This window comes from Hevea brasiliensis, chromosome 14 (genome assembly GCF_030052815.1).
Source record: "Hevea brasiliensis isolate MT/VB/25A 57/8 chromosome 14, ASM3005281v1, whole genome shotgun sequence".
Lineage (NCBI taxonomy): Eukaryota > Viridiplantae > Streptophyta > Magnoliopsida > Malpighiales > Euphorbiaceae > Hevea > Hevea brasiliensis.
In genome coordinates this window covers 11289623-11361711 of record NC_079506.1, presented here as the reverse complement: position 1 = coordinate 11361711, position 72089 = coordinate 11289623, and the positions used below count along the sequence as shown (strand labels likewise).

The window sequence follows — 72089 nt, the reverse complement described above, 5'->3', positions numbered from 1 at the left end:
TAACTAGCAAATTGCCGTGCTTTTACATATTGCTAATTATAATTTTAATATATAAAAATAAAATAATATTTTAAATTTATCGTTAATTGCACCATATTTTATTTTTTATTACTTTTTGTGTCGATTAAACTTTTTATCTCTTAAAATTTTTAATAAAAATTTCATAATAAAAATAATAAAAATATAGCAATATAATAAAAATATGGATTAAAAATATGAAATAATTTAAGATTGGTTAAATTTTATAATTATTTTTATCACTTTAAAGTATCAAAAATTTTTATATTATCTTAAAATAATAAGAAATATAATATATTCAAATATTATCTTTATTTAATAATATTAATATTATTTTAAAAGTAGTATTAATATCTGAAAATCATAAATATATGAATGAACTATATTAAAATTATATGAATGAACTATATAAATTATAAGCAAGTAAAATAAATATATGTTCATATATTATAACTTTCCTAATAATAATAATGGCTACTTATTATAGCATTAAAAGGGTAATTATTTAACAATTTATAACTTGCATAATCTAATCATAATATAAAGCAATTAAATAACAAATTGACAAAAAATAAAAAAATTTAATGTAACTAAATTAATTATATTTTATAAATAAATTACCATAATAATAATAATGACAACAACAACTAAATCAACAATAAATATATCAAAATAACTAAAAATCACATGTTAATAATATTCACTTAATATAAATTTTTATTTTCAATCATTTATTAATTGTACTATAAAAATATCAAGAAAATAATAAAAAATTGAATGTTAATAAAATTTATAGATTATAAATTAATCGCGATAATATATATATATATATATATATATATGATCTGATGATTACAACATTTTTAAGTGCACTTGCAGAATATCAAAATTTTATAATAAAATATAAATATATATAATTTCCTACAATAACGGTAATAATAAATGCAAAATATAAAATTTATCACCCTAATATAATTAACTAGCAAATTGCCGTCCTTTTACGCATTGCTGATTATAATTTTAATATATAAAAATAAAATAATATTTTAAATTTATTGTTAATTGCACTATATTTTATTTTGTATTACTTTTTATGTCAATTAGATTTTTTATCTTTTAAAATTTTTTAATAAAAATTTCATAATAAAAATAAAAAATGCAGTAATATAATAAAAATATTGATTAAAAATATAAAATAATTAAAAATTATTTAAATTATATGATTACTTTCATCACTTTAAAATATCAAAAAATGTTATATCCTTTTAAAATAATAAAAAAATATAATATATTTAAATATTATCTTTATCTAGTAATATTAATGTTATTCTAAAAATAATATTAATAATCTGAAAATCATAAAAATAATGCAAAAGGAAAAAAAATGAAAACAAAATTATATGTATGCACTGTATAAAATTATAAGTAAATAGAATAAATATATGTTCATATATTATTATAATTTACCTAACAATAGTGGTTACTTATTATATCATTTAAAGGGTAATCATTTAACAATTTATAACTTACATATACATAATTGTAGAACTAATAACATAATAAATAATAATAGTTTAAAGCACTTGAATAACTAATTGACAAAAAATAGAGAAAATTTAATGTAATTAAATTGATTATATCTTATAAATAAATTACCCCTTGGCATAATAATAATAATAATAATAATAATAATAATAATAATAATAAGTCAACAATAAATATATTTATCAAAATAACTAAAAATCATAAATTAATAATATTCACTTACATATAAAAATAAAATGTTATTTCATTTTTTCATAATTCATTATATATAGATACATATTTAAATTAATATATATAGCTGAAAGTATCTCTCCATTAAATGTATATTAAAATAAGATAAATAAAAATAAGATAGTTTTGAAGTAAATTAAAATTTATTTAATACATAAAAATGAAAGAGTACAAAATTTTTAAAATATTAGATGGCAATATCTTTTTTTAGAATGCTACATGAAAAATTTTTAAAAGAAATTAATTTATTTTATATATTTAGATATATAAATTAACGACCTTTCTGAACCGAAAGAAGTAATGTTATAAATAACTTGTATGTTAGATAGTATAAAAAGAAATAATTCCTATATTGTTAAACTATAAGAAAATGAAGGAATAGCAAGAGTGAAATATGTATAGAATTATATATATATATATATATATATATATATATATATTATTCTATTATGACACTTGGCACGTATATGTGTGAAATAAAATAATTATCTTATTATAAATTTTCGTAAAATAAATTACGAACATATGTGTTTATTAACAAATATATATGTCTATTAATAAAAAGATATGTCAATTCTATACAAACAGTCACAACTGTTTGTATAGATGTCTGTTAATAAACAGACATGTCTATTCTATATAAACAGTCACAATTCTTTGTATAGGTGTCTGTTAATAAACAGACATATCTTTTACACAAACAGTTGTATTTATTGGAGATAGATAGATGTGTCTATCTGGAAAAGGTGTCATAACTTTTCATTCTTTATAAATATGGATGAGTTTTTCAATCCAAATATATATACTACTTCTACTTCTTCTTCTTTTCTTATAATCTCTCTAAATTTGGTTCGTATAAAGAGTTCTTAAGGGAAATTTTCAGGAGTTACTGTCTGCAGATTTCAGATTTTGTTGTATCCTGGAGGTATATTGCCATAACCTTGCAGCAATTTAGTGGGAGCAATTAATACCTTAAAGATAGTGATTCATCACGCCTCAAAGCCTATTTTACACCCACTGCCTCAACAATTTTAAGGTATTAATCGCAATGGAGTGTAAAGCTGTTTCCATAATGAATCAAGAGTTCGTGAAACTTGATCGTTTTAAGGAACAAATTATGTTCACTAAAAAGGTGAAAATAGATTCGAAAAAGAAGATGAATTGCCATGCAGATGTCATATTCTCAACAACTCATCAGATAGGCTATAAGATTTGTTTACCTCTGTCAAGTCTCCAAAGGAAATCTGGATTTCATTAGAATTTGAATACAAAAATAAAAAAAAAAGGTATGGATAAATTTCTCATTATGAAATATTTTGAATTTTAAATACTTGATAATATGCCTGTTATGAATAAGTCCATGAGTTGCATATCTTTGTTTCAAAGTTTAAGGATTTGATAGTGGTAGTTCCTAAATCACTACAATTAAGAGGAATAATAGCACATCATATTTTTATTTTGAATGATTATAGAAAAAAATTACTTTATGCCACATACGACTTTTCTCTTAAACAGACAGGGTGAATGTGTTAAAGAAGGTAATAAGATTTATGTGCATAAGTCGAAAAACACTTTTATATGCATAAATCCTAATTCATATTGATTGTGTCTATCACTAACTAGATGGAGATATTGTTAAAAATATTAGTGATAATAAAATTTGTCTCATTTTGAAAGAGTTATGTCTGTTCATTAAAAGGTATCAAAATGAACTATTTATTATTGATAGTTATATCTATTTTAAAAGGTGTAAATGAACAAATATAATTATTATAAGAGATACAAAGTGAATGATTGTATCTGTTCTAAGAGGTATAAGTGAATGGTTGTATATGTTCTAAGAGGTATAAGTGAACAGATGTAATTTTTCTAAGAGATACAAAGTGAACGGTTGTATCTATTGTAAAAGGTGTAAGTGAACAAATATAATTGTTCTAAGAGATACAAAGTGAATGGTTGTATCTGTTCTAAGAGATATAAGTGAATGGTTATATCTATTCGAAGAGGTATAAGTGAACGGTTGTATATGTTCTAAGAGGCATAAGTGAACAGATGTAATTGTTCTAAGAGATACAAAGTGAACGGTTGTATCTGTTGTAAAAGGTATAAGTAAACAGATGTAATTATTCTAAGAGATACAAAGTGAACGATTGTATTTATTCTAAAAAGTGGAAGTGAACAGATGTAATTATTCTAATAGATACAAAATGAACTGTTGTAAATGTTTGAAGAGATGCAAATATTTTATAAATAGCAGTTTGGAATAAAAATTTATTAACTTTTCTTTTTTGTCTCTTCTCTTCATTTTTACTTACAATCAACATTATTATTCTTTAATTTATTCTTAGGAGAATTTTAAAATTGCTGTCTAGATTTATATTTTTGTTATTATCCTTGAGGGATCTGCCTAAAACTACCTAGCTGTAACATATTGAGGGTTTTACTCTTTGTCAATTTCATTATATTGAGGGAAACAAATACTCCATATGATATTTATTACAAATTGATTGGAAATTTTGGTAGAATAATTACTCAAATTGAGTGTGCTAGTGCTATTGATAGCTTAATGTAGGCTATGCATCGCACTACTCCTGATATTGTTTTTGCAATATATAAATGTTAAGACATACTAATAATCCTAGTGTGGAATATTGGAAAGAAATTTCAAGAGTTTTTGGATATTTAAAAAAGGAATTATAAACTATAGATTATTCTGCGATAAATTTCCAATTTTGTTAAAACCATATAAAGAGTTGTATCCATGCAAAGAGTTGTATCCCTTGGCCAAAAGATGTAACCAAATTAAAAGATGTTATTTTTCTTAATAGTTACATGCATGAAGAGATGAATTTATTGGCCAACAGGTTGGTACTTTATGAGTAGTAAAAATAAGAACCTTACAAGTCATTTGTAAGAAGTGACAAAAGGACAAATGAGTATGCATTTGTGTGTGTGTGCAAGTTTAGCTTGGTTCTTTATTTTTGAATGCTCTCATTTTAAACAAGTTATTGATGCATGCATTTTATATCATCATTTAGGTATAATTTTTGCACATAATTTACCCTTGTTCATAGCCATTATTATAGATATTAGTATATATTTAGTCAATTTTGCAATTTTCACTTTTCTTAGTTTAATTTTTGGAATTTATTTGTTTTGTAGGTTAAATTTGAAAAAATTTGATGTATTTTGATCAGAGTAGCCATTTGGAGGAGATTAAAGTCGAATTGCAAAAATTTTGAAGTTGAGTAAAAAAATGGCCGAGAGCGACACAACCTGCAGCACAACCGAATTAGCTTATGTCGCAGGTTGTGTCGATCGTCAGATATTCACGCCGAGAGCGACACAACCCGCAACACAACCCACGACACAACTGACTCGGCTTATGTCATTTTTACTGGAAATAATTGACGTGGCATTTCCGTTACTCCAGCTTTTTACCTCACTTTCTCTGGAACCTTCCCCCTTTTACCCATTCTAGGCGCACTTTAGCCTATATAAAGCCTCATTTTATCATTTTCTTTCATAGAGAGCAAGGGAGGCATTTTTAGAAGGATAGAAAGAGGGGAAGAGAGGAGCACGCTCGCATTTTTCCAGAACTGCAGAACTCGTTTCAGACTTTTCTCGCAGAGATTCTCACGCATATTTCTGGGTTTTTCTACCCCTTAGCTTACATTTCCATTATTTCTTCATTTATACATTTGGGTTTGTCTTTAAACAATGATTTGTGAGTAGTTGATTGAGATTCTAGAGATGGGTTTGTAAATATTGATTTGTATTGTGGTTTTGAACTGATTTAGCCATTTAAATGGGATTTGTTATATTTTGATTTATTGCTTGTGAGCTTGTTGCCTTGCTTGATGAATGGGCCCTCATTAAGTTAAGCTTTAATCCTTAATAGATGGACTGAAAAGTGAATATTAGGGATAGATAATCTTGCAATAAACTTTATTTTCTTGGTGTTAGAGATAAGCTAAGAGGATTAAGGGGAACTTTCCATAAATCAATTAGATCTTTAAATGGGTTTTTGTTAGGTTTGAAATACCGTGAAAACAGGGTTTGATTTAATGAAAACCAACTTTGAAATGCTTGAAAAAGGTTTCAAAAATTTAAGAATTGATTTCCCTCAAAATTGCAATTCTCATGTGTTTGGCTAAATTAAGGATAAACCACATGCAAATAATACTGAAAATCCAATCTCTAGAATCAATTTAATTTTCATTGAATTTAGATTTAAATCCTCCAAATCTCATAAATAGCAATTTCAATTTAAATCCAATTTAAATTTAAATCCAATTTAAATCCAATCTCTAGAATCACTTTATTTTTTTTTTATTGAATTTAGATTTAATTCCTCTCAAATTTCATAAATAGAAATTTCAAATTAATTTTTGGTAATCTAGTTTAATTAATTTTAGTTAATTGTTTGATTTAGTTTTAATTCCTCAAATACCAATTTTAATTCTAAATTTCATTTTACATCTTTAAATTTTATCACTCTAATTAGCTTATACTTTTATTTCCAATTTAAGCACAATTCCCTGTGGGATCGATATCATTTTTTAAAACTATACTACTGTGACCCGTGCACTTGCGGACACACCGTATCAAGTTTTTGGCGCCGTTGCCGGGGAATTGTTTGTTTTAAGTTGGATTTTAATTGTTTTAAGCTAATTAGAATTTTTATTTTCTTTATTTTCACTATTGTTCCTTGTGTTTTTTTTTTTTTCAGGTACTTTTCTTGTTTATGAGACGATCGAAAAGCACAAGTGACACCGAATTGTTGTTCAATCCTGAAATTGAAAAATTCTGTCGAGCCAACAAAAAGGAATTCAAGAGAAGAAAAGAAGCAGCAAGAGGAGACAATTGAAAATATGGAGAATCAAAATAGAGCTATTGGTGGAAACAATGGAGGAAATGAGCAAAACGGTCAAAATGCTGTTGTTAATCAAAATGATCCTCAAAGAAGATCCATGTTAGACTATGCTTTTCCTAGATGTACTGATGTGAGAGATAACAGACCTATCATTGGAGCTAATCAATTTGAGTTAAAGACTGGTCTCATTCAAATGGTTCAGAATTCACAATTTGGAGGTAGCCCACTTGAAAATCCTCATTCTCATTTGAAGAAATTTTTGATGATATGTGGCACACAAAGGCAGCCTGGAGTTTCTGATGAAGTGATTCAGCTCACATTATTTCCATTTTCTCTTCGGGATTCAGCATTGGAGTGGTATGACTCACTTCCACAAGCTATTATAGCTACTTGGGAGCAGCTATCTCAAGCTTTTCTATCTCAATTTTTCCCACCTGGGAAGACCACTCATTTGAGAAATTTGATAGTAGCTTTTAAGCCAAGGGATGATGAAACTTTGTATGAATCTTGGATGAGATTTAAGGAGCTTGAAAGGCAATGTCCTCATCATGAAATACCTAAATGGATGATTGTTCAGAATTTCTACACCAGAGTTACTCCAGCCATAAGAAACACAATTGATTCACAAGGTGAGGAGATTTCATGAGAATGACAAGTGAAGAATGCTATGATCTATTAGAGAAGATTGCTCATAATACCCATTTATGGGGAAATCCTAGAGCACTTGAGCCAAAGAAAGCTGGGATTTATGAACTTGACTCAGTTAGCTACATGAATGCAAGATTTGATCGATTGACTCAATTTTCTTAGTGATTTTTGCACAAAGGCAACAACCTCAACTCCTACAACTATGCAACAAGTTGCCTTCACAGATGGAACCCAAAGTTGTGGAGTTGATTACTCTTCTTATGGTGATGATTATTTGCAAGAACAAGCTGCTTATGCAGGAGGTTATCAACAGAAACCTATGGGAAATGCTTATTCTAATGTGAACAACTCAACATGGAGACCACAAGCAACTTTTGCTCAACAAGGCCAAAGCTCAAATTATCCTCATAACCAGCAGTATGTGCAGCAGAATAGACCTCAATTTCAGCCTCAATTTCAGCCCACAAGGCAACCACAACTAGGATATCAAGCAAGAGCACAACAATCCCTTCCACCTCATGAACCGAAGCCAACCTTGGAAAGCATGATGGAGAAATTTTTTGCTGAACAAAACAAGATGAATAGCAAATTAGAGGAAGAAATGCAACACATGAGACAAACCATGGATCAATTACAAGTCCACAACCGCATGTTGGAGACTCAATTGGCGCAACAAGCAAGCTCATCAGGAAGCAAAACCTATGGGAAACTACCTAGCCAACCACAAAACCCTCATGAACAATGTAAGGTTGTGACCTTGAGAAGTGGTAAGAAAGTTGGTCAAGAGAGTGAAAACAAGAGAGAAGAAAAAGAGAGCACAAAAGAAGAAAATTCAGTTGAGAGCGAGAAAAATGAAAAAGAAGAAGAAAGCAAAAGTGAGCAAGATGAGGGAGAGAAACCATATATCCCACCTGAACCTTACAAGCCCACCCTTCCCTACCCTCAAAGATTCATCAAGCATAAGCTAGACAAACAATTTGGCAAGTTCCTTGAAGTGCTAAAGAAATTGTATATCAATGTGCCATTCACTGAGGCACTATCCCAAATGCCGAGTTATGCCAAATTTTTGAAGGAGATTCTTTCCAACAAGAGAAGGCTAGAAGATTATGACACCATCAACTTGGGAGAGCAATGCAGTGCTATAATTCAGAAGAAGTTACCTCCCAAACTCAAAGATCCGGGTGTGTTTTCCATTCCTTGTCATATTGGTGATAATTGTGTGGCAAATGCCTTATGTGACCTTGGAGCTAGTGTCAGCCTAATGCCACTTTCAATATACGAGAAGTTGAATATGGGAGAGTTGAAGCCCACAAACATATATCTTTCATTGGCTGACCGTTCAATTAAGTATCCGGAAGGCATTCTTGAAAATGTGCCTATCAAGGTTGGGAAATTCTACATTCCGGTGGACTTTGTCATTTTAGATATGGAAGAAGACACAAAAGTTCCTATCTTATTGGGAAGACCCTTTTTGGCAACAGCTGGTGCATTAATTGATGTGAAGGGTGAGCAATTGACACTTAGAGTGGGAGATGATCAAATGATATTCAACATCAATCCAGCCATGAAAAGGAAACATGAAGAAGTTGAGTCTTGTTTGCGGGTAGACATTATTGATGAGATTGTTCAAGAGCATTTCAGAAAAAGCTATCCACAAGACCCACTTGAAAATTGCTTAGTCCATGGTGGGAGCATTGATGATGATAATCACAACATAGCTGCTTTTGCACAACACTTGGAGAGCTCTCCACCACATCCTGAAGCCACAATTTTTCAACTTGAAGGAGTGCAAACTTTGGAGATCAAACCACCATCATTAAAGGTAGAGGATGCCCCAAAGGTAGATCTTAAACCTCTTCCTTCCAACCTCAGATATGCTTTTCTTGGACCGAATGAAACATATCCTGTTATAATTAATGCATGTTTGACTGATATTGAGATTGACAAATTGTTAAGAGTTTTGAGGAAATATAGGAGAGTTTTGGGTTATGCAATTGATGATATAAAAGGAATTAGTCCAACAGTTTGTATGCATAGGATTTTCCTTGAGCCAAATAGTAAACCTTCCATTGAACATCAAAGAAGATTGAATCCTACAATGAAGGATGTTGTGAAAAAGGAAATCCTAAAATTACTAGTCTTGGAATTATTTACCCTATTTCGATAAAGGAGTGGGTTAGTCCTGTGCATGTTGTACCGAAAAAGGTGGGGTGACAGTTGTTAAAAATGAGAATAATGAATTGATACCCACTAGAATCAAGTACAGTTGGAGAATGTGCATAGACTATAGGAAGTTGAACAATGCCACAAGAAAAGACCATTTTCCCCTTCCTTTTATGGATCAAATATTAGAGAGATTAGCCAAGCATTCATTCTTTTGTTACTTAGATGGATATTCTGGTTTCTTTCAAATTCCAATACATCCTGATGACCAAGAAAAAACTACCTTTACCTGTCCCTATGGCACCTTTGCCTATCGAAGGATGCCATTCGGATTGTGTAATGCGCCTGGCACATTTCAAAGGTGCATGATGGCCATTTTTTCTGATTTTATTGAAGAAATTATGGAGGTCTTCATGGATGACTTTTCAGTATATGGCACTAATTTTGATTCATGCTTGACTAATTTGTCTAAAATCTTGCAGAGGTGTGCTGATAATGATCTGGTGTTGAATTGGGAGAAATGCCACTTTATGGTCCAAGAGGGGATCGTTCTAGGGCATTTGATCTCAAATAGGGGAATTGAAGTGGATAGAGCCAAAATAGAAATTATTGAAAAAATGCCCCCTCCAACCACTGTCAAAGGAGTGCGGAGTTTTCTTGGACATGCCGGGTTTTACCGGCGATTTATTCAGGATTTTTCTAAACTTGCTAAACCCTTAACAAATCTTTTGAATCATGATGTTAAATTTGATTTTAATCAAGATTGTATGGTTGCTTTTTGCAGGTTAAAGACGGCATTAACAACAGCTCCTATCATGCAACCCCCGGATTGGACTTTGCCATTCGAAATCATGTGTGATGCAAGCGAGTTTGCTGTTGGAGCTGTCCTTGGCCAGCGGAAAGATAGGAAACCTTATGCCAATTACTATGCAAGCCGAACCCTTGATGAAGCTCAAGTTAATTATGCCACAACTGAAAAGGAGTTCCTTGCGGTAGTATTTGCACTCAATAAATTTCGTTCTTATTTGGTCAACTCAAAGGTAATTGTTTTCACTGATCATGCAGCAATAAAGTATCTAATGAGCAAGAAAGAAGCTAAATCTAGGTTGATTAGATGGATTTTATTACTTCAAGAATTTGATTTGGAAATAAGAGATAAAAAGGGTGTTGAGAATGTGGTGGCTGATCACCTTTCTAGGATGAAAACTGAAAATAAAGATGATGAAATTGTGCCAATTGATGAGTTTTTCATGAATGAGCAGTTGTATGTGTTGAATTCTGCACTTCCATGGTTTGCTGATATTGTGAATTTCTTGTCTTGTGATGTCTTGCCACCTGATTTATCTTGGCAGCAAAAGAAAAGATTCTTGCATGATGTTAAATTTTATTCTTGGGAAGAACCTCTTTTGTTTAGAAGATGTAATGATGGAATAATTAGGAGATGTATACCAGAGGAAGAAATACATGATGTTATTTACCATTGTCATTCCTCTGAATATGGTGGTCATTTTAGTGTCTCAAAAACTGTTGAAAAGGTCTTGACATCAGGTTTCTATTGGCCTAAAATGTTTAAACATGTGAGAGACTTTGTAAGCAAGTGTGATAGGTGCCAAAGGGTAGGCAACATTTTCAAGAGAGATGAGATGCCCCAACAGTCCATATTAGAAGTTGAATTATTTGATGTGTGGGGAATTGATTTCATGGGGCCATTTCCATCTTCTTATGGGAATAAATATATCTTGGTAGGGGTAGACTATGTATCTAAATGGGTAGAAGCTATTGCTACACCTACCAATGATGCAAAAGTTGTGGTGAAATTTCTGAAAAAATTTGTTTTGACCAGGTTTGGTGCCCCACGTGCCATAATCAGTGATGGTGGTAGCCATTTTTGTAATCACCAATTTGAAAAATTGATGAAAAAGTATGGGGTAAAGCATAGGATTGCCACACCATATCACCCTCAAACAAATGGCCAAGTAGAAATCACAAATAGAGAAATCAAGCAAATCTTGGAGAAAATCACAATAAGTCCGTAACAGATTGGTCCCTTAAATTAGATGACACTCTTTGGGCATATAGAACAGCATTTAAAACCCCCATAGGAACTACACCTTATAGGTTAGTTTTTGGGAAATCATGCCATTTGCCCGTAGAGTTAGAACACAAAGCTTATTGGGCCATTAGAGCAATCAATTTTGATTTACAAGCTGCTGGACATAAAAGACTTTTGCAACTTGATGAATTAGAAGAATTGAGACTTGATGCTTATGAAAATGCTAGGATCTATAAAGAAAGAACTAAAAAATGGCATGATAAGCATATCAAGAAAAAGGACTTTAAAGAAGGAGATTGGGTTCTCTTATTCAATTCAAGGTTAAAATTTTTTCCAGGAAAATTAAAATCAAGGTGGTCAGGTCCATTCAAAATTGTAAAGTTTTACCTCATGGTGCTGTGGAAATTTTTGGTGAAAAATCTGGTAATTTCAAGGTAAATGGACAAAGATTGAGGCACTATTCAGTTGGTGAGCCAATTGAGAAGATAGCAACTTGCTATCTCTCTCATTCTCCATAAAATTTTGAGTGAGTATGGTCAAGCTAAAGACCTAAACTTAGCATTTTTTGTGCATAACTCCCAATTTTTCATTGATTCTTTATTTCTTTCATATATTTGTTTTAAGTTTTTCTATACTCCTTATTCAGAGTTTGACATTGTTCTAATTTCCTTGTGCAGATGGGATACAATGCATTGCAAGCAAATGAGCAATAAAAATTTTATTTTTAGCTTTAAATTTTTAGCTTTAAATTTTAGTTTTAAATTTGTTCACTTATAATTTTCATCTTTCTTTTATTCTCCATTTACATTTCATGTCTTTAATTTCGTTGCTTCCTTAATTAGTATTTTGAACTTGTTTAGTTAATATTTTGCTTGTGTTGTTTTTATTTTACTTGAACCATTTACTTATTCAGTTTTTTTTAGTTTCTCATCAAATACATTTTTCTTTTATCTTTAGTACATTGCTCACTTGCTTTGATTTACTACTTTCGAATTTACACTTGATGGCTATATTTTTGAGCTTAACCTCTTTATTCCAACTTTTTGAGTTTAATTGATTTAATGGATTCCATTGCACTGTTTCTTTTGCAATGAGTGCAGCAGCTGTCCAAAATTTTACCTAATTAAATTGGCTGCACTTCAATGAGGTAACAATTCTCATCTCAGCTTGTGTCACTTTCAACACAAGTTGTGCTATCGCTTATGCAACAGGGTAATAATTCTTTATCCACATATGAGCACAGCCAAATTATCCCATGCACTCTCTTAACATTGAGGACAATGTTCATTCTGAGTATGGGGGAGAGGGTAAATTTTTTGCAAAAATTACTTTTTCCTTTTTCATTTGCATATAGTGACATACTCATTCATTACTTCATACTTGTACATATTCACCTATATACACTGCATATAGCTCCATACACTTAGTTATACATACTTAGTTGCATATAGATTCACTATACATTTATACACTCATGCATTTCATTCATTCACTTAAAATTTTTGAATTTTTTAAACCAGTCTTTGAAATCCATAAGCCACTTATTCAAGCAGTCCAACTTGCCTTTAGATGGTTAGTGGAATGAAAGTTCCAGCTGGGTACAAAGTCTTAAGCATTATTCTTTCTCTTACTTAATAGCTGAAAATTAATACATTCATCTAGGTATGCAGATTCTGATTAGTTATTTTGAGTTTTGAGTGTCTGAATAAGCCTTTAAGAAAGAAAATGGTAATTGTCGTCTCACCATTCCTAGAACAAGCATCTTAGATCTTTCAAAGCGAAATTTTTAACTTGCATTTGATAAGAAGATGATTTAGGCATTCCTTCATATTTTAAACCTCACATTTAGCCTTAACCTACCTTAATTTCATTTCAACCCTTGCAAACCCCCTTGAACCTTAATTTCCTAATTTCTTTGGAACCCAAATCATTTACCTAGCCATTAAACCTAAACACTACCACCTATTTATGAGAATAATATTTTAGCAATTAAGTGCATAAAAAAAATATATAAAAAAAAATAATAAAAAATAAATAAATAAAAATTAAAAAAAAAAATCTCGGAGGATTGAAACATCTTGAAAAGTGCTAGAGTAATTGTGAAAAGTTGAAAAGGTCACCAAAATATCCCAAAGGTAATTTTGGGTGTGACATGAAATAGGGACGCATAAAAAAAAAAAAAAAATATATATATATATATATATATATATATATATATATATATTATAAAAGTAGTCCCTTTATTGTGATAGCACTTGAGACTCATTGTGAATTTCTTTCCTCTTGATAAAAAAATTATTATAAAAAAAAAAAAATGGATGCACTTTGAGTTTCATGATTAATATTATTCTCATATTTTGTTTACCTTATTCCCTTTCTTTGTTAACCATAATTTTACCCTATTGGACCCCATTACAACCCTTAAAAAGACCTAATGATTCTTTGAAAAATGCTTGTTACATTAGTAGAGTTAGATCTTTTATGCTTGCATATGGGTTTGGCAATATAATCTTCCATACATTACTCACCATCTATTTGAGACACATTGGCTATCTATTTCATTTAGGTTTGTTTTGGCACAATTGACTCTTGTAGCTGGTTGGTATTTGTTGCTTGGGTTGATTGGTTAATTCTTAGCTATTCTGTAATTGTTGAGAGTGCTTGCTTCATTCTTTGTGCTTTTGCTGGTGGGAATTTGGAATGTTGGTGGCTAGAGGTAAGTTGGTGGTTTGGATTAGTGATTTTTGTGTTTTCAAAGACTGATTCTATTCCCTTCCAAATGAGTTTTAATGAAATTTTGCTTGAGGACAAGCAAGAGTTTGAGTATGGGGGAATTTGATGCATGCATTTTATATCATCATTTAGGTATAATTTTTGCACATAATTTACCCTTGTTCATAGCCATTATTATAGATATTAGTATATATTTAGTCAATTTTGCAATTTTCACTTTTCTTAGTTTAATTTTTGGAATTTATTTGTTTTGTAGGTTAAATTTGGAAAAATTTGATGTATTTTGATCAGAGTAGCCATTTGGAGGAGATTAAAGTCGAATTGCAAAAATTTTGAAGTTGAGTAAAAAAATGGCCGAGAGCGACACAACCTGCAGCACAACCGAATTAGCTTATGTCGCAGGTTGTGTCGATCGTCAGATATTCACGCCGAGAGCGACACAACCCGCAACACAACCCACGACACAACTGACTCGGCTTATGTCATTTTTACTGGAAATAATTGACGTGGCATTTCCGTTACTCCAGCTTTTTACCTCACTTTCTCTGGAACCTTCCCCCTTTTACCCATTCTAGGGCAGACCCTTAGCCTATATAAAGCCTCATTTTATCATTTTCTTTTCATAGAGAGCAAGGGAGGCATTTTTAGAAGGATAGAAAGAGGGGAAGAGAGGAGCACGTTCTGCATTTTTCCAGCAGCCTGCAGAACTCGTTTTCTGCACTTTTCTGCAGCAGATTCTGCTGCATATTTCTGGGTTTTTCTACCCCTTAGCTTACATTTCCATTATTTCTTCATTTATACATTTGGGTTTGTCTTTAAACAATGATTTGTGAGTAGTTGATTGAGATTCTAGAGATGGGTTTGTAAATATTGATTTGTATTGTGGTTTTGAACTGATTTAGCCATTTAAATGGGATTTGTTATATTTTGATTTATTGCTTGTGAGCTTGTTGCCTTGCTTGATGAATGGGCCCTCATTAAGTTAAGCTTTAATCCTTAATAGATGGACTGAAAAGTGAATATTAGGGATAGATAATCTTGCAATAAACTTTATTTTCTTGGTGTTAGAGATAAGCTAAGAGGATTAAGGGGAACTTTCCATAAATCAATTAGATCTTTAAATGGGTTTTTGTTAGGTTTGAAATACCGTGAAAACAGGGTTTGATTTAATGAAAACCAACTTTGAAATGCTTGAAAAAGGTTTCAAAAATTTAAGAATTGATTTCCCTCAAAATTGCAATTCTCATGTGTTTGGCTAAATTAAGGATAAACCACATGCAAACAATATTGAAAATCCAATCTCTAGAATCAATTTAATTTTCATTGAATTTAGATTTAAATCCTCCAAATCTCATAAATAGCAATTTCAATTTAAATCCAATTTAAATTTAAATCCAATTTAAATCCAATCTCTAGAATCACTTTATTTTTTTTTTATTGAATTTAGATTTAATTCCTCTCAAATTTCATAAATAGAAATTTCAAATTAATTTTTGGTAATCTAGTTTAATTAATTTTAGTTAATTGTTTGATTTAGTTTTAATTCCTCAAATACCTATTTTAATTCCAAATTTCATTTTACATCTTTAATTTTTGTCATTCTAATTAGCTTATACTTTTATTTCCAATTTAAGCACAATTCCCTGTGGGATCGATATCATTTTTTTAAAACTATACTACTGTGACCCGTGCACTTGCGGACACACCGTATCAGTTATGGAGTAATTTATTTATGCAAATAAGGTATATATCTAGACTGTGAATTATTTATGTAGTTCATGTTATAAACATATGATTATATGATTGATTAGTGAAACAAATATGGTGGAGATCCTAGGGTTATACAAATGCCAATTGGATAAGTAGTACTAAGGATAATAAGTCAACCTTTGGTTGGGTGTCCACTTTAAGTGGAGGTTCTGTTTCTTGGGCATGAAAGAAACAAACTTATATAACTCATTCTACGGTGGAATTTGAATTTATAACTTTGGCAAATATTGGTAAAGAAGCAGAATGGCTGAAAAACTTGTTACTAGATATTAAGTTGTGGCCACAACCCATGCCCTCTATTTCTTTATATTGTGATAGTCAAATCATGATGGCTAAAGCATATAGTAAAATATACAATTGAAAGTATATACATATAAGCTTAAGACATGAAAATATAAGACAATTAGTCTCTAATGGTGTTATTACTATGTTTATGTTAAATTCTATAAAAATCTAGCAAATCCTTTAATAAAAGGGCTCTCGAGAGTTATAATTATAAGTACATATACTGATTAGGATTTAGAATATTCCATTAAATTTACTACTGATGGGAACCCTACTTTATAGTATTATTACTAAATAAAGTTTAAAAAGTAATAACAAGTCATTAGTAAATGTGGTAATTAAAGTACTTAGTATACTAAGTTAATGGAATGAGGATGAGTATTTATACTCTTAATGAAGTTTAATATTATTACAAAAGAAACTTCTCCTATATGAACATAGGAAGTGGTGCCGCTTCAACAAAAAGTGAGAATAACTTTTGTAAATGTTCATAAAAACAGGGGGTAGCACAAGGCCATATTCGTGTTAAAAATTTTGGTGGACTTTTTAAGTCAAACTAATTGATTTTTGTGTGTAGTATTTCCGGTTCTATTTAATAGGAATCTAGGTTTAAGCCAAGGCCACCATGATTTCTTTAGAACTTTGAAATACTTACACTAAGGAAAAGTTTAAATCGAAAGATACTTTTTATTATGCATGAAACAATGGGATCTAACAATACAAGCTAAGTGGGGGTTGTTATAAATTGCTTGTATGTTAGATAGTATAGAGAGAAAGAATTCATATATTGTTAAAATATAAAAAAATGAAGGAATGACAAGAGTAAAATGTGTATAGAATTATATATATATAAATAAATATATATTATTCTATTATGGCACTTGGCATGTATATGTGTGAAATAAAATAATTATCTTATTGTAAATTTTCGTAAATAAATTATGAACAGATGTATTTATTAACAAGTAGATATGTCTATTAATAAACAGACATGTCAATTCTATACAAACAGTTACAACTGTTTGTATAGGTGTCTGTTAATAAATAGACATGTTTATTCTATATAAACAGTTACAACTGTTTGTATAGGTGTCTGTTAATAAATAGATATGTTTATTCCATACAAACAGTTATAACTATTTGTATAGGTGTCTGTTAATAAACAGACATATCTTTTACACAAACAGTTGTATTTATTGGAGATAGATAGATGTGTCTATCTGAAAAAGGTGCCATAACTTTTTATTCTTTACAAATATGGATGAGTTTTTCAATCCAAATATATGTACTACTTCTACTTCTTCTTTTCTTCTAATCTCTCTAAATTCGGTTCGTATAAAGAGTTCTTAAGGGAAATCTTTAGGAGTTGCTGTCTACAGATTTCAGACTTTGATGTATCCTGGAGGTGTATTGCCATAACCTTACAGCAATCTAGTGGAGACAATTAATATCTTAAAGATAGTGATTCATCACGCCTCAAAGCCTATTCTACACCCACTACCTCAACAAGTAACCAAAACGCGAAGAGAAAAAGGTGAAAGAGAGAAATGCTGATATGATCTGCATTTCAACTTTCATAATCTGCTGTTGGCTTAGGTTCCTTATTATGTTCTGCCTTTGGACTAGGATTGGAATATGGAGATTTGCTTGCTATCCTGCAAAATTAATGTTCACAAACCCATGCAGTTGCAAAGGCAAAATTAAGGAGAATTTAACTACTTAATTTCATGTAAATCCTCCTTCATGCCAAGGCTCCTTAATTTCTTTACTTCCTCAAAACAAAGAAATTAGCGCTATAATACCGTTGCTTACATTTGTAAAAATTAATTAACATATGCCTCTATATTTTTTAATATTTACATGTTTTCTCACATTTCAATTTCCTATAATTTTTTTGAAAAATTTTCTTTTAAGTTTTCTTTTTTAATTCTAAAAAAAAAACTTTCTACTTTTGTAAAAATTGAAGAACTAAGGATTTATGTTCATAAATTTGTGACAAATGGATTTATCCGTTACTAATTTGTGGAGGACAAATATTATCGTCAAAAACTTTGTGTGAAATAAGCATCATTCACAAATTTGTAACAGAAGATAACTATCAGTCACAAATTTGTGTGAAACAAATCAGTATGTCACAAATTTGTGATGGAAAATAAATTTCCTCACAAATTTTTATGGAAACATAATTTTATCATAAAGTTTGTGACGGAATACATTATTTCGTTACAAATTTGTGACGGCATAATATATTCCGTCACAAATTTTGTGATAGAATTTTCCGTCATAAAATTTGTGACGGATAAGTTAATCCGTCACAAAAGGTATGCTTAAAAATTAGAATTTTCTAACCAAACAATCGATCCTCTTTATTTTTTTCCTTCCCTTTTCTCCCCACTTCATTGCCTCTTTCCCCTTCGTCGGCGTTGTCCATCACCTCCACTAGCAGCAAAAGGTGGAGAAGCAAACACAACTCTCTTTTTAACTTTCTCCATGTACTTATTTTATTTATTTTCTTGTTAATTTAAATGAGTTTTTTAGGGTGATAGATGAAGAGTAGCTTATGTTTTAGAACAATAGCATATTGTAAAATGGTATTTAATTAAAAATGATTTAAGTTCTAAGTAAATTAAAAATATTGTTACTATTGATCTAACTTCTAATTAATTTTAACTTTGATTTTAGTTTCAATTTCAAATTTAATTTTTAATCTTGAAATCAATTTCAAATTTTAATTTTAACCTTTAATTTTTCAATTTTAATTTTAGCTTAGCTTTTTGATTGATTTTTCTTGGATAACTAAAGTGGTTCCACGGTGGTGGGTAAGAGGAAAAAGAAGATTCAAGAAGAACTTAGAATAGATGATGCTAAATTTGAATTTTTAATATTGGAGCCACTCTATGTCAATTGTCATGGTTAACCATTACATTTTCCATTCATCACGTTTTAAGCACCGCGAGGGGCATTGTGCCGCAGGCCAATTTGGATTAGGAGCTGAATCAAAATTTGATTGAAATTTATCAAAATTGAAATTAAATTGGATCGAAATCAATTAGTTCGGTTTTAGTCTAAATCAATTTAAAAAAAAAAAATTCAACCATTAAATTTAATTAAAATTAAAATTGAATTAAAATCAAAATCAGAGAAACCCCTAAAAATAAAATTTTGATTCTCTGAACTTTAAATAGAAACCACCAATTCAGACTGAAACCACGCTCGGCTCCTAGTTGTAGTCACCTAGGCCCCTTCTTTAGCACATTCCCCCTGCAAGCTCGCAGCCGAAGGCTGTTATTTTTAAGTCCAGCCCATGAATTCAGACGAATAGCCCCAAATCCAATCGCTTCTCTCTCCCTTCACTTGATGTTTGAATCACTAATTGCTCCATTGCCACCATTAGATGTTTCTTCATTTTTAGTTGCTAATTTTGCAACTCTATTTTTATTGTGCAGAAGCATACAAAAGCAGGAGACAGGAAATGTGATGATGATTCGACGATCAAGAGAACTACTAATCCCATGACTCTTATCAATCTAACGAAGAATCTCTCTCTCTCCAGGACTACAATCAAAAGAGTAATTATGTAAAGAAGCCAATAGAAAATTCAATTCGCGTTGTTCCCACACCATAGGCATTTTAGAGCTTTTTTAGTTATTTACAATGTTTATTCTACTGGAGGGGTTTTCCTCTAATGTGATGTTGTTGTTCCTCTTCCTTATTTTATCATTGTTTTAGCTTTCCATTATAAGCCTGTTATAATTATAAAGGCTATTTATTCTTCAGGTTAAGGAGTTGTAGTTTATTTGCAATGTGTATCTTAGTTGATTTGGAAGTGAAGTGGGGTTCAGTTTCAGTCAATCGTTAGATTTGGAAGCTAATGTTGTAATGTGGATGACAGAATAGATTGTATGTTCACATAACAACATATTATATTGTAATATTGTTCACATTACATATAACGAAGATACTATTTATCATTTCACCTGTTGTTTTTCCCCTGATTTGAGCTTAATTATTCTCCTGTATAGTCTTCCCTCTCTCAAATGACAATAGAGCGGCAGATGATAGAGCTGCAAAAGATTGCAGGTATTTGTAAGAGTAAAGCAATTAAGAATGCTAAAAAGTATCGGCAAACTAGAAATGAGTTATACCTGTTGTGAAAGTGAGTGGGGTTTGGTTAAGAGGAAGCAGGAAGAGATAGAGAGAGATTTAGATCGAGTGAAGAAGAAGAAGAAGCCTCCTCTTCCTTTTCTTCTTCCTCATTATTTATTCTTCTTCTCTTCAAGTTGTCTTCCAATATTTGAAGAAGTGATTGGTGATCCTCGTCATCCTGATGCTCTTCATTTCTGCTTCTCCTTTTATTTCTACTATATATAGAGTCTTCACCAGCTCCATATTTTATTAGGGTCATTTCTTTTATTTTATTTTAAATATTTGCCATTTCTTTTAGGTTTAAAAAAAAAATTCAAATTTTAAACTTCTTAATTTTAATATAATTAAAGAATTTAATTCAAATTTTGAGACAAAATATCATAAGATATATGTAGCCTTAATAAAATTATAATTCTGACACAAAAATACTTGCATATGCCTTCCACTAAGGAATATGATGAAGATTATTAATTAATTTTGATTTCACACATTACAGAGGAAATATATAGTGATGATCATTATATAATCATTTAAATATAAAATATATTAATTATTTAAATATAAAATTTAATAGAAGCACTATTTTTTTAATAAAATAAAATATTAAAAATTTAGTTATTTTAAATTGAAAATGAATAGACTAATTTATAAATTTTAGCACATTTTTTAAGGATTTTTTTTCTTCAATTAATATTAGCTTTCCTTCTTTCTCTTGTAAGTTCTATCCTTGCTTTGTCATATGTCTCCTCCACAATTTATTCATAGAATTCCTTTAGAACAAATCATGTGTAAGAAAAAGAATCGAATTAAATTTTCACATCATTATATAATTTAAACTATTTCACCTAGAACTAAATTGACTATTATTTCATAACTAAATATAAGTTAACCCCCTTTTTTTTACTTCGCCATGTGGGCCCGCAAGCCGATAGACAAGTGTCTATTCTGGGAAAAAAAAAACAAAATCTAACCAAGCTTGGAATGTTCGCAATTGTAACTTTGGTTTCAGCGCATGAAGGCTTCTACCATATTTTTAAATTAATCCTTGTGGGAGATTGTTAGGATTTTGTGCTTGACACCCTCAGAAACCCAATGTCCCTGAACATAATTTCCTAGGCTTCCACCTTAAATGCTGCTGTTCATTTAGAAATGAAAAGAAATAGATGTGTGGAAATAAAAAGGATCAACTATTTACAGTTTTACAAGTGATTGTTTCCTGCAATAACACACTAAAAAATCTTAGCTCAATATTAAATCATTACAGTTACCAAGTGTATTCACAACAAGAAATACCAGTGTATCTTCCCACATACCCAAAAGGTCACAACAAATGCTGACTAGGGATTGTAAATCAAGACCATACCAAAGCAAATTACCATTCTCAGCTGAGAAGAGCCACCAACTACCAGACATTCCATTTGTATGCAAGCATTTATGTCAAACATGCCACACTATAACATTATATTTGATCCAGGCGGAGCATAAGATTGATTCAGATCCTTTGTAGGGGCAATCTGAAGTAATCAAAACGTACCTACTTCATCAAAATTTCAATAGCAGCATCAATACAACTTCTACGACGGGAACCTTCACGCTGAACCAGTGCGCGAGGTCCACTCCAGACATATTTATGGTTGGCAGGGAAGAGAGTTCTGCACACATTTAGAAGCAAAGGATTTTCAGAATGGAACTTCTCAAACATTATAGCCTTCTGCTCTCCTTCTTGTGATTCCTGTAACCGTGTAAAATAATGGAGTCAGTGTACCAGATAAAAAACCTAACATCATAGAAATGTATTGTGAGCATTTTTTGCACGAGAAATAATGTTATGCCTGCTGTAAAATTGGGGGAAAAGAATATCAAATTATCAATTTTAAATATTTTTAATTTTATCAATTTTGCCCTTAACATTTAGGATTGATTTCAATTTTAGCAATCTTGTTAATAGGTCTCCAAAGGTGTGTGTACATCTTCCAATGTGGCATGGTGACATGGATGAATTAATATTATTTTATTGAGAAAATGTCTAATGACAAAAAATCCAGCCAGCCACCCACCCACATGCTAGGCTTCCTATGTCATCAATATGCTAAGCAAACTTGGTTTACAAGCCCACACATAAACATCACATTAAATTTGTTAAGGGAATTACCTTATTCTTATTTTGCTGAACTTTTTGAGTTTCTTCCTCATATTGTCCTATTGCATGTCCCTTCTCGATATGCATTTGGTCCACTGCACCTGCTAGTCCAGGCTGAGATTGTTGACTAGGCTTCTCTCCTGATCTATCAGCAAACTCTGATTGCTCTGACATTTCAACCTTCCCTTTCTTTTGAATCTCTATCTCATTCTTCTCCTCTTCCTCTTCATCATCGTCTTCCTCTGCCTCCTCATGCTTCTCCTTAACAGGGCTCTACAGATGCTCACTATCCCCTATTTTCACCCGTCCCTTTTCTTCCACCTCAGCATCTGCATCTGGATCTATTGATTCGCCCATATTTGATGATGAATCTTCATCTCCTGGACTTTCTATAAGTGAACATCCCTTCAAAAGTGTGTGTGTGTGTGTGTGAGAGAGAGAGAGAGAGAGAACAAACAAGTATTATTATTATTATTATTATTTTCACTTCACAACATGAAATTTTAATATTATTCTTTTTGTAACAAATAAGCAAAGAGAAGAATACTACAAAGGGAACCAAGGTGGTGCCAACCTTATTACGTTTGGAAAATTTATTTACAAGACAAAATCAAAGAAACCCATGACAGCTGCTTCTTGCTCAAAGGCAAAAATCCCAGAAACAGTTATTGGGATGAGACTTATCCTCTTCTTTCTCCACTAATGTGCTGATCTCACAAACCAATTCTATTATAGAAAAGGGGACTACAATCAATGAGATTGAACCTCAAAACTCAAGCACACTTTTTAAACATGTATGCACAATCTAGCCAGTCAATATTTACATTTCATAATTTAAAGGAAAATTCGATGCCATTAAGTGGGACCCTCCAGATAACCACCCAACTAATTGATTTGGCATGCATTTGTACAAATGCATATAGATTCCCTCATTTCCTGCTAATTCAATATTTCATATAAAACAGAAATTCTACTGCAGAATTTAGCACATTAGCAAATGGGCAATAATTGTCTTTCTGCTGAACCACAAGACAATAATTATCTTGGGGACAAATTAACAGAGGAATCAGTATGTAACCATTTATTACACTCAATCAACATATAAAAGTAAGTAATCATGCGCATACATATGCATGTTTATAATTTACATTAACTTTTTATGAGCAAAATTCCAGAGACATTGACTAAGATGATTAAACTAGCTGGTTTTCCACCATATTGCAATTTTGTTCTATAACTGCTAAGAACAAAAAGGGGTGCACACTAAGGTGCCATCTGTAACCACCAACACATATCGGTAAATTCAAGAAATATTGGGTATGTAACCAAGATCTTGTCAAATCGGATGTTGTTATAAGCCACATATTATCAAACCAACTTTGTAACGCCCACACCCTTGTATTAGCGTGAATAATAACACTTATAATACAATAAGCGTTGAAATTTGACGGAAAGACTAGAATACTCTAGTTAGTCTAAGAACCTATTTGACATTACTGTTGAAACTATTGTTGAGAAAATTATTTTTTTAAATATATTATTAGAAAGTGTTAAAAAATAATTAAAAATTAAATTTAATTAATTTTAGCTATAAAAATACTAAAATAACAAAACAGCTTTTTCTAAATTACTTTTCTCAATAATATTTAAAATTATATTTTTATTCAAATAAATAATTTCAGACTCTGAAATTCAATGCTAAACGAACGTTAAAAAAAGAGAAAGGCAATATAATGATAATGATAATAATGATAATAATAATAATAATAATAATGATAATGAGGGAGATCTTTAAATAAGAATTAATTAAAAATAATAATAATAAAAAATTAAGAAAGATCTAGACTCTTTTTAGGGAAAAAGAAGCTGCTGAAAAAAAAAAAAAAATCCTAAGACATCTTCACAATTCATCATGGATTCTTTATTTCCTCATCTGCCACTCTTCTTGGCCCTCACTCCAAACTTCAGCCCAGCAGCATCAACCCTCACCCCTCAGTTCCTTCCTCCATGGCATCGTCTCATCGCATCTTATCAACTGCTGCTCCACCTCAGGTCATCGTCGTGGCATCACATTGCATGAAGGAATCGAGTTGTGACTTTACTGACTTAACACAAGAGAGAGAGAGAGAGAGAGAGAGAGAGAGAGAGAGAGATGTGGAATCAATGATCGATAATAGGGAAAGAAGTGATCCTATTGTTCTCCAACCCAGTAGAGAAGCAAAGCAAGGCAACTGTGAATTAGTGGAGAAGGAAAATCAAATATTTGGGAACAGAACTTGAAGGTTCCAAATTCATAAAGCTTCAATGAAATTCAACATGTGGAGGCTGCCATTAAGGTCTGTTGAGCCTCTTATTTTCAGCACCATCACTAGATAGTCTATTTGTTGGAGATAAGCGAAGCACAGACACCAGCAGTAACCAGTTTATATTTCTTTCTTGTATTTTTCCCTTTTCATTTGTCGAAGCATTAGTTAAACTACATTAGGGTATTGATGCCCGAGTATAATAGCTCTGAATTAAATTAATAAGTCATTAGAATTGTTACTCATTCTTTCATGCTATTGAAATGTTAAAAAGATGACATGATTTGTGTCTAACTAATCAATCAATTAGTAGAGTATGAAATTTTAGTATGAGAAATTGGGGATTGATGATTTTTTTAAAAAAACAAAACTTGTTACTCTGCTGATAATGCAATATCTACCAATGACCTATATGTGAAGAGTTAGGCTAGGTGGAGGAGTTTATGCATTAAAAGAGATTTTGAGGTGGAACAAGATTTATTTTCTAAGCCTGTTTAATCTGCCGCTTCATAATAATAATAATAATAAAATGATTTAACAAGTACTTGCATTTGTTTATATATATATATATATATATATATATATATATATATATATTTTTTTTTTTTTTTTTTTTTTCCAATTGATTCAGCTTTGTATCTCCATAGGACCTTCAAGATTAAATACTTCAACAATTTAAATTTCATCTATTTGCTAAGCTCAACAAGGGGACTAGTGTCTTGTTTACGAGCTTAACTAAATTATGTTTGCTAAAACTAGGTAAATTTTGTGTATTTAAATATAACAATAATCTGAGCCTTATTTCTCCAAGGGTAGGTGAAATATAATTAAAATTTTATTCTTGAATATTGCTTTGTGATTTTATTTTTGGGCGGTATTTATGATATTCTAGTTAATTGAATGATACATAAAATTCTTGAAAGTGGAGTTATTATAGTTGGTGCATATGTAATCATTCTAGATTTGGAGTCAAATATCTATTTTGTTATTATTAAATCAACTTTGGTTGTGAGGTTGGAATTGAGGTTGATTAAATGACACACTACCATATTCATAATGTAGAAATTACGAAGTGGTAGGTCGAACCATATACTAATATTTTAGGCATTCTTTGTGATGCTAAAGGTGAAAATAAAATAAAATAAGTTAGAGAATGGATTTTACCTATCTATCTTTGTATTATTGTTATTATTATTATTATTATGTGTGTGAAACTTTGGATGGGCGCTTGTCTCAATTGAAAATTGTCTGTTGAAATTTGAGTTTGAATAAGGAAAATGTCCATTTTACATCAAGGAAGATGTTGCTGAATTTTTTGCAAGAATTGGAAATGGTTAAAATTTTTGCAGTAGAATTGATAATTAAAAAGTATAAAGTAGAAATGTCAATTATAAGTGATTTGAGAGCTATGTGGACCTGATCCTCCATTTTGTAATGGAGGTACGTAGGCAGCCTTTGGGTGTGAGCGATCCAAAGTAGGTTAATTTTAGTTTTCTTTATTTTCAAAGTTTTCTTTCTATTTCTTGAAGTTTTGGATCTGGAATAATATTTATGAATTTTTCTTGTTAGTTGTTTATGTATCTCAAGAGAGTTAAGATCTTACAATATAAATTAAATAGATTTTACTTGTTAGTTATATAACATGAAATGGTGGATTGGTTATGACAAACTTAATATCTACTTGATCAACGAAGTTTGAATATGGATACCATTCATTAGTAAAAAAATATAGACACACCTCTTGCTTCAACTCATGAGCATGTTTGTTATCAGCGCCTCCAATCTTACCGTTAGCAAGTCCAGCATTCTCCTCACGCTCTCTTCTATGGCGCTTTAGAACACATACGGCGCATAGGCAGTCAAGTTATGGCGCTTTCTGCAAATTAGAACTAGCTATGTCATTTAAAGCAAAGAAAGATTACGATACAACATTTTGTGCAATCTAAGACACTGTCTAACATGTGAGAACAAAGCAAAAGCAGGGTGCACTGATACATGGGCCACGTGGAGTCTGTTTGATGTTTACATTAGATTTTATCCAAGTTTATTAACACCAGTTAACAACTGGACTACACTGAATAAATTTCACAACTATAAGATTTAATCATCCAAAATATCTCACAGGACCAGCAGAAAATTGAGCATGAAAACAACAAAAGAAAGATGAAAAAATTGTCCTCTGCTACTTGTATGACCATTCATCATTTCCTGCTGGATTCATCTGCTGCCAATGTAGATTTACCAAATAACCTCAATGAGACGTCTAAAAGTTGGATACTCAGAATCCGGGAATTACCATTTAATTTCAAGAATTCCCAAAATATGTCTAGAACAGTGGAGGAAAATTTCATATACTTCGCATTAACAGAAAAACAATTAACCCGTACAGAGAGATACCCATCACGCCTTTTTGTCTTCTGTTTCGATTGACCGCTTTTACCATGTCCTTGACTTGATGCTCCAATGTCCTACTCCCCTTGAGGGCCTTCAGCACCTGGCACAATGAAAATGAATGATGCTTAGGCTACCATGGTAAAATGAAGCCAGACAGCCTTAAACCAGTGGAGCACAGCATTTACCAATAAACAACAAGAAGAAAAAAAACTTTCCTAAACTATCTAACATAGACAAACCATGAACATATGAATCAGCTGTTTCAGCTGTCCACACAAATCCCACTATGAACAAATTGCTGTACTTACCAATTGATAAAGGATCAGAATGAGTCATGGTTGACTTATGATGTTTTGGGATGAAAGAAGGGTTACTTTGTGGTAGCAATCATGAACTTTTCCTCTGATAGCATATATGATTTGGCACTAAAAAATATCTTATGGCAATGTTTCATCCGATTTGTTGCCATATATATTGCCCTGCCACATTAGTTATTTCTCGTCATAGTTTGGCCCCAACAACTCCTGCTTAAGACCCATGTAAGCAAGCTAATGATAATTTTGAAGGAAAACTAATGGAGGATATAATTATGTCACAAATTAAAATTTATATATTTTCATAAAAAAAAGTACTGATTTATTGCCTAAAGCACTGAAATTCATTTTTTTATAGCGTTATCAAGTCCTAAAATAATAGCTATTCCTCCATTATTGAAGCTATGATTTATAACAACAAAAAAAGACCTAGGATAAGTAAGACCTAGTATTTGTGTGGTGGCAATGTTTCCGCGTGCCAACCAATAAAAGGAAAGGCAAGTTTACCAAATGAGCATTAGCAGACAAATAAAAAAGATTTGATTGAGAAAGAACACTATCATAAAACGCATACCACTCGAACCTCTTGATTGTTCAGCGAATAAGCCAGCTGCAGCTCATGAGGTCCAATGCATAGTCACCTTTACTACCATACTTATAACAGTTTTCCCAAATGAATTGAACATCTTTATAGACATCTTCAATATATTTATCACCTTTTTCAAGATTTCTGCATATTGTTCCAAAGTCCGTTGGTGTATCAATTATGTCAAAATAATCCTTGTTTTAAATGATACCACAAAAAAATAAAAAAAAGCCAGTTGGACAATTAAAATTACCTAACAGGAATGCTACAGCTATCGAATTTTGTGCCTTAACAACTATAATAGATATAAGAATGAGTTTAATATGTTATTGACATTATAATTGCACAAACAGAAATAACATCTCTTGCTCAGGTTGTTAATGTGGAACTTAAGGTGAAAAGCGTATGATGTGAGAATCAACCAGGCTAATAGTCAATTAAATCATTAAACATTTAAACTTCTTATCAAGAAATTGCTAAAAATTATAACATCTAGTATTCTTCACCTCATGGACTGAATAGATATGCAAGTCTAGGAATAGGAATAAAAGGGCCTTCACTTGACACTGCATGGAAGATTGGAGAAGCTTTGCCCAATTTGCATTCCGACAATCAAATGAAATTTGCATTGTTAAACCAGAAGGCAGGAAAAATTGAAGAAATTGGGGCTGTTCACATGAAACCCAAAGAGCTGCTAGTCTTTTTTTATTTTTTATTTTTTACTCAACACGTTCAAAATGGCCTAATGAAGATTTCATGGTGTAGATAAGGTTCCAGTGACCTCTGTGACCACCTTCTCCTCTGCTGATGTTTTGTCGAGTTTGTGTATTAGCTGTAGACTTAGTTTCCCCAAAACTTTTGATTCTTCTTTCTTTCCAATTATTGGCTAATAATGGAGGCTTGGGAGAGTTTTATAGTGGCTAAATTATGGAAGGAAACTGCATGCAGGCACCATTGGCATCAAAAACGTCATGTTAAGAGATGGACAGTGCGACACTTTCTCTCCACTTCTTCAATTTTGGGTACTTGGGTGAAAGTGTACAGCAACTAACTTCTTCAAGGTGAGAACATTCTGTGGTGATAAAAAAAATGGCTTGAGAAAATGGAGTTTGGTTAAAAAATTGGCTGGATTGGGTTCGGCACCACTATTTTTGTCCCTCCCCCCCTCTTTCTCTAACCCGTGGATGCTCCCCCTGTTTCTCCCCCAATTCTCGACTTTTGTTTTCCTATTTTGCCCCTTTCTATTACAGCTAGAGGCTTGGAGAAATCTCTAGACTTCTTTCTTTCTTTTATTTTTTTTTAATTTTTCAAAAATTCAAAACTTAACAATTTATTAATTTATTTAATTTACTTTTTTTTTTTTTCAAATTCTGTTGTCACTAGAATTAGGGCGTTACTGTTCCTTATTAGTTCTCATTTCTTTCTCTTCTCACCTCCATGTAGCCTATTTAATAAAAATCATTTCAATTAAAAAAAAATTAATATAATTATGATTCTCCGATCGGTTTTGGACTAGTCGCTGAATTCTATGAATTTCGTTGTGCCATGTTAGGGATCTTGCCTAGATACAACAACAAAGCCTTTAGCCTTGCCTAGATACTTAACTATAAAATTGAATACTGCTGTGAATTGTATTATAGCTCCCATTTTAAATTTTCCGACTGCTATGGAAGTTAGCTGAATTCTGCTTAACGTTTGTTCATTTTTAGTTGCTAATTTTGCAACTCTATTTTATTCATTTTTCGTTGCTAATTTTGCAACTCTATTTTTATTGTGCAGAAGCATGCAAAAGCAGGAGATAGGAAATGTGCTGATGATTTGCGGATCAAGAAAACTACTAATCCCATGATTGTTATCAATCTAAAAAAGAATCTCTCTCCACGGTTACAATCCAATGAGTAATTCTGTAAAGAAGCCAATAGAAAATTCAATTCCTGTTGTTCCTACACCATAGGCATTTTAGAGCCTTTTTAGTTATATTCAATGTTTATTCTACTAGAGAGGTTTTCCTCTAATGAGATGTTGCTGTTCCTCTTCCTTATTTTATCATTTCTTTAGCTTTCCATTTTAAGCCTGTTATAACTGTTGATGTAATGAGATTTTTCCTAGATGCTTAAAAGCTATTTTGGTTTATGTTTATGTCCTCACAGCTGTGTATTTGGTACTGATGTAACAGCTCTTTTGGTCATGTATGGTTGGGCTTAATTTGCTGCCTAATTTGCTGAGAGTTGTTATTTAATTACTGCTGTAGTTGTTAGAGCAGTAGGTGGTGTGTATTGACTGATGTAACTCTCTTTTTGCATATATATAACCTGTAAAATAAACTTTCCATATGAGAGAAGTATTATCTTCAAAAAAACTGGTTCTTTGCAGTTTTTTATCTACTTACTCTACTCTGTTTTCACTTCCAGAATTGTAACAGTGGTATCAGAGCTCCTTATGATCTTAAGGGCATGAAACAAAGAGAGAAAACAAGTAAGAATTCCTTGCGCTAAAAAACCTTAAACACTAGAGCTGAGAGTGATGGCTTCAAGTGGATACTCTGCTCCTACTCCACCAGTATTTTTTGGAGAAGGCTATGCTATTTGGGCTGTCAAGATGAAGGCTTACCTTAAAGCCTTTGATTTGTGGGAAGCGACTGAAATAGGTAGGCAACCAGGACCTTTGAGGGAGGATCCTACTCTTGCACAAATAAAAGCTCATAGTGAGGAGTGTGCTAAGGGTTTTAAGGCATTGTCATGCATTCATGCTTCTGTTTCTGAGGTGATTTTCTCCAGAAATATGGCATGTGAGACAGCAAAGCAAGCTTGGGATTTACTTAAAGCTGAGTTTCAAGGAAGTGAGCAGACAAAGCAAATGTCAATTCTCAACTTGAGAAGGGAATTTGAGGTTCTCAAGATGAAAGAGTCTGAAAGTCTAAAAGATTATATTGATAAACTAATGAATGTTGTTAACAAGATCAGGCTTCTTGGTGAAGAGTTAACTGACAGGAGAATTGTGGAGAAAGTCTTGGTTAGTTTACCTGAAAGGTTTGAATCAAAGATCTCTTCTTTGGAGGACTCTAAAGACTTGAGGAGGATTACATTGGCTGAGCTAGTAAATGCATTGCAAGCTATTGAGCAGAGAAGAGCTATAAGACAAGAAGATGCTTCTGAGGAGGCATTTGTTGCAAAGCAAAAGGGAAGGTCAATAAAAGAAGGAAATGGAAATGGCAAAGAAAAGGACAGCAAAGGGAAGCAAACTGAAAGTGCAAAGGAGGGTGAAAAACAAGGGAAATACCCACCTTGTTCTACTTGCAACAAGACTAACCATCTTGAGAAAGATTGTTGGAAGAAGAAGGGAATCAAACCTGTCCAATGTCACTATTGCAAGAAGTATGGCCATATTGCTAAAGATTGCAGAATTAAGCAATATAAGGCTTAAAAACAACCAGCTCAACAAGCCAATTTCACTGGTGATCAGTCCAGGCAGCAAGATAATCACTTATTCATGGCTTCACAATCACTCAAACAAGCAGACAAACTCACCTGGATTATTAACAGTGGGTGTACAAGTCACATGGCAAAAGATAAAAGCTTGTTCGCTCATTTAGATAACTCTTTCAGAACTAAGGTGAAGCTTGGAAATGGTGAGTTGGTTCAAGCTGAGGGAAAAGGAATAGTTGTTGTGCAATCCAAGCAAGGTATTAAATGCATTCCTGATGTGCTTTACATCCCTTGCTTAGATCAAAACCTCTTAAGTGTTGCTCAAATGATTAAAAAGGGTTATTCCTTATATTTCAAAGATTTATGCTGTCATGTTTATGATGTTAATGGCTGTGAATTGGTCAAGGTGAACATGATTGATAATAGTTTTCCCTTGGTGTCTAATGGTGTATCTCAACATGTGAATAGTGCTAAAATTGATGATTATTGGTTGTGGCATAGAAGGTTTGGGCATTATAATCTGAATTCCTTAAGGTTTATCCAAAATCAAGACATGGTTAGGGATATGCCTGAAATCTCTATCCGTAATGAAGTATGTGATAGTTGTCAATTGGAAAATTGCATAAAAAATCCTTTCCAAGTAATCAGTCTAAAAGAGCTAGAAAGAAATTGGAGTTAATCTATATTGATGTCTGTGGTCCCATGAGCATTCCTTCCTTGAGCCAAAACAAATATTTCATTTTGTCTATTGATGATTTGACAAGGATGACTTGGGTGTATTTTTTAAGCAAAAAGAGTCAAGTGTTCAATGTTTTTAAAAAATTCAAAGCTTTTGTTGAGAAGCAAAGTGGATGTGTCATTAAAGCTTTGAGGTCTGACAACGGAAAAGAGTACACTTCGAGTGAATTTGATAAATTCTATGAGGAAGCAGGAATTGAGCATCAACTTTCAGTGCCTTACTCACCACAACAGAATGGAGTTTCTGAGAGGAAGAACAGAACTATTGTTGAAATGGCTAGATGCATGTTGAAGGAGAAGGGACTTCCTAAAGAGTTTTGGGCTGAAGCTGTGTATACAGCTGTGTATTTACTCAACAGGTTGCCCACTAGATCGGTTGAAGGTAAGACACCCATAGAAGCTTGGCTTAAGACTAAACCTTCTGCAAAACATTTGAGGGTTTTTGGTTCTATCTGTTACATGAATATTCCTGATGCCAAGAGAGTTAAATTGGATGATAAAGCAGAGTTGGGAATCTTCTTGGGTTATGCAGCAACATCCAAGGGATATAGAATTTATAATATAAAAATAAAGAAAGTTGTGATATGCAGAGATGTACAAATTGATGAAGAAGCTTCTTGGGATTGGGATAGACCAGAAGTTATATGGAGGCATCAAACTCACAACCAAAAGTCAATTTCAGATTCTAGTGATATTGAAGTTGATGATGATGAAGCTTCGAATGTTGCTTCTGATGAAGATGTTGATTGCAGCATTGATTCTCCTATGTTGAAGACTAAACCTCTCTCTAAAATTTATGAGAGATGCAATTTGGTAAAGGTTGAACTTGTGACCTTTCAAGAAGCAATTCAGTTGGAAGAATGGCAACAAGCCATGAAGGAGGAGATTGCTTCAATTGAAAAGAATGATACTTGGGAACTCACCACTAAGCCAAAAGGGAGAAATGCTATTAGAGTTAAATGGATTTATAGAACTAAAGTAAATCCAGATGGCTCAGTATACAAACACAAAGCAAGGCTTGTGGTAAAGGGACATGCTCAGTTACTTGGTGTAGATTATGGAGAAACTTTTGCACCTGTAGCTAGGCATGACACGATCAAATTGCTGCTGTCCCTTGCAGCTCAAAATGGGTGGTCAGTTTATCATCTAGATGTCAAATCTGCATTTTTGAATGGAGTTCTTACTGTGGAAATTTATGTTCAGCAACCAGAGGGATTTGAAGTTATTGGGAAAGAAGACATGGTTTATAGGCTCAAGAAAGCACTTTATGGACTCGAGCAAGCTCCAAGAACCTGGTATGCTAGAATTGACAGGAGGAGTGACAATGAGCCAACTTTGTATATAAAATCTGACAAGAATGGTGTTCAGCTAGTGGTCTCACTGTATGTAGATGATATGCTTGTGATTGGAAGTGAACACAAGTTTGTAACTGAATTCAAGAGGGATATGCAGCTGGAGTTTGAGATGTCAGATTTGGGAATCATGAAGTATTTCTTGGGTCTGGAAATCTATCAAGAGGATGCGAGAATTTTCATTAACTCAACTCAACTCAACTAAGCATTTATCCCAAAGATTTGGGGTCAGCTATATGGATTCGCTTTCTCAACTCTAAACGATTTTGGGTTAAATCCTCAGAAATGTGTAATGCTTCTCGATCATGTTGTACTACTTTCCTCTAAGTCAATTTAGGTCTACCCCTTTTTTTCTTTTTGTCCTCTAACCTAATGTGCTCTACTTGTCTAACTGGAGCCTCCGTATGTCTACGCTTCACATGAGAAGTTAAGCAAGGATGATGGGGTAGAAAAGGCAGATTCTTTAGTGTATAGAAGTCTTATTGGAAGTTTGCTATATTTGACAGCTTCTAGACCAGATGTAATGTACCCTGCTAGTTTACTATCTAGGTATATGCATTCACCAAGTCAAATTCACTTAGCTGCTGCTAAAAGAATATTGAGATACCTTAGAGGTTCTGCAAACTATGGTGTTTGGTATTTAAAGGGAAAGGAAGTTAAGCTTGAAGGTTTTGTGGACAGTGATTGGGCAAGCTGTTTGGATGATTTAAAAAGTACATCTTGTTTTGTATTTTATGTGGGATCAGGTCCTATATCATGGAATTCAAAGAAGCAAGATGTGGTGGCACAATCTACTACTGAAGTTGAGTATATATCAGCTGCTGCTGCTGCAAATCAATCCATTTGGTTTAGAAAATTGATGGTTGATTTGGGAGTTGAACAAGTTGATCCTACTGTCATTTGCTGTGATAGCAAATCTGCAATTGCTATAGCTAATAATCCTATTCAGCATGGGAGGACTAAACATATTAAAGTGAAGTATCACTTTCTGAGGGAAGCTGAGAAGAATGCTGAGATTAAGTTGCTTCATTGCAAGTCTGAAATGCAACTTGCTGATATTCTGACCAAAGCCCTTCCTAAAAGTAGATTTGAAGAGATAAGGAAAAAGCTTGGAGTATCCAGGAAAACTCTCAAGGAGGAGTGTTGATGTAATGAGATTTTTCCTAGATACTTAGAAGCTATTTTGGTTTATGTTTATGTCCTCACAACTGTGTATTTTGTACTGATATAACAGCTCTTTTGGTCATGTATGGTTGGGCTTGATTTGCTGCCTAATTTTCTGAGAGTTGTTATTTAATTACTGCTGTAGTTGTTAGAGCAGTAGGTGATGTGTATTAACTGATGTAACTCTCTTTTTGCATATATATAACCTGTAAAATGAACTCTCCATATGAGAGAAGTATTATCTTAAAAAAAAACTGGTTTTTTACAGTTTTTTATCTACTTACCCTGCTCTGTTTTCACTTCCAGAATTGTAACAATAACTATAAAGGCTATTTATTCTTCAGGTTAGAGAGTTGTAGTTTATTTGCAATGTTTATGTTAGTTGATTTGGAAGTGAAGAAGGTTCAGTTTCAGTCAATCATTGGATTTCGAAGTTAATGTAGTAATGTGGATGACAGAATAGATTATATGTTCACATAACAACATATTATATTGCAATATTGATTACATTACATATAACGAAAATAGTATTTATCATTTCACCTGTTTTTTCCCCCTGATTTGAGCTCAATTATTCTCCTGTATAGTCATCCCTCTCTTTCTAAAATATGGAGCGGCCCGTTGTTAAGAACCAAATAAGGAGATGATAGAGCTGCAAAAGATTGCAAGTATTTGTAATAAGAGTAAAGCAATTAAGAGTAACAGCAAACTAGAAATGAGTTATACCTGTAGTGAACGTGAGTAGGGTTTGGCTAAGAGGAAGCGGGAAGAGATAGAGAGATTTAGGTCGAGTGAAGAAGAAGAAGCCTCCTCTTCCTCTTCTTCTTCCTCATTATTTATTCTTCTTCTCTGCAAGTTGTTTTCCAATATTCCCCGTCATCCTGATGCCCTTGATTTCTGCTTCCCCTTTTATTTCTACTATATATAGGATGTACCCCACACTTCATAATATACTTCTCGTCATCGTCAGTGGTGAAGCAAAATGAGGCCTTAACGAAACACTCTTCATCAAAACGTGTCCTCAATCCATTGAATGAAAGCAACAAGTGTGATGAGTTCCAACACCACGGACCTTCATAATAACCATCAGAATTCATAAATAAGATGAATTTATTACGTCCCTGCCTATTTCCAGATTCATATATGAAATCCACTCTACATTCAATTCTTCCTGGGTAACAACAATTTTTTTTCGTGGAATAAAGAGCAACACAGAAAGAGAAGGCAATTAAGTGACGAAGGTCAAGTTTGAATGAAAGCAAGGACCCTTTATTTTTATATCTCATCCTTTCTGGCACTTCACGTCCTTCCATGTATAGTCTAACTTTCTGACCCAACAGATGCGCTTCAAAAACATCCTCCATTACTTTCTTATTCAAATTGACGCAATCACTAAAATTAAGAAATGCGCAATCTTCAAATTCACTTTTATATGCTTCTTCATTTTCATCTTCACTTTATCTGCTTCTTCATTTTCATCTTCATGTTCTAAGAAATGGAAAGAAATTGATGCAGATTCCAGAGAGGGGCAATCACTTGCAATTAAGTATTTTAAGCATGATGGAAGCTCTGGTAAACTTTTAAGACTCTCGCATCTGCTTAAAACAAGCTGTTTCAACTTCGAAAGTTGTTTGATGCTGTCTGGAAGACTTGCTAAATTTGAGCAGTAAGAGAGAAATAATTTTTCAAGACATTTCAACTCGCCTATGCTGCTTGGGATAGTCACGAGTCTTGAACATTGACCGAGATGAAGTCCTTCAAGACGTTTCAAATTGCCAATGCTGCTTGGAAGAGTCACGAGTTTATCACACCGATTCAAGGACAATTTGACAAGTTGAGACAGATGCTTGATTGATGAGGGCAGTCGTTCTATTCCAGTGTAAAACTTTATATTACGCGGAATCTCTGGACAATCTTTGACTTCATGGCGATACTTAGATCAAGTTCAGTAAGCTTGCTCGATTTTGAAGAGAGGGAATTTCAACCAAACTCGAACATCCTTTCAAATATAAAAACTCGAGATTTGGGGTAATACTCGACAAGTCCTAATCCGATCAAAGTTATAAGAGTAGTGAGGTCCATTAATTTCAAATTTCCAAGAGGTCAGAATTAAATAGAAAAATATCAATAAATTAGAAGATACAAATTAACTTCTATAAACTGTACCTTATCTCCTCCATTCCATAGTTGTATGAGTTTGCTATGACGCATATAAAGTTCCACTAGATTATTTGGCCAAAAGTTTAGTGGCAAAGATTCTAGAGTATAATAATCCCAGTGAAGATATCTCAGCATTTGTGGGCAAAATTCAAAGTTGTGAGGAAGGTGCACTTGGCTTGGACAAAATTCAATGATATTCCTCGGATCACGCGAGACTTTGACGAATCTAAGATTGCACATCTTCATAAAGGCCGTGGCACTTAGCTTCAAACTACAGCTCCAAGGCGTATAAAGCAATATGCCTTCGACATTTTCGGTTCCCTAATAAAATAACATCACAAAGGATTATTGATTAATACTTAATTCGTCACAAGAGCTACAATTCTTACAAAATTCAAAATATGATAATGAAAAAAGCTTCATTGATTAATTTAGTCCTTACCATTTCTGTTGTCAATACATGACTAATATCTTCATAATTCCACAACCTGCTACGTCCTCCAGGCTGTTTGCATTCCTTAATAACAATATCCTTGCCCATTTGCTCCAGCAAGTCGTGCATATGAATCTCATTGAGTGACGAAACAGTTATGAGAGATTTATTAATTAGGCGAGGTATTCCACTTTTTGGATAGAAACCAAATACTTCTAATGTTCTCTCAACCTCATCTTTATTTTGCCCTTTGAAGAAACATGCAACATTAAGAAATATTTTCTTTTCAATCTTTCCAAGCTCATCATTACTTGTTTTCAAAACATCTTGAATTTTCTCAAGAGATTCGCCTTTCAATTTTTTCAATTCCCTTTTCCATTCTTCTATCCCCATATTAAATAAATGAGATCCCAAAACTTTAAGAGCTAATGGATTGAATCCAGCATAGGTTGTTGCCTTCTCTGATAGCTCCATATATCCTTCCTTGGGAAGATTTTGCTTGAAGGCATGCAAGCTAAAGAGTTCCAAACCTTGAGAGTGAATTAAATTCTCAACCTCATATATGCCATCCTTTGAACAAACATATTCAAGTACTTGCCGATATCTACTAGTTACAATGATTCTACTTCCCTAACAATACAAATCACGCTCTCCTGCTAAATTTTTTAAATGGTTAAAATCATCTACATCATCAAAAAGAATGAATATTTTAATACTCTGGAGCCTTCTCCTAGTAAAAACATCCAAATCCGATGTGTCTCTATGTAAATTTTTGTCTCTTAATAATTGACAAATGATTTTGTCTCGTACTGATTTTGATGATTGCTTTGTCATTGTTTCCCTAACAATTTCCACAAAGCAATGACCATCAAATTTATCTTGTTTCAGCGAAATACTTCTTGTGCAATAGTTGTTTTACCAGTGCCTCCCATCCCCCAAATCCCCATAACTTGCTTATCATTTATCAACCATTCCACTTTTTCTACACGCGATTCAATTCCAATCAAGTTGCAATCATAAGAATCATCATTTTTAGGCATATAACTAAATTTCTCTAAAACATCATTGATGATTTCCTCAACTAATTTGGACTCATACCTAGTCACATATGTACAACAAACATTAGTAAGTAATGATAGACTCACACTTCTAAGTAAATAGTAATATATAATTAATATGTTTGATTTTAGGATAAGGTAACAAATATCAATATCCATATTAGTGTTGTCTTTATTTGTTGTCTATATTAAATACATGGATCCTACATATTTATGTTTTGGATACATAATGATTTGGATACATGGTGAATCGGATTTAGATAAAAATTTCCCATGGATCAGTGCTAAGTATTAAGATTAATGTACTCTATTAAGAGTTTCTATATTTTGATTCTCTTTCCTTAAATAGAAAAACTACAGTAAAGAGTAATTAACTTCATATTCTGTAAATCCCATCCTGATAAGTTGCTTACTTCCATCTAACGCGCTTCCAGTTGTCGGCCTTTTGTGGACTGTCTTTTTCTTCACGCACAGCAATATCAAATGTGTCACGACCAAAAATTCTGAACCGTGACCGGCGCATAATTTAAGTATTCTTAAATCATGCAAGCCTTATCAGAGTATCTTAAATGAATAAATTGTCACTTACTAATCCCAAAAATAGATAAAATCCAAATAGACAAAATGCTGAAAAACATCATAAATATCCCATAAGTAAACTGCGAAGTCTCTACAGATTTCAATAAAAACTTAAACTTTTCAATAAACTAAACTAATTATTAGCCCGAGAAAACATGAATTCGGGCATACCATGAGAACAAATCAAAGTTGTCCCTCTCCAGAAAATGGACTAAATATTTGGATCAGCTGCAGAATTCTACTGATCGGAAACAGATAACAAAGAGAGAAAACGTGGTTTGAGCTAGATGCTCAGTGAATGATAATTATAGCACACAACGGAATAGGAACACGCAGACGCTTGATTAATTTCACAATAAATTTTCTATTCAATAAAATCATGCTCATGCTGTCAAAATCATTAATAACTTTATAAAACATATATAAAAAAGAAATTCATTCAATAAAAATTTTATGGTACAGTGCACCAGGGTGATGATACCCCACATCACCAAATGCCAGATGGTAAGCGCGCTACCAGATATTAGATACCTTCCTCCTCCTTCACAGATATGAATGCATATGATACTAATGCAACCCATAAATTGCAATGATGCATGACTCGACAATGCAACCTAATACCGTGATAGTCCACACGGCGGGGCTAGATAACAGAAACAGATACTGGGCGCAGGTACCAATTCAAAATAGAAAATCAATTTGTACAAATCAATCAAAATCAATAAAAAATTTTAGATAGCAAATAATAACTGATAGTACAATTCCACTAGTGCATTTCAATAGTTTCAGAGAGTCAATAAAATCAAATCAATCTTAAATCAATTCAGTAACACATCGATAAATTTTATAGTCAAATATCAATCAATATAAATACATTAAAGGCCTGTTCCCGGAATTCTAATGGGTTTAATGCAGAGATAGTTGACAAAATCAATTATTTAATCAAAATCGAAATAAAATTCAATAATAAAATAAAACTCTAGAAAATCACATATAAAATAATTGTTAAAATATTGATTTAAAATTTCATTTAATAACAAACTTAATGTTAAGAAATTTTAAAAGGGACTAAAACGGTGCCATGTACTATAATTACCACTCACCTGGAACCTCCAAGATAATAGTTTTTTCAATGGAAGAGAGACGATTTCAATTGACTGATTGAATATTCAAATCTCCTACACACCCAAAATATAAGAAAGAAAAAAAAAAGAAAAAAAAAATTAAATAATAATAAAATTATATATATATATATATATATATATATATATATATATATATATATATATATATATATATATATATATAACAATCAATTATTGTTCAATAATAATTATGATCAATCTAATTCAATATCAATTATCAAAAAAATAAATTTATAGAGTAGTTGTAACAGATCAAGAAAAGAAAATAAAATTAGATTCACCCATTATTGAATAAGGAATGAGAATTTTTACCTTGAAAATATAATCGAAGGTGATGAATAGAGAAGTAAAAAATTTAGGGATTCTCTGCGCACATCAGTTTATAAATAGTAAATTTTTATATTTATATATATATATATATATATATATATATATATATATATATATATGTACATATATAATAATAATTTAAAAGATAATGAAAATACCTGTTGAGAGTATTTGATAGAAAAAGAAGGTGGCAAACAGGTTTTGAGAGCAAAGTTTAGCAAAAGAGATGATTAGGGTATATATATATTTCAAGAGTTCAATTAGGTATAGAATGGGATAAGAGTTATTATTGAACTGGGTTGTTCAGATTATAGATATATATTTAATTTTAGAAATAATATATATATATATATATATATATATATATATATATATATATATATATATATATATATATATATATAAAATAAGCAGACCATCCAATAAAATATATATATTTTTTATAAATATATTAAATTATTGTTAGCTAATTAAAATAAAATAATAATAAATAATAAATGTATATGGGTTTCCACATACTTCCCCCCTTAAAAAAAAATTCGGTCCCCGAATTTGAATAGACAAAATTCTAACCTGAAGAATCAAATAAGTGAGGATATTTGGCTCACATTTCATATTCTGCCTCCCATGTGGCCTCACTACTTGAGTGATTATGCCACAAAACTTTGATCAAAGCTACTTCCTTAGACCGGAGTTTCCTAATTTGTCGATCTAAAATCTTTACTGGTTGTTCCTCATATGACATATCATCCCTAAATTGCATGGTTTGAGGTTGTAAAACATGAGATGGATTCCTAAGCATAGAAATATAGAAAACTGGATGTACATGTGCAAAACCAGGTGGAAGGGCTAAATGGTAAATAACTGCTCCAATTCTCTCCAAAATTTCAAATGGACCAACAAAACGAGGGCTAAGCTTCCCTTTCTTCCCAAACCTCATGATTCCTTTCATAGGGGAAACTCTCAGAAATACATGATCACCAATCATAAATTCTACATCTTTACGCTTAGGGTCAGCATAACTTCTCTGTCGACTTTGAGCAGTCAAAAGTCGATCACGAATTAGTCGAACCTTCTCTGAAGTTAATTGTATCAACTCTGGTCTAGTAAGCCTTCTTTCTCCAACTTCATCCCAACAAACCGGTGACCTACACTTTCGACCATATAATGCCTCATATGGAGCCATCTCTATACTTGCCTGATAACTGTTATTGTAAGCAAACTCCACTAAAGGCAAATGATGATACCAACAGCCACCAAAATCCATAACGCATGCACGAAGCATGTCCTCTAATGTCTGTATGGTCCTTTCTGACTGTCCATCCGTCTGAGGGTGAAAAGCAGTACTAAAGTCTACTTGTGTTCCTAAAGCTTCTTAGAATTTCTTCCAAAATTGAGAAGTAAACTGAGTACCACGATCAGAGACAATGGAAACTGGAACTCCATGAAGACTAACAATCTTGTTTATATACAACTGTGCAAGTTTAGCAAAGTCATATGTAGTCTTCACAGGAAGGAAATGAGTGGATTTTGTCAATCTATCCACTATCATCCAGATTGCATTGTAACCACCTCGTGTACTAGGTAAACCCACAACAAAGTCCATGGCAATATGCTCCCACTTCCACTCGGGAATAGGCAATGGCTGAAGTAACCCAGATGGTTTCTGATGTTCTGCCTTAACCTGCTGACAAGTCAAACATTTAGCAAAAAAGTCTGCAACATCCCTCTTCATGCCACCCCACTAATAATGCTCCCTTAAATCACGGTACATCTTAGTTGAACCTGGGTGTACTGTGTAAGCAGAATGGTGTGCCTCCTCCATGATTTCTCTTCTCAACTCATCAACATTGGGGACACAAAGTCTAGTGCCATAACTAAGAACTCCATCATCATTTAACATTAACCCTTGAGCTTGGCCTTGATGAATACTATCTATAATCACACACAGCTGAGAATCCCTCTTCTGAGCAGCCTTAATTAGATCAATCAAGATAGGCCTAACTCGAAAATGTGCTAAGAATGATCCAGCTATGATTTCAAACTCTACTCCTTGATCTAGCAACTCATGTAATTCACCAATCAGAGGCCTCCTTGGTAGATATATGGGCTAAACTACTAGAAAACTTCCTGCTTAGAGCATCAGCCACCACATTAGCTTTTCTAGGGTGATACTGTATGGTGCAATGATAATCCTTCAGCAATTCTACCCATCTTTTTTTGCCTAAGATTAAGATCACGTTGGTCAAAAATGTATTTGAGACTTTTATGGTCAGTGAAGATTTCACAAGTCTCACCATACAGATAGCGCCTCCAGATTTTTAGAGCAAAAATTACTGCAGCCATTTCCAAATCATGAGTTGGATAATTCTGCTCATGCCTTTTCAACTGACGAGAAGCATATACAATAACCCGTCCATGCTGCATCAAAACACATCCTAAACCAATCCTAGAAGCATCACAATACACTACATAGCCCCCTGATTCAGACAGAAGGGCTAACACTGGTGCTGTAGTTAAACGAGTCTTAAGCTCTTGAAAACTTTTTTCACAAGCCTCAGACCACTGAAATTTCACATTCTTCTGTGTCAACTTAGTTAAAGGTGCTACAATACGAGAGAAGTCTTGAACAAACCATCTATAATAGCCTGCTAAACCCAAGAAACTATGAATCTCTGACACAGTTGTGGGTCTAGGCCAATGAAGCACTGCCTCAACTTTCTTCTTATTAACGCACACCCCATCCTTAGATACTGTATGGCCTAAGAAAGCCACACTATCTAACCAGAACTCACATTTTGAGAACTTGGCATATAGCTTGTGTTCCCGTAAGGTCTGAAGGACAATTCTCAAATGTTGCTCATGCTCCTCTTTACTCTTTGAGTACACTAGAATGTCATTGATGAACACTATAACAAATTGATCTAAGAAAGGCTTGAAAACTCTATTCATGAGATCTATAAAAGTGGCTGGAGCATTGGTAAGACCAAAAGACATTACAAGAAATTCATAGTGTCCATACCTAGTCCTAAAGGCCGTCTTGAGTATGTCTTCTTTCTTGACCCTCAATTGATGATACCTAGATCGAAGATCAATCTTGGAAAAATACTTTGCACCTTAAAGTTGGTCAAACAGGTCATCTACGCGTGGAATATGATACTTATTACGCACAATTACCTTATTCAATTGCCTATAATCAATGCACATTCTCAAAGACCCATCCTTTTTCCGTATAAATAACACAGGAGCACCGCATGGAGAAACACTAGGGCGAATAAACCCGTTATCTAGTAGGCCTTGTAGTTGCTCATTCAACTCCTTAAGTTCTGCGGGTGCCATACGATAAGATGGCATAGATATGGGCTCAGTTCCAGGAACTAAGTCTATACCAAACTCTACCTCTCGCTCCGGGGGTAAACCTGATAAATCTTCTGGAAACACATCAGGAAACTCCTTAACCAATGCAACATTCTCCAAACCTACACCTTCTACCTGAACATCTCTAACATAAGCTAGATACCCCTTACACCTCTTTCGCAATAACCGTCTAGCACTCACTACTGAGATAAAATTACTAGAGGCTATACTGCGATCTCCCTGAAATTGAAATTCTTCCTCCCCAGGAATTTTAAAGAGTACAACTTTATTATGACAATCCAATGAAACGTGATAAGTGGCTAATCAATCTATGCCTAAAATCACATGAAACTCAAATATATCTAAAGAAACAAGATCTGTAGCTAATTTCCTTTCTCCAATGTGAACTATACATCCCCTATACACCATATCAGTGTCTATTGCATTCCTCATAGGTGTTGATACAGATAAAGGATACTCTAACAAAGTAGGTGGTATACTAAATATCGTGGAAAAGTATGGAGAAACAAAGGAATGGTTGTGCCCCAGTCTTAGCCATAGGCGTCTATTCAGATGTCTGATTAATAGTTTGAGGTGGTACCTCCCTTGTTGGATTAAGGTTTGCACCATTAAGAACCTTGGCCCTAGCTCTCCTCTTACGTTTAACAGACTCAGGCACCTATTCATTTTAATAAACAAGTATTAAATCTGGAAATGTGAGCCCAATTAAGATAGGTGAAAAAGTACGAAGGACGCAGATATCTAAAGCAATGATAAACTGAAAAGACGTTAAGGATCCTATGCTCCGTTAGTTTACTAGACCTCAACCGAGCTCTGATACCAACTTTGTCACGACCCAAAATTCTGAACCGTGACCGGCGCATAATTTAAGTATTCTTAAATCATGCAAGCCTTATCAGAGTATCTTAAATGAATAAATTGTCACTTACTAATCCCGAAAATAGACAAAATCCAAATAGACAAAATACTGAATAAACATCATAAATATCCCATAAGTAAACTGCGGAGTCTCTACAGATTTCAATAAAAACTTAAACTTTTCAATAAACTAAACTAATTATTAGCCCGAGAAAATATGAATTCGGGCATACCATGAGAACAAATCAAAGTTGTCACTCTCCAGAAAATGGACTGAATATTTGGATCAGCTGCAGAATTCTACTGATCTGAAACAGATAACAGACAGAGAAAACGTGGTTTGAGCTAGATGCTTAGTGAATGATAATTATAGCACACAACGGAATAGGAACAGGCAGACGCTTGATTAATTTCACAATAAATTTTCTATTCAATAAAATCATGCTCATGCTGTCAAAATCATTAATAACTTTATAAAACATATATAAAAAAGAAATTCATTCAATAAAAATTTTATGGTACAGTGCACCAGGGTGATGATACCCCACATCACCAAATGCCAGATGGTAAGCGCGCTACCAGATATTAGATACCTTCCTCCTCCTTCACAGATATGAATGCATATGATACTAATGCAACCCATAAACTGCAATGATGCATGACTCAACAATGCAACCTAATACCGTGATAGTCCACACGGCGAGGCTAGATAATAGAAACAGATACTGGGCGCAGGTACCAATTCAAAATAGAAAATCAATTTGTACAAATCAATCAAAATCAATAAAAAATTTCAGATAGCAAATAATAACTGATAGTACAATTCCAATAGTTTCAGAGAGTCAATAAAATCAAATTAATCTCAAATCAATTCAGTAACACATCGATAAATTTTATAGTTAAATATCAATCAATATAAATATATTAAAGGCCTGTTCCCGGAATTCTAATGAGTCTAATGCAGAGATAGTTGACAAAATCAATTATTTAATCAAAATCGAAATAAAATTCAATAATAAAATAAAACTCTAGAAAATCACATATAAAATAATTGTTAAAATATTGATTTAAAATTTCATTTAATAACAAAGTTAATGCTAAGAAATTTTAAAAGGGACGAAAACGGTGCCATGTACTATAATTACCACTTACCTGGAACCTCCAAGATAATAGTTATTTCAATGGAAGAGAGACAATTTCAATTGACTGATTGAATATTCAAATCTCCTACACACCCAAAATATAAGAAAGAAAAAAAAGAGAAAAAAAATATTAAATAATAATAAAATATATATATATATATATATATATATATATATATATATATATAACAATCAATTATTGTTCAATAATAATTATGATCAATCCAATTCAATATCAATTATCAAAAAAATAAATTTATAGAGTAGTTGTAACAGATCAAGAAAAGAAAATAAAATTAGATTCACCCATTATTGAATAAGGAATGAGAATTTTTACCTTGAAAATAGAATTGAAGGTGATGAATAGAGAAGTAAAAAATTTAGGGATTCTCTGCGCACATTAGATTATAAATAGTAAGTTTATATATATATATATATATATATATATATATATATATATATATATGTACATATATAATAATAATTTAAAAGATAATGAAAATACCTGTTGAGAGTATTTGATAGAAAAAGGAGGTGGCAAACAGGTTTTGAGAGCAAAGTTTAGCAGAAGAGATGATTAGGGTATATATATATTTCAAGAGTTCTATTAGGTGTAGAATGGGATAAGAGTTATTATTGAACTGGGTTGTTCAGATTATAGATATATATTTAATTTCAGAAATAATATATATATATATATATATATATATATAAGCAAACCACCCAATAATATATATATATTTTTTATAAATATATTAAATTATTGTTAGCTAATTAAAATAAAATAATAATAAATAATAAATGTATATGGGTTTCCACAAAATGCCTCCCTAAAACTCGCTGTCAATTTTTGAACTTCTGTCGAATCTACCTTGTAAAAAACTGGTAGAACTATTTGTCCTGATTCTTCCTTGCATTTAAGTATCTCAACAAGCTCATCCAAACACAATGGAGAATTAGCATAATTTTCAGACAAAATGACTATTGAGACGCTTGATTCTCGGATTATTTTCAAGAGCTCTGGTGAGATCTCTTCTCCTTTATGAAGCCCTTCATCCGTAAAGGTCTTAATTTGTTTGTCCTTCAAGGATTTAGAGAGATGGGAGATAATACCATAACGCGTATTGTCGCCTCTAAAACTAATAAAAACATCCCATTTCTTGCACTGATTGGGAGGAGTGGAAGAAGTAGAAGCCATGATCACTGATAAAAGAAGGATCTTGTGCAACTGAGTTTGAAGAAGGTAGAGAAAGCAAAATACTAGAGATGAATAGTTGGGTAAACTAAATTGTCTGATACAAGAAATTTATGAACAAATGAAGAAGTAAAGGAAGAACCAAAAAAGAAAGAAGATGATGATGACCAGAAACACCATAATATTTTTCTAGGAAGCAACATATTACCATTGGACGAAAGGAACGACTAGCATTTAGTCAACAAAGTATGTGATAATTATGTAGAATCATTTAGTCAACACCTAATTCGCCTTCCAGGAAGGATCGTGTGGGCATATAACTCTATTTAGTCAACACGAAGTAGCAATTCATTGGGATTCAATTCGATGAGCTTAGAAAATTCCGTAAAATTATATACTAACCCCCATATTGTGGGCTTCGTGTAGGTACATTCAATTCACAGAAATTCAACGGTTGCCCAGGTCTGTGAATTTCTGGCCAGACAGATAGGCTACCGAAAAAGTATCAGAATTGGATCGAGATTTTGGCTACCCCACCGTTGTCAGACATCCCGAGCGCGTTCTTGAGATCGAAATCGGCATAGGTAAACCTGAACCTTACTTTTTCTTAATTTTCTAGTGCTTGAATGGGATTAAAAATCTATAAAATATTCGTAGTAGCTCAGAAAATTATGATTCTTTTTGCATTAGCTTAGTAATATTGCTAAGGACCGCGGAGCAAAGTTTTAGAATTTTTAGAGCTTATTTGGGTAGTTTTTGCAAAAAGAGTCAATTATAAGGGTTAAACTGTAATTTTATATATTGTGATTGATGACTGTTTGGATGGGCCCAGGAGAGGCTGTGTGATGTGATTGAGTTGTGGGTGTATGGTTTGTGGATATAGAAGCCCTTTTGCAGATTGGGTAGATCCTAGGTATAAGGGAGACTCTGCCGGATTGTCGGCACGACTTATGATATATTTGGTCTTTTCTTAGCTTGTATTGAGTCAAATATACTAAATAATTGTAATAAAAATTGTCAGGTGAGCCGGGACAGCCTTCCTCCTCCTCACCACCACAAAGAATCATGTTAAGTCTGTGAGTAAAATATTAATTTTAATTGTAATTTTGATATTATTATATGTTTAAGCATGCCCATGCATTACTTATAAATATGTATCTATGTAGTTAAATACTAGGCACGTTTTATGTTGCATTCATAATTGTTAAAGTGCCATGGATGTTGTTGTGATAATTTGAAGCAGTGTGCGTGAGTTGGCATGCGTGTGGTGTGGTGTTGGCTATGGACAGGACGGGTAGACACTGCTTGAGATCTTCGCTGGGACCCGGTTCTTCAGGGTAGACACGGCTTGAGTTCTTCGCTGGGACCTCGATTTGGTTTATTAAGCGAAAGTCCGGCTTGAGTTCTTCGTTGGCACAGGTTGGATTAAGAGGGCTGTATAGGGGATCAGCTCCCATATATATATTGTTTAACATTATCGGGTGTGTGAGTACTCCAAATTGCCTTTTTGATGTGATTTGTATGAAAATTATGACGATGTTGCATTTCACTTCACATGGTGCATTAGCTTTAGATAGCTATAGAGATTATGGTTAAAATTGATATTTTACTCTCTGAGTTGAACGCTCACTCCTGTTCATTATTTTTCCAGGTTACAGAAGGATATTTGTTGTGGTTAACCTGCTTTTCTTCTTCGCAGGTCGTTTATTAATATTTGTATAATTCTATTAACTCATAGAATTTCTGCATGTATTAGAAACATTTATTTGATTGGGGTTTGTAATATAATTACTATGTTGGACCTGTAAACTTATTATATGCATGTATGTTGGATTGGATGAGGGAGCTGAGCTCCCATTTATTTTTGTGACATTTGAGTATGTGGAGGGTGAGCTGAGCTCCCCAATTTATTATATATTGTGTTTACAGGTCGGATGAGTCAAAAACTCCCCGTTGAAAGGTCCATTTTATGGCCGGACTCTGTCTGGTTGAATTCTTGAAATAAGGCCCAAATGAGCCATAGAGTTGGGTTGATGAATAGTTAGGCTTACTACGGGCCTCAGGGGTTTTAGGCTGGCCCAGATCATAGTGCCGGTCCGACCCATAAGTTGGGTTGTAACAAATTTAATCTATATAAAAATAATAAAAATAAATATAAAATAATTGTTCTAAATTTTCCATCGAATGTGCAAGCTGACGCTGGTATTTTCCATCCCCAATTTTTTAAATTTATAATTAAAAAAAAAATAAATTTCCACTAGAAGCTGAGAACTCTCAACTTTTGAAAAATAAAAAGGTTAGCTTTAAATTGCTCTAAGCGTGTTTTTTAAATTTGCCAAAAAAAAAATATTAAAAATTTAAGATTTAAATCAATAATGAATTTATAAATTCTTATTAATAGGGGTAATATATAGACATAAAAAATACTCATTTTCACTTGTATATATATTCAATTAATAAATTTATTTTTCCTAAGAAAACTAATAAATTTATTTCAATTAATAGAATCATCCAAACTTTAATGGAATAAGAGAAAATTATTTAACAAAAGAAATTATGGGACACATCTTTAAATGTAGGGCAAATTAATATCTTTAAATATAGGATAATATTAAAATTTTATATAAAAATTATCTTTTAAAAGGAAAATTGAGAGCAGCGCCCCATTGCCCCCATACTAAATCTATTCTTATTTCAACTGAGATTTAATGGGTATATTATTAAATAAATATTAATTATATTTTATATAATTAACAATATATTAAAAATAATACTAATAATATATTGTTACAATCATGAATATATATATATACTCTAAAGTTGATTACCAACCATTTGTTCAAATCTCCTAGCACACTATTTTCGATTTTTATCATTTTTATTTTAAATTGGTTAATTAAATCGTTTGAAATATTATTAAATAAATATTAATTATAGCTTATATAATTAATAATATATTGTCACAATTATGTATATATAAATAATTAAAAAAATAAAATATAAACTAAAAATTAAAATGAAAAAAATACAGACGCATATCATCAAATTTCAAAATAATATGAAGTAAAATCACATGGAGCATCCCTCATGTAGGTATGAACTATTTTCTCAACAATTAATTAATATTTCATACTAGAAATTCATTACATATAAATATTTTCTTATTTATATAAAAATATTAATGATTATATTTACATTATCTTTTTAAACCATAGACATTTTAATTAATGAATTATATTAAAAAAAACTTTTAATATATCATAAAATATATAAATATAGCCTTACCATTATAAATGATATATAATTAATGCAAATTATAATTTATATATTTTGTGCATTTTTAATTATATCTTTCACCAATCAAATTAATATCTAATTTTTTTTTTCAAATCAATGACAAAATAACACTAAATATTGAACTTACCTAAATAAATCTTGAATTATATCGAAAATTGAAATATGAAATGGGCTCAAATTAATAATTTAAGGGTTTGAATTAGAATCAAACTGATTATAATTTATAGTGATGGGTTTTAATTTTTTTCTCTTATTATAAAATTGAAATTGATGGTTTGAATAGATAATTTTAATCTTATTGAAATCAAATTAAAAAAAAAAAATTTTATAAGGTGCAATGTCAATTAAAATATTTTCGAACTTGAAACTAAAATTAGAATCAAATCAAAATTAATTTTATTATCTTATTACATCTTGAATTGCCAATTTCAACTCAAAATCAATCTAATTTGAATAAGTAACTAGCCAAAATATACCCATAAAATATAATTTTTTTTTTAATTTTATTTCGTTATTTTTTAAAACTAATTATATTTCATTATTAAACATGTTGGAAAAAAGAAGGAAAAAAAAAACAACAAAGAGAATTTAATTTCCTAACAAGGTTAGCACAAAACTGGACGCACTCCCAAAATATTGGCGCTTTCTCACCCTTTTTGTCTTTAAACCCTACATCCAACGGTCACTATTTCCTCTTCTCAAACCAGGAACTCATCTGACCTGTCCGATCCTTCCATAATTAGACCCTTTTGTTTCCCTCTTCTCCTTCTCGACCTTACTTTCATTGCTTCTTCTTCTTTCCTTCTCTGGAAAACCGCTTTTCTTGTAACAGCCCGGCCCACTAGTGATATTGTCCGCTCTGGACCGAAGCCCTCACGGTTTTAAAACGCGTCAATAGGGGTTACGAACTGTCAACTTATGAACCCAGCATCTCTCCCGTGTTTTGTCGATGTGGGATTTGCCTAGGGTGTTACAATCCACCCCCCTTATGGGACTCAGCGTCCTCGCTGAGGTTTGCCCCACCATCGTTCAAGGTTGCACGCGGAGTGGCTCTGATACCACAAATGTAATGGCCCTACCACTAGTGATATTGTCCGCTCTAGGCTTAAGCCCTCACGGTTTTAAAACGCGTCAATAGGGGTTACGAACTATCAACTTATGAACCCAGCATCTCTCCCGTGTTTTGTCGATGTGGGATTTGCCTAGAGTGTTACAATCCACCCCCCTTATGGGACTCAGCGTCCTCGCTGAGGTTTGCCCCACCATCGTTCAAGGTTGCACGCGGAACGGCTCTGATACCACAAATGTAATAGCCCGGCCCACTAGTGATATTGTCCGCTCTGGACCTAGCCCATACTAGGCCTCACGGTTTTAAAACGCGTCACTATGAGTTACGAACTGTCAACTTATGAACCCAGCATCTCTCCCGTGTTTTGTCGATGTGGGATTTGCCTAGGGTGTTACAATCCACCCCCCTTATGGGACTCAGCGTCCTCGCTGAGGTTTGCCCCACCATCGTTCAAGGTTGCACTCGGAGCGGCTCTGATACCACAAATGTAATGGCCCGACCCACTAGTGATATTGTCCGCTCTGGGCCGAAGCCCTCACGGTTTTAAAACGCGTCACTAGGAGTTACGAACCACCAACTTATAAACCCAGCATCTCTCCCGTGTTTTGTCGATGTGGGATTTGCCTAGGGTGTTACATTTCTACTCTACTGAAAAGCAGTTTTCCGGACACATCAGGTCGGGTCTCTCGGTTTCGTATCGGCCTTGATCCCTCGCTTCTAGGTCCACTTCCGATTTCTCATTTTTCTTCATTTTTAGTCCTCTGTTGCTTCCTCTGTAGCGTATGCGTATCAAAGGAAATGAAAAGTTTTAATTTTTTTGCTCTCTATGAGTAGTTTGATTCGGTGACTTCTTTTTTAAAGTTCCATTTTGCAAATTGATATTCTATTTATGTGGACTTGAAGTCATGAAATTTCATTTTCTCGCGATTTCTCTCCAACCAAGCAGTTTTCCGTCCCCCCCCCCCCCCCCCCCTCTCTCTAAAAACAAAAAATCTTTGAAAGTTGTTTGTTTTCTGTAAGATATATATTGAATTTCCCACTTTTACTCAAAAATATCTCTTTTTTTTTTTAAAGTTGAGAATTTGCATTTGATTTTTCTCTCCAGGGATTTTTTTTTTTATAATTTATATACAAAATTCCATTTTCTGTTTGATTTTTATCTCAAAAGAAAAAAAAACTATCAAAAGATAATAATAAAATAGAATTTTATGCTTTCCATTAATTAAATAAATAATTAATTAATAATAAGAGAAATCTGAATCTTTTTTTTTCCCGTTCTGTGTAAGTTGCCAACGTGTGCCTGGTGGACACTGGATAGCGTGCAACCAGCGTTTTTGCTTTTGAAGATGAGATTTTTTTTTTTTAATTTTATTATTAAAAGGAAAACAATAAAATTTAATTTTTATAAGAATAAATATTTTGTTTTATCGACAGGGGTTGAATTAGGTTGGGTTGATATTGTTACTAAAATTATTATTAAAAAAATTATTTTTAAAATATATTAATTATAAAATATTAAAAAATAATTAAAAATTAAATTAAATTTATTTTAATTATAAAAATATAAAAATAATAAAATAAAATTTTTAAATTATTTTTTAATAATATTTTTATTCAAAAAAAATAATTTCACCCATCAAAATACAATGCTAAATCGTAAGACTTTTGGTATAAAAGTACTGGTGCTTTGACTTTGACTAACACTTTTGCTATTTATTTTGTCTCTCTGTTTGCAGGTGTTAACTCGAGCTTTTATCGATCGACGATTGCCGCTGGAACAGAACTTGAGAAACGTATCCTCTCTTATTGGGTTTCTTTTCCCCTTTACCCCTCCTCCTCTTATTCCCCCTCCTTCCCCACCCCCACCAAACCCACAACAACCTAACCCCCACCAAACCCACAACAACCTAACCCCCCCCCCCCCCCAACTTTTTAAATATAAAGCTATTATGGGTTATGTTTTTTAATTTCATTTGTGTTAACTTTTTTTTAACTGAAAATGGGAAAAAAAAATCTTGGTTGTTCATTTTATATTGAAGATGGGTAATAATTACCGTGGATGATCAAGATTTTGATTTTATGGAAAGTAAATTGTTTGGCTTGTTTGATTTATGCCCCTTTCGCCCCTTTCATTCCTTCCTCTTGCTGCTAAAATTGCGTATTGGCTTTGTCCTGTGGAAAAAAAAAAAAAGAAAAATTCTGTATTGACTGTTTAATGGTGTAGATATTGTTGGCAACTCCATGATTTGTTGGCTAATTGAATAAGTATTGTATTCTTAACTATATAATGCAGCTGAATCTGTTCCTACAGGATTGAAGTCGGAGTCCACTAGGAAATTGGCTGGGCGTGATGTGGTATGTCATATTAATCTATGTTGCTTTTGTTTTCTTCCTTGTGGATAATTGCTTGGAAAAATGGCGTTATGAAGGTGAAAAGGCTTGGTTTTAATTTATTGTGGATTCCTATCTTTCTTGTAGTTGTGCCAACTTTCACTTTGCGGTTTGGTGTATGGTATGCATTGGATTACTGAGAATTATAAAACACTAAAAGGTCAAGGAAATATGTTTTTGGTCATTATAACATAAGTTCAAGAATACGATCTATTTGTGTGAGTACCATGAGATCCATTCTTCTTGTTTAAAAGGATTGCTAGTGTTTTATTTAAATTTTTTGGATCTTAGATTTTTGTGGCTCTGTATGTGTATCTCTAGGCATCCACATTGCACAAATTTATTCTGTGCATGGTAGATGGTTATTTTAACAACAAACTTAATGCTTAGTAGAACAAGATTAGATGGTTATTTTAAGAACAAACTTACTTAATGCTTAGTAGAACAAGATTATCTTTTTATTATCTTATTTTCCTTTGTATGTCTTTGTTTTCAGGCTTCTGGAAAAGATGGATTACCATGTGGCTCAACATTATTCGGTTGCTTTTCACGGGATGCTACTTCTAATACCAAAGGTGAAGTAGATGGTAATTCTGGTATCAAAGGGGAGACTGACCAAGAGTCTGTTGGAGACCTTGGTATTTACAATCCACCAACCAGTAGTTACAATTATTACTACCCAGGTGGGATATTGAGACGGTTATATATTCTTCTTATATATAATCTTTTGGAGTTGTGATAAAGTCAATTAAATGGAATGCCATAATCTTAGTTAAAAGTACTCATATAATAGGTTTTCAGTAAAGTTGAGACTTGAGATGTCTGGTAATATACTCCTCAATGTATTGCATAGGATGATGTTAATCGGCCTTGTGATTAAGTACTCATATTTCTTAGTTGACTTCCATATAGTCAGAATCATTTTTTAGGCTAATGGTGCAATCATTTGAAAAATGAAAAGATAATACTTTAGCACGTCTTCAAGCATGATAATTTTGAAAATATTAAGTTACTTTACTTTGCTTAAATTAAAGATTTTTTTTTTCAGTTTGATTTGCAGCTCTGAAGTTTATAATTTGAGAATTAGATTAATTTATGGTATATTATTTCTTAAACTTACTCTTTGTTGCAGAGTATAATGGATCCTTCACACAATTGGATGATCATGGTTATTTTCAAGCAGATGGATCTCATATGGTATGTTCTTCTGACGTATACTTTCATTTCTATTTGCAAAAATTAGGCAAAACTATGTCTCGTTCTGCTTGGCTGATAAGGGTAGTTTTGTATAATTGTGTCTTGTTGATAATTGATACTAGTGTATCGGTTGATCACATCAGGGATGCAATCAGACAATGGATCACTAGTCTATCATTTACCTGGCTATAATCCATATGCTTCTGGGGCAGTGGTTGGGGTAGATGGGCAAAGTTTTGGTCAACAAGCATATTTTTCTTCACCTGGATACCTTCCACATCCTGTTTTCTATGGATCAGAAGCCATGCCTTGCTATTCATGGGATTCAGTATATTTTAGTGATGTCTCAAATGGCAATACTGGTTCTCAAAATGGAAAATATGGATCAGCTTCTACTTTTGCCAAGTCCAGTGGTTTTAACTCTATGAAGTCTAATGACAATACTGCTGGCAAATCCTCTAAGTCTACAAATACACAAGCAATCAGACCTTTAAACAAGGTATGAAATATTCTTACTTTTTATGTCTATATCTTTAAACTTTCCCAAAAAGAATTGATTTTGAAGTTTGTTGTGCTTGTTGGTCATCACTAGTCTTCAGTTTTGAGTGTTTTTGCTGATTTAACTTTTTTTGTTAGCGGTGTCTGCATTGGGTTCTGATTTCTCAGCAGGTCTCTCGAAAGGATACCATCCTGTAGGAAATTTGCCTCCTTTTTCTATCCAAAAACATGGTCCATTCCTGCATAATTGTCCTATGAACTATAGACAGAACGGAAGGATATGGAATGGAAATGATAGAAATAAATCTGGAGACAGATTCTATAAAAACAGTGATTTTGAAACCTCAAATGAACTAACTTCTGGTCCTAGGGGCTCTAACAAATTTCCTTCTCTGGAGACTGCTGTCAAGGAAGACTTGGGAATCACTGTACAAAGAGATCAGTATAACAAACCAGATTTTGAAACTAAGTACGCAGATGCTAAGTTCTATGTTATCAAATCTTACAATGAAGATGACATTCATAAGAGCATTAAATATGATGTATGGGCAAGCACTCCAAATGGCAATAAGAAGTTAGATGCAGCATTCTGTGAAGCAGAACAGAGATCTTGAAAATAATGGTAGGCGGCCTGTAACTTATAGCAGAGACACTCAAGAGGTATCTCCTTTGCTTTAGAACTCAATTGTCTTCTGATGTTTCTGTTGTGAAAGCCAGTCAGCTCTACATTTACATCTTCTAATTTGTTATATTATATTTTAAGAAATATGGCTAGAACTAAATACATATTGATTGTCGAAAATTGTGTTTACTTCATGGTAGTACTGCTTTACAATGAATATTTGTTATACCTGACCTTGTCATGTTGGGAATGGAGCAGAAATATTTTTAAGTACATGTTAACCTCAAAAAAAAAAAAAAAAAAAAAATCGTGGTTTTGAGAAAAGACCTGTTCTCTTACACAACAGCTTCTATTTGTGGAAGTCTTCTGCAATATGCTGTGCATATGGTTCCCCTGCATTAAAAACTCAACTTAGCAGAGTATGTTGCCATTTTTCTGTTATTTTCAGTGGTTGTACTATACAATTTAGGCTTGATTTTTCAATATATCTGGCAAAAGATGCTGCTAGAATAAAAACTTGTGCATGGTGGCCTCTGTTCTTGTTGAATATATTAAAGGTTGGATTGACACGATTTGTTATAATAATTTGCAGATTGGACTTTAGCAAGGTTTGGAAATGCTGAATATATTTAAGAGTTATTCAGCTAAGACCTCATTGTTAGATAACTTCAATTTCTATGAAAATCGAGAGAAATCTCTACACACTAAAAAGAACAATAAGCCTGCAACTTTGCGAATGGAGATACACGAAAATGGTGAGTTTCTGCAAGTTCACTCTCGAAAACTAGCCTTATAGTTTTGTCAACAATTCAGGTTTGACCATTGCATCTTCTGAGAAGATGCATTTATTCCCTAAAATTTGCTATTGTTAAAATCATGATCTTATTGTTATCAGTTTTGGACTAGTAGCTGAATTCTATGAATTTTGCTGTGCAATGTTAGGGATCTTGCCTAGATACAACAACAACTAAACCTTAAGTCTTGCCTAGATACTTTAACTAAAATTGAATGACTGCTGTGAATTGTATTAGTGCTCCATTTTAAATTTGCCGACTGCTATGGAAGTTAGCTGAATTCTGCTTAATGTTTGTTCATTTTTAGTTGCTAATTTTGCAACTCTATTTTTATCGTGCAGAAGCATATAAAAGCAGGAGATAGGAAATGTGATGATGATTTGACGATCAAGAAAACTACTAATCCCATGACTCTTATCAATCTAAAGAATAATCTCTCTCTCCACGGCTACAATCCAAAGAGTAACTATGTAAAGAAGCCAATAGAAAATTCAATTCCTGTTGTTCCTGTACCATAGGCATTTTAGAGGTTTTTTAGTTATTTACAATGTTTATTCTACTCTAATGTGATGTTGTTGTTCCTCGTCCTTATTTTATCATTTCTTTAGCTTTCCATTATGAGCCTGTTATAATTATAAAGGCTATTTGTTCTTCAGGTTAGAGAGTTGTAGTTATTTGCAATGTGTATCTTAGTTGATTTGGAAGTGAAGTGGGGTTCAGTTTCAGTCAATCGTTAGATTTGGAAGCTAATGTTGTAATGTGGATGACAGAATAGATTATATGTTCACATAACAACATATTATATTGTAATATTGTTCACATTACATATAACGAAGATACTATTTATCATTTCACCTGTTGTTTTTCCCCTGATTTGAGCTTAATTATTCTCCTCTATAGTCTTCCCTCTCTCAAATGACAATAGAGCGGCAGATGATAGAGCTGCAAAAGATTGCAGGTATTTGTAAGAGTAAAGCAATTAAGAATGCTAAAAAGTATCGGCAAACTAGAAATGAGTTATACCTGTTGTGAAAGTGAGTGGGGTTTGGTTAAGAGGAAGCAGGAAGAGATAGAGAGAGATTTCGATCGAGTGAAGAAGAAGAAGAAGCTTCCTCCTCATTATTTATTCTTCTTCTCTTCGATTTGTCATCTTGATGCTTTTCATTTCTGCTTTTCCTTTTATCTCTACTATATATAGGATGGACCCCACACTCCATAATTTCCTGCGGTTCCGCGAAACCGTCAGCGTTGAAGCAAAATGAGGCCTTAACGAAACACTCTTCATCAAAACGTGTCCTCAATCCATTGAATGAAAGCAACACGTGTGATAAGTCCGAATCATACGGACCTCCATAACCATTCCAATTCGCAACGTCCTTATAGCTAAATAAGTTGAACGCATTACGTTCCCGCCTATTTCCAGATTCACATATGAAATCCACTTCAAATCCAGGAAAATCGATTAAACCTCTGGGACGAAGAACAACGCAGAAAGAAAAGGCAATTACGTCACGAAGGTCAAGTTTGAAGGAAAGCGAGGATCCTTTATTCTTATACCTCATCCCTTCTGGCACTTCACCTCCTGCCATCAATAATGTAACTTTCTGACCCAACTTGTGCGCTTCAAAAACATCCTCCATTACTTTCTTATTCAATTTGACGCAATTACTAAAATCAAGAAATTTGCAATCTTCAGATTCACTTTTATGTGCTTCTTCATTTTCATGTTCACTTTTATCTGCTTCTTCATTTTCATCTTCATGTTCTAAGAAATTGAAAGAAATTGATGCAGATTCCAGAGAGTGGCAATCAATTGCTTTTAATAATTTTAAGCATGATGGAAGCCCTGGTAAACTTTTAAGTCTCCTGCAATCTTCTAAATTAAGCAGTTTCAACTTCGAAAGTTGTTTGATGCTTTCAGGAAGACTTGCTAAATTTGAGCAATCCGGGAGAAATAACTTTTCAAGACATTTCAACTCGCCTATGCTGCTTGGAATAGTCACGAGTCTTGAACATTCAGCTAGATGAAGTTCTTCAAGACGTTTCAAATTGCCAATGCTGCTTGGAAGACTCGCGAGTGCTGTACACTGATCCAAGGACAATATGACAAGTTGAGACAGATGCTTAATTGATGAGGGCAGTTGTTCTATTCCAGTTCTGTCTAATTTTAGAATCCTTATATTACACGGAATCTCTGGACAATCTTTGATTTCCTTGGATCCAGTTAAATAAAGTTCAGTAAGCTTGCTCAGATTTTGAAGAGAGGGAATTTCAACCAAACTCAAACATGTGTCCAAATATAAAAACTCGACATTTGGGGCAATACTAGACAAGTTCGGAATCCTTTCCAGGCGACAACAGAGGCTGAGGTCCATTAATTTCAAATTTTCAAGAGGCTGTAATTAAATAGAAAAATATCAATAAATTAGAAGATACAAATTAACTTTATAAAATATAGCTAAAATATATAAATTGTACCTTATCTCCTCCATTCCACAGTTGTATGAGATTGCTAGAAAGCATGCGAAGTTCTACAAGATTCTTTGGCCAAAAATTTAACGGCAAAGATTCCAGAGGATAATAATCCCAGTAAAGACATCTTAGCGCTTGTGCACAAAATTCAAAGTTCTTAGGAAGGAGCACTTTGTTCGACATTGCATATACTTCGATGAATCTAAGATTGCACATCTTCGCAAAGGCCGTGGCACTTAGCTTCAAAAGCTTCAAAATATCTCTCCCACCCGGACGAAACGATATGGCCTCAACATTTCCGGTTCCCTAGTAAAATAACAGCAAAAAGGATTATTGATTAATACTTAATTCGTCACGAGATCTACAATTCTTACAAAATTCAAATATGATAATGATAAAAGCTTCATTGATTAATTTGGTCCTTACCGTCTCTGTTGTCAATACATAACTAATATCTTCATAATTCCACAACCTGCTGCGTCCGCCAGGCTGTTTGCATTCCTCATTAACAATATCCTTGCCCATTTGCTCTAGCAAGTCATGCATACCTACCCTATTGTTTGAAATAGTTATCAGAGACTTCTCAATTAGACGAGGTATTCCACTTTCTGGATAGAAACCAAATGCTTTTAATTTTCTCTTGACATGATCTTTATTTTCACCTTTGAAGAAACATGCAGTGTCAAGAAATATTTCCTGTTCATTCTTTTCTAGCCCATCATAACTTCTTTTCAAAACATCTTCAATTTTTTTAAGAGATTTGCCTTTCAATTTTTCCAATTCGCTTTCCCATTCTTCTATCGTCCTACGAAATAAATGAGATCCCAAAACTTTAAGAGCTAGTGGATTGCCTCCAGCATAGATTGTCGCCTTCTTTGATAGCTCCTTATATTCTTCCTTGGGACGATTTTGCTCGAAGGCATGTAAGCTAAAGAGTTCCAGATCTTGAGAATCAATTAACTTCTCAACCTCATATATGCCTTCTTCTGATAAACCAAGTGAATCTCTACTAGTTATGATGATTCTACTTCCCTCACCATACAAATGACACTCTCCTGCTAAATCTTTTAAATGGTTTCGATCCTCTATATCATCAAAAACAATCAATACCTTCATACTCTTGAGCCTTTTGCAAACATGATCATTCAAATCATCTATATGTTTGTCCCTTAATAATTCACAAATTATTTTTTTTCGTGCTGATTTTGATGATTTCTTTATCATTGTTTCCCTGACATTTTCAACAAAGTAATGACCATTAAATTGATTTTTGTTTCGACGAAATACTTCTAGTGCAATAGTTGTTTTACCAACGCCTCCGATCCCCAAAATTCCTACAACTTGCTTATCTTTTAACAAGCATTCCACTTTTTCCACACGCGATTTAATTCCAATCAATTTGGTATCATAAGAATCATCACTTTTAGACATATCACTAAATTTTTTCAACACATCATTGACGATTTTCTCTACTAATTCGGCCTCATACCTAGTCACATATAAACAACAAACACTGATAAGTAAGATAGACTCACACTTGTAAGTAAATACTAATATATATATATATATATATATACACGCTAAGCCTTAAAATGACTTTACATGTGTGTGCTGCCTAGAAAAGGGCACATGAGGCACAACCTTTTTATTTTTGTTTTTATATTTTGTTATATCATAACTAGTTGTATCACATGAAAAATTAACTTTTTATCCAAAAATTTTAGAATTTCGACCATTAAAATACAAAAATATTAATAACTATTTAAAATTCATTTTCCTATTTTTTTTTAAAAAAATTTAAAATTTTTGAACTTCTACTGATCATAATATTTTTAAAAATTAACCATTTTTAAATTCATTTAAAATTATATTAATATATACATATTTATATCTAAATAATTATTCGCTAAAAAATTATTTATAAAATTTAAGTAACTATTTTTAAAGACATTTCTTATTATATTTAAAATTGAAAAAATTTAAAAATAATATTTAAAATATTGCTACGTTTAAAAATAAGAAAAACTAATATATTAATCAATTTATTTATACGTTAGCACTTGAAATAAAATTATAATTAATTAAAAATTGTATTATTAACATTTTATAATATGATTATAAAAATAAAAAATATAGAAAAATACACATTAAATTATTTTATTAAATATATATTATTGATATAATTTTTTTTTAAATAAGTCATTGTTTTTCTAAGTTAATAAAAATGAAATTAAAAACAATTTGTTCACTAAAAATTATTTATAAAATTCAGGCATTTATTTTAAAAATATTTTTTATTATATTTAAAATTTAAAAAATTTAATAATGGTGTTTTAAAAATTATCACCTGTCATCCAATTTTTCTTATTTTATTTATTATTTTACTTATATATGTCAGATAACTTAAAAATAACAAAAATTAATATATTAATCAATTTATTTACTTATTAACACTTGAGATAAAATTATAATTAATTAAAAATTTTATTATTAACATTTTATAATATAATTATGAAAATATAAAAAAATATATTAAATTATGTTATTAAATAAAAAAATAAACAATATGCTCAACATAAGGCAAAACGATTAGTATATAATTAATATGTTTTGATTTTAGAATAAGTTAACAAATATCGATTTTCATATTAGTGCTGCCTATATTCGAATTAGGTATTAAGATTAATGTAATCTATTAAAAGTTTCTATATTTTGATTCTCTTTCCTTAAAATGAAAAACTAAAAAAACTGCAGAAAGAGTAATTAACTTACTTGATATTACGCGAATCCCATCCCGATAAGTGGCTTACTTCCATCATAGCACGCTCAGCTTGTCGACCTTTTGTGGACCGCTTTTTCTCCATGCGTAGCAAAAGCAAATGCCTTCCCAAAATTCCCGTAAGCTTTTGAACGCGCAGTTGGATCTACCTTGTAAAAAACTGGTAGAACTATTTGTCCTGATTCTTCCTTGCATTTAAGTATTTCAACAAGCTCATCCAAACACCATGGAGAATCTGCATAATTTTCAGAAAAAATGACTATTGAGACGCTTGATTCTCGAATTATTTTCAAGAGCTCTGGTGATATCATTTCCCCTTTATGAAGCTCTTCGTCCGTAAAAGTCTTGATTTGTTTGTCCTTCAAGGCTTTAGAGAGATGGGAGAGAATACCATAACGCGTATCGTCGCCTCTAAAACTAATAAAAACATCCCATTTCTTCCACTGATTGGGAGGAGTGGAAGAAGTAGAAGCCATGATAAGTGATAAAAGAAGGATCTTGTGCAACCGAGTTTGAAGAAGGTAGAGAAAGCAAAATACTAGAGATGAATATTTGGGTAGACTAGTCTGATGCAAGAAATTTATGAACAAATGAAGAGCTTTTAGTCAACATCAGATTTGCCTACCAGGAAGGATCGTATAGCTCCATTTGGTCCACACAATTAAATGCAAAACAGTGGAGTGGGTCTAATAATTGATTGGGATTCAATTCTAAACTTGGCGTGTGGGATTGAAGCATTGCAGCTTTCACAAAAGCTTTTCCTTTACTTTCAGCTCTTCCACTGTGCTTCTTCCCACCAATGTGGAGTCTTCACCAACTTCACATTTTATTAAGCTCACTTCTTTTATTTTATTTTAAAAAATATAATTACGACCCTAGGACATGATTGAGAGTATTAATTTTGACTTGACACTTTATGAAATTTATAATTTTATAGTTTTAAAAATAAAAATTATTATTAAATTAATTATCACCTATCATAAAAAAAAATACTAGAAAATGTGCTAAATTTTTATTCATCTTTTATTAATAAAATTTTTACTTATAAAAAAAGAAAAATAAGGCATGTTTGGGTCAAAAAAAAAAGGTCGTAATTTGAAATTTAAAATTTCAGTTAAAAAGAAAATCTATTTTGACAAGGTTTATAGCAAAGTGAAGGTAAATTTATTAAGTAGTTAGAAATACCTTTTATTACTTAACTTCTATTTTTTTTATAAAAAATAATTTATATATAAAAAATATTTTTTATAAAAATTATTTCAAAAAAAAATTTCTGTGATAATATTTTATATTATTTAATTATAATATTAAGTTAATAATATATATTTATATTATATATATATAATATGTATTCCAGCTTTTTTCATCTTTGCTACGCGTGCAAATACTGCCAATCCTTCCCACCCCTCCATGTTTCCTTACTCGCAAGCTTCACCATACGATTAATTATATGGTCAAAAATTATGAGTGGCAGGCAACTAAAAAGCTCGTGGGGTCTCTGCCTAGAAACTAGCAAAAGCTTTGAGGCCCTTTACTTCCCTTTCTTCCTTCTTGAAAAACTTGGGGCCTGTTGTGTCGTTAGTGAAAGGAAAGGGAGAGGAAAATGGTTGTGGAAGATGAAAAGCAATTACCTTATTTTGTTTGAAGGAAAAATTAAAAAGAAAAAAAAAATAAATCTCCAATTATTCTGTTTTGTTAGAAGCTGTAAGGGAAAGAACTCTAAAAATTAAGCATTTTGTTTTTTATATAAATTGAATGGAAAAGATAAGAAAATAAAGTTAATTTTTTCGTTTTTCTTCTATATCTCTTTTTTTTTCTTTAATAATTATTTTTAATATAATTTATTTGTTTAATAAAAATATAATAGTAAAAAAGTGTACGTCTTTTTATATTAAAAAGGTGTTATATCTTGATGTTAAAATATAAATTTTAATTTCTTATCCAATAATAATAATCGTAAATTCATGCTTTATAGGAGTTTTCATGAATAATTTAATTTTAAAATTATAATTATAATTAAAATAATAATAAAATTTTAATTTGAATATTTTTTTAATATCAATATATTCTGAATTAAACTTCAATAGTAAAATTACAGTCAGACAAAAAAAAAAAGTAAAAATCACAGAGTTTTTAAAATACAATTTTATTTTTATAAATACTTAAAATATAAAGCATTACATGTGAAATTGTAGGAAAATAGCTGATGAAGAAGAAGTCGCCATGAGAAGATGAGTGGAAGGCATTTTGTCGGCAATTACTAATGAACACTCAAGGAACGGCTAGCATTTTGTCAGCAAAGTAAATGCACAAAGCTGCAAATAAAGTCCTCATAAATTTGAATTCCAAACTCAATGTGGAAGGCAACGCTTAAAGGGTAATTTTTATAACCCTATTTCTCTTTCTTAATTTTAACTTTTTATTAAAAAATGCTAATCTATAACAAATTTTTAAATTAAAAAATCACTCTAAATTATAGTACGATGTTTACAAATATAATTTTAATACTTTTTATCAATAGATAAATTCTCCTATTTTATAAAAAATAAATTATTGTGATGATATTAATATTTTTATAATGACGTCCAGATAATTATTAGAATGATCAAATTTTTTGAATGTGAAAGAAAAGAGAATAAAAATAAATTATTTTATTTTTTTAATATAAATATATATATATATATATCAGATTAAAGAGATTTTAGTGAAACAAAATTAAATTTATTAACTAGTCTCATACAAGAAATTTATGAAGAAATGAAGAAGTAAAGGAAGAACAAAAAAAAAAAGAAGGGGGGAAGACGAAGATGATCGGAAGACCATGATATTCTTCTAGGAAAGAACATATCACTAATGGACTACAGAAAACGACTGGCATTTAGTCCACAAAGTCATGTGAGTTGGAATTATATATTAACAAAAAGGTGCAATTCTTAATTATTAAAATTGCTAGCAATTCTTGATTATCTGCCATCCAGGAGGAGGGATTGCTCAAGCATTGCTTTATCTAGCAACACAAAGTAAGTAAATGGAAAGCAATGGATTAATAAAATTTAAATAGAAATACTATTTTTTTAATAAAATAAAATATTAAAAATTTATTTATTTTAAATTAAAAATAAATAGATTAATTTATAAAATTTGGTAAATTTTTTAAGGACTAATTTTTTTTTTCTTCAATTAGTTAGTTTTCTTTCTTTCTCTTGTAAGTTCTATTCTTGCTTTGTCACATGTGTCCTCCACAATTTATTCATAGAATTCCTTTAGAACAAATCATGTGTAAGAAAAAGAATCGAATTAAATTTTCACATCATTATATAATTTAAACTATTTCACCTAGAACTAAATTGACTCTCCATTTCATAACTGCACAGTTGTAAACCATATTTAGTAAAATATTAACTTAAACTGAATAATATTAATTTTATTAATTAGCAGTCTAATTACTTTTGTCAAAAGAGGGGGCATGTATAATTGTGAAAAATTATTTTCTATTTTTTATTTTCTTTTCTAAGAAAATTTGGATTTTTATTTTCCGTTTATTTAATTTTAGTTATGAAAGTTATAGTATAAATTTAGTTAACAGTTGAAAATAATTTAAAAAGATGTGCCTAGTAGACTCTGTTCTTGTTGAATCTATTAAAGGTTGGATTGACACCATTGTTATTATAATTTGCAGATTGGAGTTGAGCAAGGTTTGAAAATGCTGAATATATTTAAGAGTTATTCAGCCAAGACCTCTACACACTAAAACGAGCAATAAGCGCACATACTAATATGCTACAACAATATTTTACTTTAAAAATGCCCTACTACATACATGATAAAATAATTTCACCTCAATTTCTCATTCAGCATTGAAAAAAAAAATATATATAATTATATTTTAGGTGAGCAGAAAGTATAAATTGTTAAATAATATAGCGTTTGAAATATACAAAATTGTGCCTAATACAAAGTTCTTAGAGAGAATGAAGATATAATCCATAAAAGAGAGAATGACAGAAGTTCTAACAGAGGAAGAAGTTCGAAGTTGAAAACGAGGATCATTATTAGAGACTTTGTGCAATTGTGGCAAAGAAGCTTCAGAATCAATTTTGTAACTAAACCATCTCTTGATTTTGCTTTCAGGGATTTTTTTTTGTTTTTTCATTTTGAAATGTGCTATTCCTCCCTAGCATCATTTCATTGTGTTCTAGTGCCTCAACAGATTCAGTAGCATGAAAAAACATGGACTTTGAAACAAAGACAAGTAAGAAACAAAATTAACTTGATATAATAAAGCTTGAATGTGGCATACGATAATGCAAGATGTACCTACCTTTTGAATACTCCTTGGTACTAATTGGGTTTAAAATAAGATTAAGACTGTTTTTTAACATAACTAGTCAAACAAATTAGTTGTAACTATGGAAGTTCATTGCACTTCTCAATTAAGCAGCATATATATGTCAATGCGAGAAGAGATATCTGCAAGACTACAACTTAAATAAAAACCATAAGGACCGCAAGTGTTCGCAAATCCATATAGTGGTGATGTTTTCTAATCTTGGGCACTAGAAGCAATTTCTGAAAACTTAAGCATCAAATTTATTAATGTATAATGTGCTTCTCTTAGGAAGTCCAAACAAGCATAGTCAGAAAATATTATTAAAAAAAAAAATAGAGATGTTTAGAGGGAAAAACCAGAAGATGGTGCTACCCGTCATCAACATGTCACACATCATGCACCCAACCTGTAATAAACAATTACCATACAAACACTGCTAAGGTGTCAACCTAAATGGTCTCAACAAAACAGACCTTTCAAGGTTCAAACAACCCAACAAGCCATTATCTGGTGCAGCCAAAAAATGCAGTAGATCCCAGTGTTAGATGGAGTTCTTTCTCCAGAATGAGAGCACCAAAGTTTTCAATGCTTATTACTGAACTTTGATTCAAGATTGAATTTGCATCCTCTTCTAACAGGAAATTGAAACCAACCGTAGGAAGCTCATGTTTAAAATAAAATGTAAATTACCTACGTGCTTGGAAAACAGAAAAATAAGAAAATCTCCAACTACTGATTTGGGAATTTCACACAGCCTAATTGCTCCTATGAAAATTATTTGTAATTTGAGAATGAACATTGTCCTGCTTGTCAGGGCACAAGGCATCAATTGTCAATTGATTGCCATTACATACTTAAGACACTTAAATGAATCTACCAGTTTTTTTTTTTTAACAAAAAAAAAAAAAAGGGATAGTTATATTTGCAGCAGATTGTGTCATCTCTCACCTTCAAGTAGTTAAGAAGCAAGCGTGCTGACAGAGAATATTGAAATTAAGAATGCTAAAACAGCAAATAAGAAATAGATTTACCTTTTCCCTTTCCTCTTTCTCTTCCTTTTCCTTCTCCCATGATTCAAGATGTCATTTTGGTTCTCATCTTCCTCTAGATTCAATAAGTCATCATGTTCCTTATCCACATTTTCGCCTTCGCTGTCTACAGATGGCATCAAAGATTAGAGAAGTAGCTAGAAAAGTACTTGGAGAGTCTAAAGGACAAGGACCACCCTCAAAAAAGAGATGGTGGTGGAATGAGGAAGTACAAAAGGCAGTGAAGAGAAAAAGGGAATGGTATAAGAAATTACCTAAATGTGATAATAATGAGGCATATGAACAGTACAAGATAGCAAAGAAAGAGGCAAAAAAGACAGTTAGTCAAGCAAGAGCACAGGCCTTTGAAAAGTTATATAAGAAACTTGAAACTAAAGAAGAGGAGAAAGATATTTATAGATTAGCAAGGAGGAGAGAAAGGAAATGTCAAGATCTGAATCAAGTTAGGTGCATTAAGGATAAATAATTAGTGGGTAAAGCCTGTGGACCCAATGAAATACCAATTGAAGTGTGGAAGTGTTTAGGAGATATGGGAGTGGCATGGTTAACTAAATTATTTAATAAGATTCTAAACTCAAAGAAAATGCCTGATGAATGAAGGAGGAGTATTTTAGTACCTATTTTTAAAAATAAGGGAGACATACAGAGTTGTTCAAACTATAGGGGAATTAAACTCATGAGCCATACTGTGAAGTTGTGGGAGAGAGTTGTGGAACATCGACTACGTCATGATACTTCTATCTCTCTCAATTAATTTGGTTTCATGTCCGGTCGTTCAACCATGGAAGTGATCTTTCTCATTAGAAGCTTGATGGAAAAATATAGAGATATGAAGAAAGATCTGCACATGGTTTTTATTGATTTGGAGAAGGCTTATGATAGTGTTCCAAGAGATGTCTTATGGAATGTGTTAGAACAAAAGAGGGTATCTATTAAGTACATATAAGTATTGAAAGATATGTATGAAGGAGCAACTACTATTGTGCGCACAGTGGGAGGGGACACGAGATTTTTCGATCTCAATTGGATTACACTAAGGATCAGCCATAAGCCCTTACTTTTTTGCATTAGTTTTAGATGAATTGATGAAACATATACAAGAGAATATTCCTTGGTGCACAATGTTTGCGGATGATATTGTTCTGATAGATAAGACACGAGAAGGAGTCAATAGAAAACTAGAGCTTTGGAGAAGTACTCTAGAGTCAAAGGATTTTAAGTTAAGTAGAACGAAGACAGAATACATGCATTGCAAGTTCAGTGAAGGGCAAACTGGTGATAGGGAATGAATTAGTTTGAATAGAGTGGTACTGTCGCAAAGTAATTACTTTAAATATCTAGGCTTAGTCCTTCAAGTAGATGAGGGATGTGAGGAGGATGTTAGTCATAGGATTAAAGCCGGATGGTTGAAGTGGAGATGTGCGACTGGAGTTTTATATGATCGCAAGATTCCCAATAAGTTGAAAGGAAAATTTTACTGTACAGTCATACGACCGGCTATGTTATATGGTAGTGAGTATTGGGCACTGAAAGAGTCGTATGCGTCTAAGATAAGAGTTGCAGAGATGAGAATGTTAAGGTGAATGAGTGGCCATACTAGACTAGATAAAGTCCGTAATGAGAGTATTAGAGAAAAGGTAGGAGTGGTGCCAATTGAATATAAGTTGACAGAAAGGAGATTGAGGTGGTTTGGTCATATGAAGCGTAGACATACGGAGGCTCCAGTTAGACAAGTAGAGTACATTAGGTTAGAGGATAGAAAGAAAAAAAGGGGTAGACCTAAATTGACTTGGAGGAGAGTACTACAACATGACCTAGAAGCATTACACATTTCTGAGGATTTAACCCAAAATCGTTTAGAGTGGAGAAAGCGAATTCATATAGCCGACTCCAAATTTTTGGGATAAAGGCTTAGTTGAGTTGATTTGAGTTGAGCTTATTAATGAATTATGATGTCTAATTTAATAGGAAATTGAATCCAACAGTAGGAAGCTCATCTTTCAAATAAAATGCATATTAACAACATGCTTGGAAAAGAGAAAAAAGGGAAAATGGCCACTACTAATTTGGAAATTTCAGAGAGCCTAATTCTTCAGGAAGGCCAAAATGCATGCACTGCTTCTCTGAAAATTTATTGTAGATTGAGAACGAACATTGTCCGACTTTTCAGGGCACAAGGCATCTATTGGCAATTGATTACCATTACATACTGAAGACATTTGAGTGAATCCACCTGGTTTTTTTTTTTTATAACCCCAAAAAAATAAAAAAAGAATAGTTCTAAATGCAGTAGATTGTGTAATGTCTAACCTTAGAGCAGTTAAGAAGCAAGTGTGCTGAGGGAGAATATTGAAATTAAGGATGCTACAGCAGCAAATAAGAAATAGAATTACCTTTTCATTTTCTTCTTCCTTTTTCTTTTCCTTCTCTCACGATTCAAAATGTCATTTTGGTTCTCATCCTCCTCCTGATTCAACAAGTCATCATGTTCCTTATCCTCAGGTTTGTCTTCATCATCTTCCTCATGTTTTTTTTTTTTTATTTCAGTGCTTGTAAATGAGTTTTGATGTCCAATTTTGCTCCTGTAACAGGAAATTTAATCCAATAGTAGGAAGCTCATCTTTAAAATAAAATGTATATTAACTATTGATTTGGAAACGTCACACAACTTAATTTATCGGGAAGGCCAAAATGCATGTATTTCTTCTATGAAAGTTTATTGTAGATTGAGAATGAATATTGTCCTGCTTCTCAGGGCACAAGGCATCCAATGGCAATTGATTGCCATCACATACTTAAGATACTTGAGTGAATCTAACTGCTTTTTTTTTTATAGAAAAAAGAAATTGAATATTTCTAAATGCAGCAGAAATATTATGTCACAAAAATGAGAGTGAAAAACAATGAATGAAAGGATAATATCCATCTAACATATGGCATACATAAATAAGTTGGTCAAGCAATAAGTAGCCATCAACATGAACAGAGTAATTGGAAGAAATTGGGGTCCAATATTGTAAAATTTAGTATTTATAAACAGAATATGGAGCAGCAGATTGTGTAATGTCTAACATTGGAGCAGTTAAGAAGCAAATGTGGTGACGGAGAATGTTGAAATTAAGAATGCTAAAACAGCAAATAAGAAATAGATTTACCTTTTGCTTTTCCTCTTCCTCTTCCTCTTCCTTTTTGTTCTTTCATGATTCAAAATGTCATTTTGGTTCTCATCCTCCTCCTGATTCAATAAGTCATCGTGTTCCTTATCCTCAGGTTCGCCTTCGTCGTCTTCCTCATGTGTTTTTTTTTTCAACGCTTATTATTGAATTTTGATGTCCAATTTTGCTCCTGTAACAATTGAATCCAACAATAGGAAGCTCATCTTGAACTGCAAGTATTTGTAAGAGAAAAGCAATTATGAATGCTAAAAAGTAACAGCAAACTAGAAATTAGTTATACCTGTTGTTGTGAAACTAGAAATTAGTTGTCTTCCAATATTTGAAGAAGTGGTTGGTGGTCCTTGTCATCCTGATGCTCTTCATTTCTGCTTCTCTTTTTATTTCTACTATATATCGGATGGACCCCACACTCCACAATTTTCGCAAACACGGCGGGGAAGTAAAATGAGGCCCTAACAAAACACTCTTCATCAAAACGTGTCCTCAATCCATTGAATGAAAGCAACACGTTTGATGATTCAAAAAAATACAAATTTGCAAAATCATCACCTTCAAAGAAGATGAATGTACGACGTCCCTGCCTATTTCCAGATCCATACATGAAAGCCACTCTACATTCAATTATTTTAATGAAAAAATTACAAAATGTGGTATCAGCAACAACGCAGAAAGAGAAGGCAATTAAGTGATGAAGGTCAAGTTTGAATGAAAGCGAGGACCCTTTACTCTTATATCTCATCCTTTCTGGCACTACACCCCCTGCCATACATAATCTAACTTTCTGACCCAACAAATGCGCTTCAAAAACATCCTCGATTACTTTCTTATTCAAATTGACGCAATTACTAAAATCAAGAAATTTGCAATCTTCAAATTCAATTTCATATGCTTCTTCATTTTCATCCGCTTCTTCACTTTTTTTTGCTTCTTCATGTAGAAAGAGATGATTCTCATTGATTTCAATTAATTTATACATGGGTATATATATACAATTGATTCTTATAATTGTGTTCTACTAATTAGGAAGAAATCCTAAATAAGAAATCCTAAATAGGAATACAGAATACAAAATATACAGAGAAATAATATAGTGATTGACTTTCCATAACATAGTGATTGACTTTCCATAACACTCCCCCTCAAGTTGGAGCATAGATGTTAATCATGCCCAACTTGTTACAAATGTAGTCAATCCTAGCTCCATTCAGAGCTTTTGTGAAAATATCTCCTAACTGCTCTCTAGTTTTGATATG

The 72089-nt window shown here is 32.3% G+C and overlaps 6 protein-coding genes and 1 non-coding gene across 15 annotated transcripts; 1 reads left to right on the top strand and 6 right to left on the bottom strand.

Moving 5' to 3' along the window:
• Positions 1 to 7118: 7118 nt before the first annotated feature.
• Positions 7119 to 7225, bottom strand: LOC131173566 (small nucleolar RNA R71). The gene has a single exon (XR_009143882.1). It is a non-coding gene; the product is annotated as a small nucleolar RNA R71 (small nucleolar RNA).
• Positions 7226 to 21610: 14385 nt separating this feature from the next.
• LOC131173406 (uncharacterized) lies at positions 21611 to 36310 on the bottom strand. Of its 9 annotated transcripts, none has more exons than XR_009143712.1 (7): positions 35611 to 36310; positions 35428 to 35536; positions 27614 to 27829; positions 27309 to 27405; positions 26650 to 26787; positions 22621 to 23334; positions 21611 to 22200 (listed from the first exon to the last, which is right to left on the bottom strand). XR_009143712.1 is itself a non-coding variant. In XM_058135735.1 (2 exons), the coding sequence occupies exons 1-2, from the start codon at positions 22780 to 22782 to the stop codon at positions 22003 to 22005; spliced, it is 360 nt and encodes a 119-aa protein (XP_057991718.1). In that variant the 5' UTR covers positions 22783 to 24133; the 3' UTR covers positions 21611 to 22002. The 9 variants fall into 9 exon arrangements, 1 of the variants encoding a protein (XP_057991718.1); XR_009143715.1 differs by lacking the exons at positions 35428 to 35536; positions 35611 to 36310 and adding an exon at positions 28712 to 29733 and having other exon boundaries at positions 22621 to 23013; positions 23183 to 23334; XR_009143714.1 differs by lacking the exon at positions 27614 to 27829.
• A 960-nt stretch (positions 36311 to 37270) lies between these two features.
• Positions 37271 to 47165, bottom strand: LOC131172722 (disease resistance protein RPV1-like). The gene is made up of 5 exons (XM_058134241.1): positions 46839 to 47165; positions 38894 to 38997; positions 38374 to 38575; positions 37487 to 38107; positions 37271 to 37315 (listed from the first exon to the last, which is right to left on the bottom strand). Exons 1-5 carry the CDS (start codon positions 47163 to 47165, stop codon positions 37271 to 37273), a joined length of 1299 nt encoding a protein of 432 aa, XP_057990224.1.
• A 6009-nt stretch (positions 47166 to 53174) lies between these two features.
• Positions 53175 to 57548, top strand: LOC110661688 (YTH domain-containing protein ECT4-like). Its single transcript, XM_058134240.1, has 9 exons — positions 53175 to 53184; positions 53265 to 53321; positions 53822 to 53883; positions 54416 to 54602; positions 55052 to 55120; positions 55239 to 55565; positions 55753 to 56156; positions 56215 to 56274; positions 57372 to 57548. Exons 1-9 carry the CDS (start codon positions 53175 to 53177, stop codon positions 57546 to 57548), a joined length of 1353 nt encoding a protein of 450 aa, XP_057990223.1.
• Positions 57549 to 57777: 229 nt separating this feature from the next.
• LOC131173397 (disease resistance protein RPV1-like) lies at positions 57778 to 61439 on the bottom strand. The gene is made up of 3 exons (XM_058135726.1): positions 59929 to 61439; positions 59509 to 59808; positions 57778 to 59426 (listed from the first exon to the last, which is right to left on the bottom strand). The coding sequence occupies exons 1-3, from the start codon at positions 60931 to 60933 to the stop codon at positions 58080 to 58082; spliced, it is 2652 nt and encodes an 883-aa protein (XP_057991709.1). The 5' UTR covers positions 60934 to 61439; the 3' UTR covers positions 57778 to 58079.
• Positions 61440 to 62328: 889 nt separating this feature from the next.
• LOC131172721 (putative disease resistance protein At4g11170) lies at positions 62329 to 62757 on the bottom strand. Its single transcript, XM_058134239.1, has one exon. It carries the CDS (start codon positions 62755 to 62757, stop codon positions 62329 to 62331), a length of 429 nt encoding a protein of 142 aa, XP_057990222.1.
• An 8358-nt stretch (positions 62758 to 71115) lies between these two features.
• On the bottom strand, positions 71116 to 71812 carry LOC131173404 (uncharacterized). Its single transcript, XM_058135734.1, has 2 exons — positions 71386 to 71812; positions 71116 to 71288 (listed from the first exon to the last, which is right to left on the bottom strand). The coding sequence occupies exons 1-2, from the start codon at positions 71810 to 71812 to the stop codon at positions 71131 to 71133; spliced, it is 585 nt and encodes a 194-aa protein (XP_057991717.1). The 3' UTR covers positions 71116 to 71130.
• Positions 71813 to 72089: the final 277 nt, after the last annotated feature.

What these genes read in the sequence shown, in the direction of transcription:
- LOC131173404 (XM_058135734.1), bottom strand. Translation starts at nt 71,812, where the DNA reads ATGTATAAATTAATTGAAATCAATGAGAATCATCTCTTTCTACATGAA. An exon ending in TACATTCATCTTCTTTGAAG is followed by an intron (nt 71,289 to 71,385) that starts GTGATGATTTTG and finishes GTGTTTTGTTAG; the next exon opens with GGCCTCATTTTACTTCCCCG.
- LOC131172721 (XM_058134239.1), bottom strand. Translation starts at nt 62,757, where the DNA reads ATGGCTTCTACTTCTTCCACTCCTCCCAATCAGTGGAAGAAATGGGAT.
- LOC131172722 (XM_058134241.1), bottom strand. Translation starts at nt 47,165, where the DNA reads ATGGCTTCTACTTCTTCCACTCCTCCCAATCAGTGCAAGAAATGGGAT. An exon ending in TTCTACCAGTTTTTTACAAG is followed by an intron (nt 38,998 to 46,838) that starts GTAGATTCGACA and finishes CTGTGCGTGAAG; the next exon opens with AAAAAGACAGTCCACAAAAG. An exon ending in GAAGTTAATTACTCTTTACT is followed by an intron (nt 38,576 to 38,893) that starts GTAGTTTTTCTA and finishes ATATGTGACTAG; the next exon opens with GTATGAGTCCAAATTAGTTG.
- LOC131173397 (XM_058135726.1), bottom strand. Translation starts at nt 60,933, where the DNA reads ATGTCTAAAAGTGATGATTCTTATGATACCAAATTGATTGGAATTAAA. An exon ending in ATGTATTGACAACAGAGACG is followed by an intron (nt 59,809 to 59,928) that starts GTAAGGACCAAA and finishes TTATTTTACTAG; the next exon opens with GGAACCGGAAATGTTGAGGC. An exon ending in TGTGGAATGGAGGAGATAAG is followed by an intron (nt 59,427 to 59,508) that starts GTACAATTTATA and finishes ATTTAATTACAG; the next exon opens with CCTCTTGAAAATTTGAAATT.
- LOC131173406 (XM_058135735.1), bottom strand. Translation starts at nt 22,782, where the DNA reads ATGTCAGAGCAATCAGAGTTTGCTGATAGATCAGGAGAGAAGCCTAGT. An exon ending in TTCAGCAAAATAAGAATAAG is followed by an intron (nt 22,201 to 22,620) that starts GTAATTCCCTTA and finishes ACACGGTTACAG; the next exon opens with GAATCACAAGAAGGAGAGCA.
- LOC110661688 (XM_058134240.1), top strand. An exon ending in AATTGGCTGGGCGTGATGTG is followed by an intron (nt 53,884 to 54,415) that starts GTATGTCATATT and finishes CTTTGTTTTCAG; the next exon opens with GCTTCTGGAAAAGATGGATT. An exon ending in TTACAATTATTACTACCCAG is followed by an intron (nt 54,603 to 55,051) that starts GTGGGATATTGA and finishes TCTTTGTTGCAG; the next exon opens with AGTATAATGGATCCTTCACA.